The 52,568-nt window shown below is 34.0% G+C and overlaps 5 protein-coding genes across 14 annotated transcripts; 2 read left to right on the forward strand and 3 right to left on the reverse strand.

The window, feature by feature from the left end:
* Positions 1-934: 934 nt before the first annotated feature.
* KAN (Homeodomain-like superfamily protein) lies at positions 935-5,210 on the reverse strand. Its single transcript, XM_022285883.2, has 5 exons — positions 4,296-5,210; positions 4,112-4,188; positions 3,624-3,669; positions 2,733-2,874; positions 935-1,170 (listed from the first exon to the last, which is right to left on the reverse strand). The coding sequence occupies exons 1-5, from the start codon at positions 4,789-4,791 to the stop codon at positions 1,164-1,166; spliced, it is 768 nt and encodes a 255-aa protein (XP_022141575.1). The 5' UTR covers positions 4,792-5,210; the 3' UTR covers positions 935-1,163.
* Positions 5,211-13,881: 8,671 nt separating this feature from the next.
* LOC111011773 (voltage-dependent L-type calcium channel subunit) lies at positions 13,882-16,481 on the reverse strand. Its single transcript, XM_022285662.2, has 3 exons — positions 16,090-16,481; positions 14,720-14,957; positions 13,882-14,222 (listed from the first exon to the last, which is right to left on the reverse strand). Exons 1-3 carry the CDS (start codon positions 16,390-16,392, stop codon positions 14,092-14,094), a joined length of 672 nt encoding a protein of 223 aa, XP_022141354.1. The 5' UTR covers positions 16,393-16,481; the 3' UTR covers positions 13,882-14,091.
* Positions 16,482-18,316: 1,835 nt separating this feature from the next.
* Positions 18,317-29,342, forward strand: LOC111011928 (Endoplasmic reticulum vesicle transporter protein). 3 transcript variants are annotated; one of them, XM_088123112.1, is made up of 12 exons: positions 18,317-18,336; positions 18,843-18,939; positions 19,472-19,554; positions 22,712-22,787; positions 22,904-22,971; positions 23,692-23,776; positions 26,727-26,833; positions 26,913-26,996; positions 27,222-27,368; positions 28,153-28,261; positions 28,491-28,610; positions 28,848-29,342. In XM_088123112.1, the coding sequence occupies exons 2-12, from the start codon at positions 18,852-18,854 to the stop codon at positions 28,919-28,921; spliced, it is 1,041 nt and encodes a 346-aa protein (XP_087979238.1). In that variant the 5' UTR covers positions 18,317-18,336; positions 18,843-18,851; the 3' UTR covers positions 28,922-29,342. The 3 variants fall into 3 exon arrangements, with proteins under 3 accessions (XP_087979238.1, XP_087979236.1, XP_087979237.1); XM_088123110.1 differs by lacking the exon at positions 18,317-18,336 and adding an exon at positions 18,343-18,493; XM_088123111.1 differs by lacking the exon at positions 18,317-18,336 and adding an exon at positions 18,530-18,646.
* Positions 29,343-30,322: 980 nt separating this feature from the next.
* LOC111011836 (uncharacterized) lies at positions 30,323-37,378 on the reverse strand. Of its 3 annotated transcripts, none has more exons than XM_022285744.2 (8): positions 36,806-37,378; positions 36,523-36,679; positions 35,984-36,055; positions 34,180-34,301; positions 33,075-33,211; positions 31,145-31,292; positions 30,899-31,058; positions 30,323-30,765 (listed from the first exon to the last, which is right to left on the reverse strand). In XM_022285744.2, exons 3-8 carry the CDS (start codon positions 35,994-35,996, stop codon positions 30,674-30,676), a joined length of 672 nt encoding a protein of 223 aa, XP_022141436.1. In that variant the 5' UTR covers positions 35,997-36,055; positions 36,523-36,679; positions 36,806-37,378; the 3' UTR covers positions 30,323-30,673. The 3 variants fall into 3 exon arrangements, with proteins under 3 accessions (XP_022141436.1, XP_022141437.1, XP_022141435.1); XM_022285745.2 differs by having other exon boundaries at positions 36,582-36,679; positions 36,806-37,377; XM_022285743.2 differs by having other exon boundaries at positions 36,509-36,679; positions 36,806-37,373.
* A 793-nt stretch (positions 37,379-38,171) lies between these two features.
* Positions 38,172-47,888, forward strand: LOC111011878 (uncharacterized). Of its 6 annotated transcripts, XM_022285834.2 has the most exons (13): positions 38,794-38,883; positions 38,974-39,025; positions 39,102-39,390; positions 40,273-40,354; positions 40,453-40,729; positions 41,382-41,415; positions 43,624-44,282; positions 44,384-44,432; positions 44,492-44,629; positions 44,788-44,892; positions 45,249-45,340; positions 45,417-45,570; positions 47,404-47,888. In XM_022285834.2, the coding sequence occupies exons 4-13, from the start codon at positions 40,285-40,287 to the stop codon at positions 47,665-47,667; spliced, it is 1,842 nt and encodes a 613-aa protein (XP_022141526.1). In that variant the 5' UTR covers positions 38,794-38,883; positions 38,974-39,025; positions 39,102-39,390; positions 40,273-40,284; the 3' UTR covers positions 47,668-47,888. The 6 variants fall into 6 exon arrangements, 5 of the variants coding, with proteins under 5 accessions (XP_022141523.1, XP_022141525.1, XP_022141526.1 ...); XR_015790343.1 differs by lacking the exon at positions 39,102-39,390 and having other exon boundaries at positions 38,172-38,883; positions 45,422-45,570; positions 47,404-47,544; XM_022285831.2 differs by lacking the exon at positions 39,102-39,390 and having other exon boundaries at positions 38,176-38,883.
* The last annotated feature ends 4,680 nt before the right edge of the window (positions 47,889-52,568 follow it).

The raw sequence follows: 52,568 nt of genomic DNA on the forward strand, positions 1-52,568 counted from the left end.
AAAAGCTTATGTTAGAAGCTTTCCTATGGTACTTTATTCAGGATGTGCAACAATACGGTCATCTCTCAACCGTGTATAGAGAATTCCTTTATCATTCCCTTGGCAAATAACACAAATGAAATCGCTTCCTTGACCGCCCATCTTATGAGTCCATTCTTGTCACTTCTCTTGAAGCAATAACACGTTGATCTAGTCGCCATCGGAGCCACAAAAAAACAATCTAAATTTATTCTTTTCTGACGATAAGCTCCAATTGCATCATAGCTCCCCCTATCTCTAATGAAAAATGAGTGGGACCGACAAACTGGAAAAACAGCTATAGCTATCGATACCATATTAAACCAAAAGCAAATGAACTCAAGGGCCATCTCTGAGAGTGAGACATTGTATTGTATCTATGTAGCGATTGGACAGAAATGCTCAACTGTAGCACAATTAGTTCAAATTCTTTCAGAAGGAGGGGGTTGTACAGCAGGAGAGCTGGAGCTGCCTCTGCCGGTGTCGTCGGCCTACTAGCCGATGCTAGACTTTGAGCCTCCGAGCCCGCACATTCCATTTAGCCTCGTCATGTCTACTATCACTAGTTATTTCGGTTTTTTACTAGTAGTTTTAACTATAACCTCAACTTTATTTATCGGTCTGAATAAGATACGACTTATTTGATTGAAATTAATTGAATGCACAATTCAATCCAACTAATCTTGCTTTGAAAATTGAAAGAGCCACAGGTTTATCTCTCCATCGAATCAAATTAGCCAAAGGTGTGTGTTCGTGAGCCCATGCTAAAGTTTCAATCAATTCTTACCCCGATAGAACAACTATTACCAAAGGATTTAAAATACTGCAAATTAAGCTCAAAAGATCTCAAATTAAATCACATGCAACATGCAAAAAATACCTATAGTACGTCATGAAACACTTAATAAGCTTCTCCTATGATAACCCTTAAACTTTTATTTATATGTAATTCAATGAGATATTTATACTTAATATTAAATTTAAGTACATAATTGAAAAGAAAGAAAGTGAAAAAAACACTAAAGCATACATCTCCTTGAGCAAGCCAATCAGATATATATATCATCTGCCTAATGCCATCTCTAAATTAGGTTTGTAGCAATCAAACTACAACTCTTCATAAGAGCTTCTGATATGAGCTGAATTTAGTCCCTACATGTATACAAAAATTCATTAAGATCAACTGCCTTTATACTATATTGGATTGGTTATAATATAATATGCATCCATGGAAACTTCTCAAGTGTTTGGTATTTCAAATGCAACACTTATAAACCGTTACGTATAATAACATATAACGGTTAAAATATAATACCTAGCCTTTGTAATTTTAGTTCTTATGATGTCTTCATTTAAATTACATGTCTGGATAAAAAATGATAAAATAGTATTTTCATTTATGTTTTGGAACAAATTGTAAACGAAAGCAAGAAATTTGTTTTTATTGTTTTCAAAATTTCTATACAATTTTGAAGATGTTTCTAAAAACATAAAAAATAAGAAACGTAAATAGTTGTCAAATGGTTAGATTTCTTAATAAGTTGAAAACAATAAATAAGAAACGGAAACATTATCAAACGAACCTTAAATATACACAAATCTTAAAATTTATGACTAAAATAAAATGTTCAAAAGTTAATGTACTAAAGTAATAGCATAAAAGTTGAAGCCAACGTGAGCATAGCTCGTAATTGACATCATTCCGTCTCTTAAGGTTAAGGTTGAATCCCGGTATCCCAATTTATTGTATTAAAAAAAAAGTATGAAAGTTCAAAATTTAAACTTAAAACATAAATCTTTTGAAACTTAAACTTAAAACATAAATCTTTTGAGAACCTAAAAAGTAGGAAGGAAGCCTTAGTTTGCTTTTCCAGGGTTGTAACTGTTCTTTTAGGGCATTTGATAGCCACGTTTGAGTGATGGAAGCACAAACAAAATCTTCGAGAAAAGAAGAGAGAAACTGAAGAAAAAAGCAAAACCCAAATAGAAAATATGAAAAAAGGAAAAAAAAAAAAAGGACAATAAAGCTTCAATTCTTCCTCTTCTTCTGCTTCTTCTTTGCAGAAACCAAAGCAGAGGATTTTTCATAACGTAAACACGAGGCTATGGCGTCAAAATCTATGCTTCTTTTCTTTGTGTTGTCAGAAAGATCAATTCTTTGGATTTTGTTTCACCTTTGATCAACAAACTCATCAAAAATCTTTTCTTTTTTTTTTTCTCGGAAAAGAGATACCAAAATCATTTCATTCGATTTGTGAGAAAGATAAAAAAAGGAGGCTAAATGAAACACTTCAATTAAGTGAAATGGAATGGAGGGAAGCTAAGACTTTTATATGATCAAAACCCTTTTATTTTAAACTCTTTGAATAATCCCTTTAAAAGCAGGAGTCTCGGGGCGGAGCGGAAATGGAGATGACTTCTCAATCCCCATCCCTACTCCCATTTATTTTTCATTCCCACGAAATTTTTTGAAGATGAAGGCGAGTTTTCATTTTCCATTAAATGTTAAAGATTCCATAGGAAGGTTTATAATAGACACGAACTACTTTTCTAGATGACACCTCATGATTATTTATAAGAAACTCTTAAATTTTCTAGGAATGTCTATAAATTCATACAACAATTAACAAATCTTTAATTTTATATTTCACTGTTCAAATCATCAAGGAAAGCATAGTAATTAGGAATTGTATGATTATTATTTTTTAATTTACCTCGTGGAATTCATTGAGGAAAGGGGACTATTAGAGGAAACATAGCTCGAAAAGAGTTGAAGGCTTCCATCCATGGCTGCACTCCTCATCGAGATCGACAAGACATCGTCCTCCGGAGACTCGGAGCTACCCTCTGACCCACCTTTAAACATAATTCTAACATTTTTTAGCGTTAATTTCTAAACTTTAGAGGGTAACAATTTTTAGTTTATGTACTCTCAAATGGGTAACAATTTAGTCGCTGAACTTTACTATTTTAGTAATTAACTTAGCCTCTCAAGTTTAAAGTTTGTAAAACCAAATGTCATTAAAAATATCGACAAAATTAAATTTAATGTGGACTCTTATTATATAATTAACTTAGCCTCTCAAGTTTAAAGTTTGTAAAACCAAATGTCATTAAAAATATCGACAAAATTAAATTTAGTGTGGACTCTTATTATATATAGCAATTTAGTATTATAATTTATAAACATGTTTATCGATCTATTGATCTATACATAGAAACCTTATCAAATAATCTTAATAACAGTTTTCATGATTGGGACTAGTTTGTTACAAAACTTTAAACTACATCGACTAAATTGTTAATTATCTTATAGTCCACTAACTATAAATTTGTTACTCGTTTGAAAATATAGAGATTAAATCGTTATAAACTAAAATTCAACTCTGAAATTTAGGAGTGTAAATTTAAAACCGATGGGAAGATACTATTCATGCGTTAATAACAGACGTACAAGGTACATATGTCCTATAACTTAGGACTTTGCTAGGGAAAATGGACATATATAAATTTCGTAGGTAATTTTAATTAAAAAAAAAAGAAGAAAAAAAAAAGGATAAGGCTGATAAAAGAAAAGGGTAAAGGATAAGCCAACTGATAATTACCTGGAGAAACTGCAGGCTTGTCGGTTGTCTTGTGAGCCCGAAACATCTACTCAAAAAGTCATTGAAAAATTTTTATATTAATTATTATTATATATAAGTTGTTAACTGAAAAAAAGAAAAAAGAGAGAGCTTGGAAATTCAAAGTGTTGAAAGCATTATTATAATATACATTATATTCATGTAGAAAGTTGAGTTATGATTATGATAATGATTTGATTTGATTTGTATTGTTTTTATTTACTGCATAGTTTATTTGGAAAAAGGGTCCAAATTTTTAGGCAGTGTAATTTACATAGTGCATTATTGATCTGAAAATGGTGAACAATCTCTCTCTCTCAGTTAGGGTTTACTGTGTAAGAAGGTACAGACATTTATTATGCATTCAGAAATCTATATGTTTTGACATACCAAATTTTCACTACATCCAATTCAAATTTTCGTATTTGTGATGTAATATTAAAAAAGAAAAAAAAAAGTTAAAAAAGAACCTGTAAATGGCTTTTAACATGAGCTAAGGTTAGGTCCTTCACATCCATGAGCTCTAGAACGGATTTAGGGGTAGCTCCTGAAAGAACACAAAACACCCAAATCAATAATAATTAAGCAATTGAGAAGGAAAAGAAAAAAGCTTTGAAAGTTAAAAGTATGGTTATGGAAGTTCAAAACCCCTACTTTCATGGCCACCAAGAAGCTCCACAGCATGAACAAACTGAGCGTGGAGGCTGGTCGTCCACCGCATCCTCGGCGCCCTCGCGCATCGCCCTCTCGCCACGGTTGGCCGGGCGGAATCGAGCTGGTACCGGAGATACGGTGGCGAGGCGAAGCCGAAGACCTTCAAGCACGAGGTTGAAGAGGAGGAGGAGGAGAAAGAAGGTTTGGGATGATGAATTGGGAAGCCATTAATGGGTCTAAAGAGGCCATGATGATCCAAAAGCCAAACCCCATTATTTTTCTGATTGAATTTAGAGGTGAAATTATGATGAGATGGAAGATGATGAAGATGATGATCAGCCCCAGTTCCATGGGAGCTGATCTCAATAGCAGTGGAATTGTTATTGGGTGGACTAATTTGAAGAGAGAGATCAAGAGATGGGGTTGAAGAAGAAGAAGAAGAAGAAGAAGAAGAAGAAGATTTTTCAATATTTATAAACCTTCCAACATTGGGCATCTTTTAACTATTATTATTATCCAGTACTTACAAATACTGAAAGGAAGAGATTTTGGTAAACAGAAAAAAGCAACCAATCATTCAAAAATTGCAAGGAGATTCAGATAGAGGAAGAGATCAGATTTCAGTTGGATTTGTGTTATGGAAGAAGTTCTTGCAAAAAGCAAATTAAAGAAGAGAAAGGTTTTTGGAGAGAGAGAGGAGAAGAAAAAATGGTGTTCAATTGGTCTTCTTCAGCAGAGACATGCAGAGATTTAGAGAATAAAGAAGGGAATAAAGGAAAAGGCAAAGAAGTTTGAGTTTTTTTTTTTTCTTTTTTTCTTCCTTCAGTGAGACAGATGAGGAATGAGCTGAAGAGAAAGGTAATAAATGGGGGGAGAGAATGGGCGAGGAAAATTTCTAGTACTGTGATAGTATATAGATCCGGATTATTAACTCCTTTCATTCACGCAAGAATCCATACAATTGTTAAAATTAGGATAGAGTAGTTGTTAATAGTGAATAAAAGTTTACACGAATTGGTACTAGGGAAGCGACTTGGGTCAAACCACCCGAATCAAATCAATTGGGTCGGACCATCCAACCAGACCAGATATGAGTTAGTCCACCTAAACTAATTCAGGAAACTTCTTCTATAAATAAGAGACTCCGGAGGGGAGATATGCTCTCACAATCCTATTTCACTACATTGTTAATTAAGTTTAGCATGACACTGGTGTGCGGCCATGACCAAAATTCATAGTATGAACAAAATAGGTACTACGGGAGTATTATAATTTTTTTTTCTTTTTCATTTTTTCGGGAATGGAAATGGAGGTAGGAAATGGGGAGAGTATATATTTGGAAGGAAAATGACAGTGGAAGATGAGGCACTAGGGCCTTGGTCGTATTCCGTGTGCTCAACAAATCCAAAGGGAAATTAATGGTTCAATTTGGCAGTTTGCTTCTATAATTAATGTGCGTGTGAACGTGGGACATGTTTTGCAGGTCTTATTCACCTTACCCCATCATGGAGGATTAATTTTTGTAACAAAATTGCATTATTTTGGAATAATTAAGACCAAGGACATTTAAATACCTGAATTATTTGGCATTATCATTGCTAGTTATATATGCATATATGAAAAAATATATATATGGTAAAAATTATAAGCTGGCGACTTGAGCATAGTTGATCAATTCATCAACGTATTTAGAACTTTAATCAAAATTAAGGCAAGCAAATCTGAAACATATTGTTGAACCCAAACAATATAGGTATTAAAAAAGAATATGAAAAAGCGTATACTATATATATATCAATAAATAAAGTGATTAAATTCTCATTGTTTTTTCAAGGACAAGTGTAATAGTATGTGTGGGAAACGTTATGAGTGAAATAAAACAAACCCAAGTGTACTCAAAAAAGAAAAAGTCAAACTACGGCAAGCCAAACTCGGATATTAAGCAGCCTCCCGAGACTTAAGAAGCAGACTCGGTTCAAGGATCAAGGACTAAGGCCTACAGGCAACTAGCCCATAGGTCGGTTTGTCGGCTCGACGAAGCTACAAAGCCGACCCTTAGCCGGCTGTTCGGCTTGACCAAGCCACTAGGTCGACTCTTGGCCAGATGATCGGCTCAGCCAATTATATATGCTGAGCCAAGGCTAACCAGTCCATGGCCGACCAGCCTAGCCCAGTAATTTGGTTGTTCAACCCGATTCGACTCTCGAACTTCATTCCGATTCGAAGATTACCCGAAGCCCAATGACTCTAAAGAAAAATGTCCCGATAAAGCCTAATTATTCAAAAAGAAGATGATGTTCTAATTAGGACAGGATATTCTATATATCTTATCTAGGGAATTCAGGAGGAGTTCGTAGTAATTTGAGGAGAAGATATCACACTGTCCTTAGGTTTTCTCCTCTATATATAAATAGAGGGAAAATATTCATAATATAGTGGTATGCTTCATAACCCGTTGCTACGCTTCACACAAAACCTAAATTGTGACTAGGCAATGTGTATGCACCACACAAGTGTGTAATATTTCTATTTTATAGATTTTGTCGAATTCTTTTATATTCTAGAAGATTGGTATAAATTTTGTAATTCTAATAGGCTAAATTTATGCATCAATAGTAAATATCTTTGCTATATTTGCAAATATGACGTAATCTCATATAACGAACGACTATCACTGATAGATGACAACTATTTTACTAATAGATGTATAGAAAATTGTATCATTTTTTTAAACAATGTACTGTTATCCTTGATTAGGTAAATCACCAATAAAATGCAAAAATATATGAGTAGAATTTTTTTTTATCATCGTTGAATAATCTAATTATTTTGTGAAACACGAGCCTAACCTAATTAATCAAATATAATTTACCTCTCCATGAAGTCTTTCATTTTGAATAAGTTGTTGATGGAGAGCATGAAAAGAGTAAAAAGCAAAATAAATATGATCCACAAAAGGTTTTATGTGGAAAAAAAGTCAGACATTAACTTACCTATATACCCTAAGCTCAAACAAAAAGGAATTTGTACGGAAACTGGGTTACATTTAAGTCTATACCCACGTGTTACCATCGAGTTACATTTTGATGATTCATTTACGTACGTTCAATTCTCGATATCGTATATATTTCGCTACGTTCATCATAGATGTGAGAGCTAAACTACTTATTTCTTAGAATTGTTACGAATAATTAATACGATAAGAATGTTCTGCTTCTACATCCCAAAATTAAGTGGGGATAGTGAAATTCGTTGGGAGTTATGAATGGATCATCAAATCAATTGTACTAATTTATGTTATGTTGATGCTACTCAAATAACTATATATATATATATATGTAGAGCATACGTGCAAGTACAAACTCCCACTTCAATTAGATAGGTTGTGTGTGGTCTATATTGTTCTCTTTTGAAAATTAAGCTCACGTATTTGAATGTTGCGGGAAATAATAGGAAATATCGCAAATATTCCTCTCTTTCACACACTATTAATTAAAAACGATTGGAATTATGAACTTTCACAATCGTCTATCTTATCGTATTTGAAAATTTTTCCTTCTAATGTGAATGTGTGGATGCTAGCATCTTTAAGGTCTAATTTGTAGTGGAAATTATATTTAGGTGAAGTCGTGAGATTTTTTTAAAATGTGTTGAAAATTCCAAGTATGAGATCATTTTGAAAACGTCTATCTTATCGCATGTTTGGAATCTCACATATGAAGTATAGAATTTTTTAACTATACAGATTTTATATATTCTTTCATGCCTAATTACTTTGTGCCCGTTATAACTACCATTAATAAAAATTATGGGGTACTAAAATTTCTAAACTTTGATAGTGTTAAATATTTTATTTTTATGTAGTATTGTCTTTAGCGCTTCTTTTTTAGTTCAAGATGTTTGGAATAGTAATAAGTGTTTTATCTATTTAACTATGTTAAAATAGACTAATCCTATTTAGGCTCCCTTTAGGATGGGGATTGGTGAAATTTGTCTATTGCATTTAAGATGAAATATTATTTTATTTTTATTAGGTAGTTTAAGGATTTTTTTTTTTTTAGATAAGGATTATTCATATAGATTCAACCATGTAAATAGGTATTTGATGTGAATTAGGAATTTAATTAGAAATTTCTTTAAAGAATTATTTAATTGAGAAATTATTTTAAATAATGATAATAGAGGGGGAATTGAATTTTGTAAGGATGAGAATTCAAATGGTCCACAAAATATTATATTATTTTTATTAGGTGTGGTTTAAGAATTTTTTCTTTAAATAAGAATTATCTATATAGATTTAACCATATTACTATGTAAATAGAGAATGAGATATATCGTTGGAATTAAACATTTAATTAGAAATTTCTTTTTAAAAATTATTTAAAATAATAATGAGTGGAGAATAATTCCCAATTTGGAACTTGATCCCCACTATTCCCAGGAAATCCTGACAATCCCTGTAAAATTCTTTTTCTTTATTTTTATTATTATCCACGGATTGGCGGCTCTTTGGTCTTTATGTTCCTACACCTAGAAAGTATACGATTTCTGCAAAATTCTCGAAAAATATAGTAGAGAATTTGACCATTATGGGAGTTGAAATGAGGTCGGCCTTGTCTTATGAACGCTCCTATATAACTTGTAATCTTAGGGCTCTTTTACACTCAAATTGACAATCGGTTACCATACTTATTTTCAACCAAAAAATTGTAAGTTCAAATCCTAATCCCATTATGTTGTACTAAAAAAACTATTTTACCTTTGAAAAAAAAAAAAACTCTTTTACAATTCAATAAAATCTAACCTAATACAATAATCTTGAGAGATAATGTGATAAGCTATTTTGGAAACTTATTTTCACAAATGTCCAATATTTACAAATTTTACAATCTTGGATTTCTGAATTTAAAATTTTTTTCAAATGTCAAATTTACCCTTATTTATGACATTTATATTTATTATAATTAGTCTTTTATTTAAATACAAAAGATTAATGTTACAAATTTGATTTTGTAAACATTGTGGAACCTAAATCAATCATTCTCATAATCCCCTAACTTACTCCTTAATATATTGATTTATTATAAAATATTCAATTATTCTCGTAATCCTCAAATTTACTCCTTAATATATTCTACTAAATAATGAAATTTATTACAAAATATTTTTTCATTTCATTATAATTTTTAGTCAAATTTCAATACTATTGTCATTATAACATACACTCCTATGGATATATATATATATATATATATATATATATATTTATTTATTTATTTATCTGGAGATATTAACTATATCCGGATACCTTTTCATTTGGAAATATAAACTATATCCAGCTATAAACTTAAGCAACATACACTTAACAATGGTGATATAAACTATAGTCATTATAACATACACCTATATGGAATAAACGGAGGGCTTGAGTGGTCAACGAGCGGCCGACGACGAAAAAGAAACCTCGGGATAAACGGACGGAAATAATGGACAGGCGACCGGAATCGAAGGAGAAGTTAGACGGACTGTTCCCACGACGAAGAAGAATGGAGACGGCGACTGGAGACAAAAGAACGGACGAAAACAGAACAACAGCGGAAGAAGAAAAGTTGGATGAAGATTTTGGAGATTTGGTATTTTTTACTTTTGGAAAAGTCTAATTAGTCAAAATTTAAGGAATTTAAAATGTGACCTAAGTAACCAATTTTGGATTTTAAAAATTAATTAATATTAAGAGGTAGATACAAAAGGATACACTAGTAAATTGGATAATAGGTACCATCTTAAATGAGATTGTTTTATGACAAAAATGTAAATTTTATACCTTTCATCTTTTTTATGTAATTATAGTGTCTAAATAACATATCAATGTACTAATCCCTAATATGTGGAAAATATGGCAATTAGTATAAAATTAAATTAAATGCTCCTTCCTGTAATTTTTGAACTTTCGATCTCTCTCCCTTTGGACAATTTCATAACTTTACGCGTGGAAATGAATCAAACTTTGAAGAGACGGATCAAAAGTTCTTTCTCCATCTCCACTCTCTTTTAGGTCATTAATTCTCTCCTTGGCTTCATAAAATCATTTTATGAATTATTTGAGTTGGAATAAAAGTTTGAAAAGTTAAAAGTTTTCCTATTAAATGGATTTGATTAGTCAAGGAACACAAAACGAAAATCTAATCCACCCAACTGCGAGTTTAGCTTAACGATAATTAAGACATCATATTATTTCTTAAAGATAGGGGTAGTTAGGTTCGGTATAATTTAATTTTGGTTTTTCAAATATTTTGCATAAATTTATTCTTTTTTCACCCAAAATGCTTCATTATTGATAGAAGCTTTATCCTTATTTTTTATATTGGGGATATCCTTTCCCTCTTCTAGCCGATGTCGGAATATATTCACATCACTGACAATTCTCTCCTCGAACAAATTGCATCATCGAGCCTCAGTCAAATTATTCAACAACTACATTAAGAGTTTTTATTCTTATCTACATTAGTTTCTATTGTAGCTCGAATTTTCGACTCAAAGCAGTCAACTTTCTTATCAAGAGGAGCATTGCAACTCAAAATTAATAGAAAAGAAAGACAAAAAAAAGTAAAATGAAGAAGTAAAATATCAAACAAATTTAGGAGTTTATTATACCTCATTTTCTCCTAGCTCACTATCTAGCTATCTAACCAAAGTTCATTTTTGATACATAACCGATGCCAACAACTCGTCGCACTCTTTAACAAGTCCAACCCTCGACCAAATGATCTATATTTAACTTCATACCGATTAGGAGATTTTGTCTTTCCTTCTATATTATAAATCTTCCTCTCTCTTCTCGTACTCGTCGACGTAGAATTATATATGTTAGCAAATAAGGTTTTTCTTTTGAAAAGTCCAAAAAAAAAAATATATGTATCTACAAACTAAAAATTGTACTACGCATGATTAATAAAATGTCTGCAGATACCTTAAAGATACATCTTCATCCACCTCAAAATACAACGACATATAATAATAAGATGACACGAATCAACCCTACTACTCCAATAATGAAATTATGATTAAAGTAGTCTTTCGGTGAGATTTAACTTTGACTCCAGAGAGGAATTTGAAAACTATGCTCTAAGAGAAAAACTTGTAAGAGGAACTAATTAATTATATCAGAAAGAAAAATTGAAAGAGGAATGAAAGAAAATTATATTAACTTCATCTTCAATTGGGGTTCAAAAAAAAAAACTTTGAAATTCCAAGTTTAGTTCTGATAATAATAATAATAATTGTACAATTAATTTCAACTTTTTTTGTGCTCTAATTTTATGTATCATTCACCTTCCCCTACACAAATTTTCAACAAAAAAATAAATACCAGCAAGAAAAAAATCTCCACTTGTCTTCTTCCTTTAAAAGGAATAAACATATGGTCACTTGGATACTCAATCATTTATTTTCATTTTTGGAATTCTGAAATGGATTTAAATCATTTCAAAATAAAAACCAAAATCACTTGGTTCAAGGAGTATCCCATTGATTGGATTGTTCATTGATTGGAAAATATTGTGTAATAAATGCCACATTATTTGTCTCTTTGGTGGGATCACATTTCTTAGAAGATTTGAGAATATCTATTTGAATGCTAAAGGTCCTAAACTATATACCAATTTTTGACACTTGTGTGTGAGACATAGTCCTTTTCCCCAATTACTTGCATTAAAAGCAAATAGAGATATTGGGTTGAATTTATTACAATGTAAATGATCAAACATGGCCATTTATTGAGTTCTCACATCTTCAAACTTTTTCAATATAAAAAGATTTATTTTTCTTGTGGTTAAAGAGTTGCTAGATTGGTTGAGGATTTTCAACAGCCCATCTCAATCAATGTTTGTAAACTAATTAATTCAAAGAAAAGAGATTACAAAGAGTAAGATATAATTTCGATCATAATTGAATCATGAATGGTAATTTTTTTTTTTTTTTTGTTGAAAACATTTCTAAAACATGCCTATGATTTTATGAATTTTTTGCCTAATTTTATGGGCCGGCTACCTATAATAATGGCCGTCCTCCCACCACCATTACGTACCTCTTAAGGAATATTTGTTAGAGGTTGTATTTTTCTACTTTTTTGAATATTTGTCGCGATGTCACATCATTATTCAATATGAGTAATATTTAGTAAACACTTGATTGAAAAAAATAATAATAATATATACATATATATTATAGATAAAGTTGAGACTTTTAGAAGATTATAGATGATAATCCAAACAAAACAAGTTTTATAATTATTTATTTCCTACTCAAATCCTTCCTATGCAGTGCTCTTACTATCCTAACAACCCTCACTATTTTCTAGCCACTAGCTAGTATTTAGATGTGTTGATTTTGTCCATATACATTAAGGTGGGTTTGAAAAACCTTTTGGAAGAATGAAAAGTGATTTTAACATTTTAAAAATACTTAAAAAGTTGCTTAGGCGTTTCCTTCTTAAACGTTCTTATAAAATAAGTGCTTCACTTGAAAATATTTCTTTACCAATCATCTCATTAGAAAAAATCGAAAAAATCTAACTCTTTTTAACACGATAAGCCTCATTTCAAGTTCGTTTATATGTGATATTTGAAGTTCATTCTTGATTCTACCAAAAAAATAATGTAACCAACGTAAGACTTCTTAGGACTATACACAACCTTAGTCTGGTAAGATCCATCTCATTGTTTCATTGTTGATGTTGTTGCTTTATCCTTCAATATGCTTAATGCAACTTAGGTTAATTATGTCGTGATTTATTAACTCGCTCCTTTTCTCTCATATATTATTTGATGGGATATTTGACCTTATCAATAAGGTTTCTAGAAATTGGAGAAATCAAGAAAATACTTGAAAGTGCGAAACAATATAGCTAACAGTTTTATTCTGCTAAACATATGAGTGAAATTAACACACCCTCCAAACAGAAACTTCTTGTTTTGAACTCTTGCAACGGGGCACAAATTAGAGGTGATCCACCAAAAATTAGTGCCTGAAAATTGGACTATGCTTTGAAGAAACCAACAGACTAGCAAGTAGCAACATATTTAGTTAGAGATGTTTTGCATAATTAGAAATAGTTGATATGTTGGCTTTTAAACTTCTTTTGATTAAAAAAGTACAACCAGAAAAAGGAGCATTCGTGTTTGTTATGTATAATGCTCATCATGTATAAGACATTTGATTCAAAAACAAGGTTCGTATAATTCAAGATCAGTATCAAGATTAAGATTCATCCCTGAGATAGGGTTGAACAAAAATTCCAAAAAATCAACTCGACTGACCATTGGTCGGTCAGCTGGTCTAACCACTAATTCAGTTGGAGTCGGTTCATCAAAACTGATAATCAGGACGAAGAATCGAAACCGACATATAACTTATTTATTAAAAGAAAAGAAAAACTCGTACAAACTATACATTAAATTTTCATCTTAGTCCTTTTAATTTTTCACAATTACTGTACATAGTAGAAGAAGCTTAAAGTTGGTATTTTACTTAAATTATGATAATATTTCTCGGAAGCTCCATCTTTCAATATTGATACTTCCATCACTAACAAAGGAACACATAAAATAGTATTATTTATAATGCAACTTAAAACTCAAACTTTTAAAGGAATATTTACATAACAAATACACGTTAAGAACACACTACCTAGGCCTTCAAACTCAACACAACGTATGCAGCAGATCTTCCAAAAAGTTTCAAGCAATAACAAATCTCAACTTGCAGCATTCATTTAATTCCTTATCTATAAGATTACCTAGTCTTTGTGAGCACGCCTAGCATAAGAAAATGCCGAAATTGCTGAACTGCTTGCGCTCAATGACTGCTTAGCAAAGCCAAAACTTCTCCGTACTGCCAGCCAAACCACACAGAAGAACCCAATCCAACCTGAATTTTCAGAGCAAGGAAATAAATTTAAACAGTGCATAATTGCCACAAGGTTTAATCCTCCTATGAAGAGGAACAAAAACAGTGGGAATTGTAGAATTATAAAAGCCATATAATTGATTAGTGTATGGCATGCTGTGCTTACGCCGAGATTGATTGACATAGCATGAAACCTATTATTCTGATAGCACCGTGGAGAGCAAAGTCCACAAACTACCTAATTAGGAATTGAAGGCAAAAATTCTTTGGTGGAAACCATCCAAATTGTTTGGTAGAGCAGCGACATGAGTCTTAAACTTTCGTAATACCCTCAATGAAAGAGAGAGCAGAAACAAGCTAGAAAGCTGAACACATCGATGCAGATATTTGAACTACATACTCATTTTTTCCTTGAGAAACCCAGACCATGTCAAACCAGTACGTAGAGATTCATGTTAATACAATATAGAGATTTTCAAGGAATATAATTTAGATAAGTGTCTATGTATAGTTGTTACCTGTGGCAACCAACACTGCTACAATTGCAGAGAATGTTGCAGTGGATATAACAAACACAGCAACTGTTAAGGCTCCGATGTATACAGCCGTTACACAGGCAAAGAAAAGAGCCAAGAAGCCTCCAACTGCAGCCAAGGAAACGAGAAGAGAAATGATAATGGCATTCAGAGTTGCTGCCAGAAAGAATAGCAGAAAGATGAGCAATCCCGTCAATGCAAGAAGAGCAATAGTCCCAACCTGCAGCAATTCCAAATGTTTAACAATTTAAAGGGGTGCTCAGAGGGGGGAGGACTAAAAATGGGCATCAGTCTGCGTTAGTGTGTGGAGGGAATAAGTGCAACGAAAATCTTGCAACAGATCAAAACAAATAAAAGCGTCAAAGGACCAGCATCAAGCATCAGTACCAAACTATTCTAGGAACCTTGGCTTGTGTTTTATATCATTTCAACAGTTGCACCCTCCTTGACTTCCAAGGGTCGACAGAATATTTTCTTCTCTCAATTGTTAATAACACTTCCTATCTTTTTTTTTTTAATACTAATTAATAACACTTCCTATCATTTATTCCTGATTTATCATATTTTTAGATGGTAAAAAAAATCATTAACAGAAGTTTTCAAAGAGGGGGTCGAGCAACCCATAACAATGCCAAAAGGAACAAACAACTCTCAACACACCGCTAATAAGAAACAAGTGAAATCACAAAATAACGTAAGGGAACTTCATATGGATCCAGAAATTTAACAATCTTTCAGAAATGGTCTCCAACTATAAAAGTATCTATGAAGATCCTATATCTATCTCACACGAAACCTAACATTTGTCACAAGTTCAGGAATCATAACGTTAACGTTTACGTTAATGAAATCTCTATTTTCCAACAACAAACTGCCAATCTCACTTCAAATGTTGGGTGGACAATGTTTCACATTTGTGGGCTGAAATGAGTTACAATAGACAGACTGAAGGCTTTTTTGGTTCAGCTACAAATATGTGCACAACAAAGTAAGACTATTGGCAAATGGATCGAAACAAAATGATGGAAATCTTTTCTCCAATCATCAAAAACACTACCACTAGAGTCCTCTCCGAAGTCGTTTGCTTAGGTCAGGAATTGTTATAACTAGATTAAAAGACTAGTCTCTAGCAGATCAAGACAAATAACATTAGTTACCACGAAAATGAATTCCTATTAAGAAAAAAACCAGTGCAGATCAACCGGAACCTTCAAACATAGATGAACAAACAACAGAGAAGGAATAATTTGAGCAATAAATTCCAAATTTCCAACATTCAAAGTATATAATCCATTCACTATATGAGAAAAAAGCATTGACAATCTCAATTTGGTATCATGTGGAATACTCACGGAGATAACAAGGAGAGCTCGAAGAGGACTGCCCCTGCGAGTCCAGCGAAGAACATCGCGACCTACGTTTCTGCAAGCCTGGCCAACGGCCGGACCATTCTCGGCGACGGAAAGCTTAACACGGTGAAACAGAGAAGTGCCCTTAAATTCATCGGGGAAGAAAATCTCAGCGATCAGACGGCGGAGAGGCTCGTAGACGGTCTGATCCTCACTGCGCACTCCTTTGGAACTGTAACTGACTCCATCTTCTTCCTCAACCGTCACGGCGCCATTCCGGTCATCGGAGTCGTACGGCTCGCCCATTTTCAAGGGCCTCCGGCGAATCTGGTGAATCAATAAATAGTGAGTTGTGAACTGAGTCAATGACTCGGGTGTCGTTTTTCCGATGGATAAGATTATAATACTATATTTGTTGGTTTGTCCACACAAATTACTGGAACTCCACGTTGCACAGGCACGTGTCTCATATCCAATAATATTCTAACACGTTTCGTCTAAGATTTCTATCACTTTCACAGCATGGGATTTAAATTGAATTTTCGTTCATTGTTCATTTTGTTTGTAGTTTCTTTGTTTCGAAAAACAAATTCGGTAACCATTTCAATTTTTTGCCTTTGATTTTAAAATCCTTGGTAAATTTTATAAAAAGGAAAAAAGCCAGATTTTAAAATTCTTTTTTTGTTTTTTTTGAGAATCTCTTTTTTATTCAAATACTTGATTTGTTTTACATATTTTTCTTTAAAAAACTTTTTTTCTCGCTCTAAACTATTTTTCTCCTTAAATTTTAATGTCTAACAAAATTTATTTTTCCTTATCTAAAATATTTCTCTTCCTCTCCAAAGTTTTTTATTTGCATATATTTTTATTTCTTCTTTTTCTATTCTAATATATCACTTTTTTTTATCTGTCTAAATTTTTCTGAACTTTTTTCTTTATCAAATTTTATGTTGTATAACTTTTCTTCTAGTCCATTGATTCTCTAAGAAATATATCTTCATCTTTTCTTTATCTAAATGTATTTTCGTTCAATTTTCTTTACTTTTCTTTCTCCTTCTATCTATTTACGTTATGTAATACATACATTTTGAATTTTTTTTTTCTAATTTGTGTTTCCGTTATAATTTTTCTCTCTCATTCTATTTTTTTCTTTAACGCATTCTTTTCTCTCAACTTTACCCTCTCTAGAATTTTCCATTCTTAACTTTAACTTTTCTCTCACTAATTTGTTTTTCTAACTTTTATCTAACTCTCAAGAGACGGCAACAATTTTTGTAGAGTCAAGTCCTCACTTCAGGAGTGATAATGAATTATCCAACTCACAATCTCTTGGTTAGATATATATGTCAACTATTGTTGAGCTATGTTCGCTTTGACGTGAATAAATATTAATCTAAGTATTTATACGAGTAAATAATAACTGTTTAGTAAAATAAAATAAATTATATATCTTTATTACTTTTTATTTTTAAATTATATAAATATTAAAATTAATTATTAAACCAATAATTTTTCTCATCCTCACCCCCAAATGAGGGCTCTTGCATTTGGGCCTTGATTCCGGAAATAAGAGAACCAGTTGGAGATGAGAATTAAAAAATTTGTGGGAGAGGACATCCTCACTCCTACCTTCACATTGTTGTCACCTCTAATATTTTATATAGGTTTTTCTATCTCTAATATATATTTTAATTTTATAATTTTTAAAAATAGAAAATAATAGATGACTATAAAACATATGTTTGGTTTTCAGTTTTCACATGTATATTATTTTTGTTTTTTAAAAAAACATAAAACAAAAAACAAATCCAACTTTAATCCATCTCATGAACAAAAGACGAATATTAAGTAAATGAATTTAAATTTCATGGGTTTAAAAATTAAATTATTATATGAGTCAATTTCCATGAGTTTAAAAATTAAATTATTATATGAGTCAATTCCAAGTCGATCAAACTTTAGTTCATCGAATTAAACCCAATCAACTTATATTTGAGTTGTTGGACCAAACTTGCAAAATTTGAAGTATGCAGGGTGGGACCGTTACTTCCTTGGGTCAATTTAGCCCAGCTCAACTCAGACAGAGCTCGTAATTGAAATTTTTTAGAGGGGTCATTATATATATATATATATATATATATTGTTTATTTATGTATTTTATTATTATTGTATGTATATATTTTTTGAAACGATCAGAATTTTTTCTTTTTTTTGCAAAGGAAACGATCAGAATTTACGATTCTAAAAAAGGTAATGCACGGTTAATATTTTCGGCGCAGGCTAAGGTGTGTATGATCTATTTACAAATTAATCTTAATTCCATCGCTGGGTTTTTTCCTCGAGCAAAATCCCCCACATTGGACTTCTTCGATTCTCAACGCGCCTATTCTGCATCCCTCCCCATTCGGTACAACACCTCTGATTCGTACTTTTCTTCATTACTTGCTGTTGTTATTGTTTGATTTCTGCTCCAATTTTTTCTTTCTTCTTTTCAAAATCTACGGAATAAGGTTTCCCGGAAAATCCCAGCTCTATCTCTAAATCGAAACGGATCTTTGAGGTTCTGGATTTTATGTATTTGGAGTTCTGGGTCTTATTGGTTTTCTCTATCTCTGTATTGGGCGCTTTCCGAATTCTGAATTTTCAATTCTGTTGATGGAATTCGTTGGAATTTCTCCGTTTAGATGTGCGAGATATTTGTTAAAGATTGTTGTTTATCCTTTATGACGTTTTTTGCGTAATTTATCGAATGATAGGAGGTAAAGATGGGTTTAAAGCAGACTATAAAGAGTCTGGATGCGTTTCCTCGAGCGGAAGAGCACTTGTTGCAGAAAACACAAACCGGGGCGCTAGGTAACATTAGATGCCATGCTTCTCTCTTTGTATTTTTACTTTCCCGATGTTTTTTATTGGACAATTTATGCTTTTTATTCTGCCTTTAGCAATTTATGGCACATTCTATTCATTCCCCTCGATAAGAATTTTTCTGTTCTTGTACAATGAGTCAATGACATACTAGAACTGTAGAATTGGTGCAATGCCCATTATATTTAACTTTATGCTTGTTCACGGATCCAATCATTCTTCTTGTATGTCCATCAACCAACCATGACATTTGTCCTTTCTTTATATTTCAAAATATCGCCAGAATGGTGGAAAAATTAAATGCATATTAAGTTCGGGGAAAAATGGCAGTCTCACCTTTTTATCATTTGTTGCGGGTGTTTCTTTAATCTTTTGTTATATTATTGTGCAAACGAACTGATTGTTCATTTTGCAAGAGTTCTCTTCTACCCATTTGGATATTTTTTAAGATGGTATACATATGCTCAGTTGTTCTGTTCTTTTCTGTTCCCCTGATAATTTTTCTTATTTGTGTTGACAGTGTCTGTTATTGGATTGGTCATAATGGCGACACTTTTTCTGCACGAACTGAGATATTATCTCTCCACCTATACTGTTCATCAGGTTTGCATCCTCTTTATTTGCCACCCAATCACATTTTCCTTCAGATTTTGTATTTATTTGATAGATTAAGATACAAGAGTACTTGATGAAACAAATAGCCAGGGACTTGAAACTTTGGTCCATTATTTCATGCAGCGTAAGCAAAATTTGGTTATTGATATTTGATGAGTTACTAAAGAGTTTAAATGAACTCCCCTTAGTAGTATTACGTGAAGTCATCCCAAGTAAGAGAAATCCTAAGGAATATTGATAAAGCACCCCTACAAGAATCAATTATTTTAGAAGAATGGTCGCTAAATTCCTTATATGGAACATAGCAAGAAGCTGCATAATATTTAATAATTTCTAATCTTCTCTCCCTATAAACTTGTTTGCCTTTGGATATGGGTTGCTAAATTCCTTATATGGAACATACCAAGAAGCTGCATAATATTTAATAATTTCTAAACTTCTCTCCCTATAAACTTGTTTGCCTTTGGATATGCACAGATTCCTCTCTATCCAGATGCCTAACAATTGCTTTGACAACACTGATCCATAATAATCCAGGACCACGTAGTAGGTAGAAAGTATAATTCTTGGCAGCCCAACCAAATACCCGTGGAACATCCAAAACCTTGAAACATGCCTGCTGTATAAGCTTTCTAATTGTCAGTGAGGGAAAAAAATTGAACAGAAGGGTTAGTTTAACTTGTGTGAGAAAGGATGCTCACTCAGATTTAGTCCTCTCAGTTTCCTTCAACCCTATCATTAGTTGGTGTTAATGGCATTGTTTGTTAGATAGGGATGGTTGTAGCTATAGTGGAGAAAATAAACTCTTCTTTATCAGGTCCTTTGATGGTTCTTGGGGTTTGGTTTCAAAGTAAGAAAAGAGGAAGTTCTCTTCTTTCTATATTAGGTTGAAATGGGATCAGTAGCTGGGGGTGTTTAAAAAACTTGATGACTCATAAAAACCAATCAACCGAGGGTTGGGTTGGTTGGTTCAAGGGTTTGCCTAAAATAAGTTTAGGTTGAACCGAACCAACCCAAACTTATTATTAATTTTTAAACTATTTCTTTTTCTCACCATTAACATTATATATAGTGATATCTATTTTAATTTTATTTCATTCAATAAATCTTTATGGATTATTTATTTTACAACGACTTTTAAAAACAACTTTTTTCAGCTTTTGGAGTGTACTTTTTTCGCCATATAAACAAACATCAACTTACAGATCTTGATTCCATGTTAGACAATATATAAATAAATGTACAAGATATTATCATTTAATTTTTTTGTTTTACAATATTTTGAATAAGTGACCTGAATAACCTGAACCAACCCAACCCAAAAATTTCATGATTGGGTTGGGTTGGGTTTATTATTTAATAAAGGTTGTTCGGGTTGTATAAATTTTCAACCCGAACAATTGGGTTGTGTCTAAAAAGCACCTCAACCCAACCCAAGCCAACCCATGAACACTCCTATCAGTAACAGTGACTTGTAATGTCTCTCGTTGAATTCTTCAACGTTCTTCGGAGAACAAGTTGTCAGAAGGTTAGGGTTGGAAAATGTGATATAGGTATAAAAAAAGTATTTAATCATTTGGATGGTACATTGAGATTTTTACCGTTCAATTTGAGAGGTTGAGAAGAAGCATTGTTGAATACAGGGCTCCACCATGGTTGTTTTTCCCTTGCCTAATTTGGCTTGTACCATTGGCTCAGTGACCATTCATTATGTCTCCTCTTGTTTGTGTAGTAGTGGCCTCATCCCTTCTAGTAGACTCACCATATTTTCTCCATTATTATTATTTATTTATTATTATTATTTTTTTTTAAGAAAAGAAACTTTCATTATCAAAGAGAGAGAAACAAAAAAGAGGAGATGAGATATCCCCGCAGACCAAAAGGCTACAAAAAGGAACCCAATTGGTGAAGATTTGAGTCACTCCATAATTAAAAAAGGTTTCGTAGTAGAGCACCCAGACGAGGCAAAGATTTGGACAAGAACCCAAAAGATATTTCTCTCTGTTTTAGGAATTTTTGTTTTAGCAAAGATTTTGACATATTTTTCTCCATTCTAATTTTTGTTTTCTTCCATTTAGCATATGCAAGATGGAGTTCTAGTAAGTGACTCCACAGTTCTCACATGGTACTCATCGCCGTGTGGATGCAAGTAACTCCACTCCATAGACCTTTTTGCCTTCCTCCTATCTTTAGGGAAAAACTGATTGTTGATTTGCTTTCCTATCAATGACCTAGACGACCTCTTACTCATTGTTTGTTTTGTAGTCAATCTTTAACAAAAATTTCAATATATTGGTTGAAGAGGTCTCCCAACTTCCATAGACTTCTTGAGCTACTGTAATTGTACTTTTTGGGAAACCATATGTGATCCATCCAGTCTGCTCAAATAAATGTCTTCCAAAGAGAATCACCATCATTATAGAGCCACTTGATCCATTTTGTTAACATGGCCTCATTTCTCTAATTAGTTTCCCAATGCAAAGTCCACCTTGAGCTTGAGGCAATGAAACCAAGTTCTAGTCATACATACGTGCTCAAGTGGTACAAATTTCACCTAGAATGCATGCCTAGTACGTGGCATTGGCAACACTCAACCTTTATTTACACTTACACATATACAGGAATGTTTATTCTCAATGCATACTCCCACGTCAGCCCTATTGATCCTTGGCATAGTTTTAAGGACCTCTCCTATGCCTCATTCTGCACATTTGTCTGCTGTCATGCATGTGTTGAATGCTAGCTCATCTGTGTTGCCTATGCACAACTATCTTGCTTAGCAGTTGTGAACATTTGCCTTCTGCGTAGATTCCATGCTGTGGCTTGGATGTGATTCATATCCTTAAGGCACTAGGTGTTGTAATATCCTTGGGCAAGATCAGGTTGGATGTGATTCGTATCCATAAGGCACTAGGTGTTGTAATTTCCTTGGGCAAGGCATTGAGGATCGATTTTATAGTATTGAATCTAAAGTATCTTAAAAGCAGCTTAATTATTAATACTGATTATCCACGAGTCTAACCAATTTAATGGTGACCCAGTAGTTTGATTTTATCATTGTAATGTTTAACTTATATTTTCCTATTCTTGGAACCGTATTCATTTAGAATATTTTTTCGGTAGTTTAACTATGTTATTATGACAGATGTCTGTAGATTTGAAACGTGGAGAAACTCTTCCCATTCACATAAATATGACCTTTCCTTCTTTACCTTGTGATGGTTAGTATTAGATGCTTTTAATCATGTGCTTTTGGTTTCAGGAAATTGTTTTGCTTATAATATATATACTATTGTTTTAGAGTGATAATGCTCTGTTGTTATATGTTGTTTCTCAGTCTTAAGTGTAGATGCAATCGACATGTCAGGCAAGCATGAAGTGGATCTTGACACAAATATATGGAAAGTAAGATAATTTATCATTCAATGCCTTGCACCCCCCCCCCCCCCCCCCCCCCCCCCCCCCCCCCACACACACACCCACACACTGTACATGGGAGAAAGAAGAAATAACAGCACTGTCCAATAGTTCTTTTGGATAGAACACATAATTTTTCACTAAATGCGAAGGCAATAACAAACCATTCTGCATCATCAAATGTTATGGTATGAGACTTAAGCTGGATTTCAAATTGTATACTGCTGCCAACCATCTCATTCTACCTTGGGAAGTGGAAAGAGAGTGACAAGTGTATGTAGAAGTAATATCTTCTCGGAATTATTCTATAGAAACAGTCATCTTAATTATATTGAAATGTTTTAAACGTTACAGCTTTTTATATCACCATTCTCGATGACTAACATAAGAAATTCCTAGCTGGAGCACATAACAGACTCGGTGGAGAGAATCAGCAATGAAAAAAGTACTGCCAAAGAATGTGGTTCCTTTTCATGAAATCAATGGAAGTTTTTTTTCTTTTCCAAAAAGGGAAAAAAAGAAACTGAAAACTCCAGAATTGATATCCCTGGGTCATAGCATTTACAAAATATATCCAACCATTTTGAACTTTAATAACTGTTTGTGGTTCCCAGCAGACATTCTTTGGTATTTTTACATGCATAATTTTGAAGTAATTCCCTAATCTATATGTATGCTGATCAGTTCAGAGTTTTTGGCTTTCTGCAGCTTCGTCTTAACAGCAATGGCTTTATCATTGGCACTGAATATTTGTCTGACCTTGTGGAGAAGGAACACGCTGATCACAAGCATGGTACTGCCCTTTTCCACTATCCACATACTTATTGGTCGATAAAGTTGTCTTGTTTTCTTATATTTCTTCTGGTATACTTAAATATATTATACTGTCAATCAACCATCAAAATAAAAGAAAGTGTTACTGCTTTCTTTATATCTTAAATCCATTTTGAGTTATCTCAATGAAGGGGAAATCCCCATTTCCTTTCTTTCAAGGTGAGATGTTTTGAGAAGAGAAATCCAATCTCACCCACGAACTTTTTTTTTATCCCTTTTTTTTATAGACTTTGAAGAATGAAAATTACATAATATGGGGAGGAAAGCCAACCCCAAGCCAATGGAGAATACAAAAAAGTTCATCCAAAATACAAGAGATCATTTAAACTATAATTGTTAAAAGGATAGTAATATTCACATCACACCAAGATAAAGCAGTAACTAAAAGTACATTTACCCATAAACTGATATAACCCAATTTAAGAAGATAAGCTAATTGTTGAATGAAGCTAAGGTTGAATAATTTCGGATTGGACGTTTCCCATATTGATGCCTATTTGTTTCCAGCTGATCCCACCAAGCTGAAGCTGGGTTTGAGGGCAACCAATTTGACTTTCTGGTGTATTCATGTATCTGAAAAAATTCTCAACATTCTTTTCCCCATCAAGAAATCTCTCAATATCCATTTTCCGATTGAAGCTCGGTAAATCGATTTTCATTTTGTACTCACTGGTTTCATGGAATTGTTGTTGAGGGTATCGGATTACTCGCGTGTCATCCATTGGGTTTGGGATATCATCTTCCCCACTGGACAAGTCTAAATCGATCCTTCTTTGATACAGGGGATTGCGGTTTATTTCTTGTTGGACATCCCTTGGTTCTTGTGGCATTCTTGGTTTGACATATGGTTGATCTTGTTGATGTCTTTCTCTTGTCTTTATTCCCCATGATCAAATCATTGTTTCAGTTTCAAATCTTTAAGTTGCTCCGAAATTGAAATCAGTACTTGTTGTATCTCACCCACCTTCCTATTGATGTTATCCACAATTTCTTCAACTAACAGTAAGTGAGTCGTGTTGTGAGGTGAGAGGACAGTAGTTTGATCCACCTCTTTTCTGGCGAGAGATTAATCTCCTACGATGGTGGTGGGGGTTTTCTTGCCCGCCATTGATCCCAAGATTTGGGTGCTCTTACACCAATATGTAACCCAATTTAAGAAGGTAGATTATTATTGAATGAAGCTTAGGTTGAATACAGAAGCTCCTTTTATAGGCAAGGGCTGGAGCAGGATAAGACCTTTTAAACTAAAAGGCTTCCACAACTAACTAACTAAACTAAAAGAGAGTTACTAATTAACTAGCTAGCTAACTTAAATAAAGGACAGGTAGTTACATCACAAACTTTTTGAATAAACGTCAAAACTAGCCTTTTGAAACTTCCTCAAAGATTTGGTGTACTGATTGCGGTCTTCAATTCAACCAAGAGGTCATGGGATTAATGCCCACCTCTTGCATGCCTTCCTTGAGATGTTAATATCCCATGGCTTCTATAAGTATCAAATTTGTAGGGCCAAATGGTTGTCTCAATTTCAAACTCAGGTGAACTTTGAGACCTGTGTTTCTTATGCAAGCCCAAGCAGTTGCCATAGGCAGGGTTAGCTAGGTGTGTCCAACAATCTTTCATGTCTAGCACTTCTACTTAGGTGATTACCTTGGATGCTTCTTGGCTGTTTTATTATCACCTTTTGTGCATCTTAGTAAATCAAGATAATCTTCAACTTTTCTTGAGTACATTTGACTAAGATGTCTTTTTATCATTTATTATTGGGCAAAATACATTTTTGGTCCCTGAGGTTTGAGGTAGATGTCTACTTGGTCCCTGAAGTTTCAAAATGAACACTTTTGGTCCCTGAGGTTTGAGAGAGGTGTCTAATTGGTCCCTGAAGTTTCAAAATGAACACTTTTGGTCATTGAGGTTTAAAGTAGGTGTCAACTTGGTTCCTAAAATTTTAGAATGAACACTTTTGGTCCCTAAAGTTTGAAAAATAGTTCTAAATGGTCCCTGATTTTTTTACTGTTAATTAATTAATATTAAAATGACATTGCAAATTGCAATTAAATTGTTTATTGTAGTTGCTGATGTGACAAATTATATTAATTAAATAATATATGTAGGTGATGGTACTTTTTCTCTCTCATCTTCTCATCTCTTCCGCTCTCTTTCTCCTACCCTTTTCCGACGACCACCACGTCTTTGCCGCCGCCGTTCACTATTCATACTGGACATAATCATTTAATTACAATTTGCAATGTCATTTTAATATTAATTAATTGACAGTAAAAAAATCGGGGACCATTTAGAACTATTTCTCAAACTTCAGGGACAAAAAGTGTTCATTTTATAAGTTCAGGGACCAAGTTGACATCTACTTTAAATCTTAAGGACCAAAAGTGTTCATTTTGAAACTTCAGGGACCAATTACACACCTATCTCAAATCTCAGGGACCAAAAGTGTTCAGTTTGAAACTTCAGGGACCAAATAGACATCTACCTCAAACCTCAGGAACCGAAAATGTATTTTGCCCTTTATTATTTCTTTGAAATAGCAATAGACATCTAAGTAATTTATTGAATAAATATATATTCATGCGTATTTTTTTTAGCACATATTCCATATTTTAAATGTTATATTTATAAAAGAATCTTAGTGAGCTTAATTTGAGTACCTACGACTTTTCAATTTGGATAGATTTAAACACTCTCCATATCGTGAGATGCCTGGTTGCGGACTTCATAAGAAGGCAAAATCTGTTGTATAATTAAATTGTGAATCGGGAGGTTATTAAATGCATTCAGTTTACTTCCCAACAATTTTGTCTACCCTGTTGGAACTTGCTAATCGGTATTTTGTTTTCCTAATCGCACTCTTTGCATCAAAATATCGTCATTTATAAATAACTTTTTAACAGATCATGACAAGAACAAAGATAATCTTCATGCACATGGGTTCGACCAAGCTGCTGAAAATTTGGTCAAAAAGGTTAAGCAAGCCTTAGCAGAAGGAGAAGGCTGTCGGGTAATCCAGATGCAAAATTCCTGTTAGATTGTTTACGTGCTGGTTCATAATTAAAAGACAAGTGCAACCTTTGTTTCAGGTTTATGGAGTTCTAGATGTTCAGAGGGTTGCTGGGAACTTTCACATTTCAATTCATGGCTTAAACATTTTTGTGGCTCAAATGGTCAGTTCACCTAATTTCACTATACCCTCATCTTCATCTCCCTCCAATGTATATTAACTTGGGTTCATGCTGTAGAAATAGACACCACATTGGAAGTTTAATTCTAATTCAGGATGTGTTGTCTTTTATTTTATTCTTTTTGCAGCATCTTTCTGTGAAGTAGGTTCCATCTCACTGTTCTTTCTAATAATTAGGTAGATCTTTTTCTGTTGTTTTTTTTTTCAGATATTTGAAGGACCAAAACATGTAAATGTCAGTCACATGATTCATGATTTGTCTTTTGGGCCAAAGTACCCTGGAATTCACAACCCACTTGATGGTACAGTTCGAGTTTTACATGACACAAGTGGGACCTTTAAATATTATATAAAGGTAGAAACTCATGCACCACCTTTAAGATACGTTTTGTGCATAATTTTTTATTTCATAGTTTGCAAGATGATTTAATGTCTATTACTGCACATACTGAAGCTGGAGGTGAGGGCTCTCTCTCGCTCTCTCGTGGTAAGCAAGGGAAGTTGGAAGTTTCCTTTCTGGTAAGTAAAGGAAGTCATCTCCTGTATCACGCATGGAGGAAATTGACTGGCAAATTGTCAAACTGATCCAGATTCATTATTTTGACCTTTATGTTTCTCCGTTAAGGATTCATATTTTGTACTCTCTCTCTGTCTCTCCTTCCATCTCTTCCATGGTAGTAAAAGAAGTTGAAGTTTCTTTTCCATGGTAAGTAGAGGAAGTCATCTCCTGTATCTCACATGGAGGAAGTTGAATGGAGGAAGGATTTGATATTTTGTATTTTTCATTAAGAAATTTTAAAAGAATGCTCTTCTCTTTGCTTAGAAGTCAACTAATTATCAGCTATTACCATCAGCGTTTGTTTTCCAGTAATTATATATTTCCAGAGTCCAAGGTACCCAGTGCAGTTCATATTGCAGTCTGAACTAATTATTTGAAATCAGGATATCATTCTATATGGCATCCTTGTTTTTTGAAAATATGGGATTCTCATATTGCATCTGAATGCCCAATGTGTTCTAGTTAGGAATCTTATTTTCGTTGATTGTGTACCTCTTATTAGCTATTCTTGGTTTACAATCAACATTCGATGGACACTGGAGTTTAACCATATAACATGTTTTTCAATGTTTGATTGCAGATTGTTCCAACTGAATATAGATATATCTCGAAAGATGTGTTACCGACCAATCAATTTTCGGTCACTGAATATTTCTCGCCTATGACTGACTCTGATAGGTCGTGGCCAGGTTGGTTAATGCAATCTCATATTCCATAATTTATTATGGATCAGTAAAGTCAGGAATTCTATGTTTCTTTTTTACCGTTTTAGGGGTTTAATAGGCTTTAGAAGAATTATATTTAGTCCTGACAATCAAAAGTTATAGACAAGACCAAATGGTGTATATTTAGTTATTCAAACCACTTAAAAGACCTGGTCGAAAGTCGAAACTTACCATTGTTTTCTATGATGTGCAGCTGTTTACTTCTTATATGATCTATCGCCAATAACAGTGACCATCAAAGAAGAAAGACGGAGTTTTCTCCACTTCATAACTCGGCTTTGTGCTGTGTTAGGTGGTACCTTCGCTTTGACAGGTTCGATATATTGTTGATGAATTTTGTGGTTGATTCTGGAATCATCATGTTAAGAAGCAAAAGGACCATACAAAAGTAGATCACTTCCAAAGGGAAGTAAATCATGAAGGTCTTAGTTTCAAAATTTCTTAATCATATAAGAAACACTCACTCTCAGGACCCCATATATTAGTGCTGAAGTCATTGCTTTACCTTTTTTCGACCAAAAACGAATGATTTTCTCTGCTAAAACCACAGGAATGCTAGATCGTTGGATGTATCGGTTTCTTGAGGCTCTGACAAAGCCAAAAAGTAGAAGTGCATTGCATTAAAAACTTGTTGGGGGTTTCGATCTCCATAAATACATTTGTTCATCAGCAGAAGAAATCTTATGCTGAAATTCTAAAAATAGAGCTGGAAGCATCTGAGTGTGAATGTGGAAGTTTATATAAGATGGAGGCACACTGATGAAAAGCTAACTCTGGGCTTTGGGTGGAAACGGTGCTCGAACAACAGTGCTTGTCTTTCTCCTAAAATTTCCCCCCCGCTTTCTAATTCCAAGTAAATTAGGGGAGTTCCTCTTTTTTCTCTTCTTTTCTGTAGTTTTCAAAGAACGACATGGGGATGAGGGATTATTGTACTATTATTTTGATTATTGCTAGTGATCCTCGTCTGTTATTTTGCTTCATTGGCAACTTACAACTATATGGTTTTAATTATGTTGATGGTTCTAAATACAGGTTCTTAAGTTAAGAGATGGTTCTTGATGGATGTATTTTGAACATCATTTTTTTTTTCCTTTTGTTCAATGAATTTTTGCTGCCTAGTTTTATTCATGTGCGCATTTGCAGTTTTGTTACTGGTGACTTAATTAGACGTTTCTTGTCTGTAATATGTTGCACTCGAACGTTGGTTCTACATTGAATGCCATTTTTCTTAGAATGGCTCTTTCATTCTTGTAATGTCAAGGCAGTCAACTGGTCAAACATCCCAAGTTGGTTTAGGTGAAAAATGGTGACGATTTTTTATATTCAATGAACATGGTCTTTGGTAGAGTCTCCATCATCATCATCATCTTGTGTTACCAATTAGTGAGAATGACAGTTCCTTAACTCGAATTGCATTGTTGAAAAAAGATTAATAATGAAAAAAGATCAATAATCCTACGTTTTTTAAAGTTTATTCAAATGCAATCCACGATTTTAGTATTTGAATTTATAGTTGATTTTAATTCTCTCTCATGCATAGACGTTGAAAGAATTGTAGAAATCCAGAAATCAACATTAAAAATATGAAGTACCAAAAGTTGCACGTCTATCTAAATTCCAAGTGTATGGAAAGAGCAACGAAAATTTACCATCTAAATTCAAGGTGTATTGTTGAGAAAAAATAAGACCCATATCAAATTTTCGATCTGTTATTGAATTAAAAATGTGTAGTACAGTAGTACCCTGTACAGAGAAATTTGACAACCCCCATGGAAAACCAATTTTTTCTCAGTTCTGGAAATGCTGCATTTCGAACCAAAAAACGAAAAGGGGAGAGGAAGCCAGATTGGATCTAGGAAATTTATGTTCAGAACAAAAGTCCAATTTAATTTAATATTCATTTCATTGTGGAACACCAAAAATTAGCTGGAAGTTTGCTTGTGGCCAAATAATTTTCGCTTTTTATGGTTTAATGAGTTTGGGGGGATGATAAAATTAAGGACCCAAAAAAATGCAATGAAATAATTAACGAACCAATGATCTTTTGCAAAAATAATGTAATCCAGGTGGAAGGAAGCATCTGTCACAACATACAAAATTTGAACAATCTGAGTTGAAATGACCATGCATTCTTTTACATTCTCAAAGGGTGACTTGAAACCATCTCTATCGAACAAAAAAAAAGAGAAAAAAAAGGAGCAAAATTTATAACGACATGCCATACACAAGTCTAATACAGAACCTTATTTCGACACGACACTCGAGAAGGAATCAATCTATTGGTGTATTAAAAAGGGGAGATGATGCCGAAGAATCTGACCTCCATTTGCAGGTCAAATAGTGGTGACACTCAGGCAGAATGCTGAACTGAAACAATTACATGAAGTCGTAGTCATCGATATCATCATACGAATTGACCACCAGGTCATCATCTGCCTTTTCGACATGAAGCTGCTTCTTTTTCACAGCTGCAGTGGTTTCCCCACAAACAAGAAACAACAAAACGGTTCACAAACAAGAACCTCAGACCAATCTGGTCTGTAACACATTGAAATAATTCGGAATAGAAGACAACAGGGGATTATAAACACAAATGCTTACCTGTCTTCTTTTTACCAGCATTCGCTTCCTTCTCTGCCTTTAGTTTTTCATTTGCAAGAGCAGTAACAGAAGAGGCAACGTCTTTTGCATCCGCTGCTTTTAGTGAAGCCATCGACAGTCTAATAACGTCCTTCAGCAGATTAATATAATGGAAACTTTTCTGCAACAAAGAGTTTGGGGGAAGCTCATGAGAATAAGCTTTGCTCACACATAGAACAAAACAGATAACGAAGGTAAATTGTGTACCTCATAGGGAAGAAGTTTATGAGAGACAAGCTCTGCATATTCCAAGAAGTCACTCTCAGATTTTGGAATAAAATTTTCGAGGGTCTTCTCATCACCTCTCTTTTTAAACAATTCAGTAGTGGACTTATAATCTGCTTCTTCCACTAACCTGCCACAATTTGGAAACAGACAAAAAAAGCCCCAGAAAGTGATTAAGATCTTTTACAAAGCATACCACTAGTTCATGCCAAAGACACAAGTAGAAGCTCTTCGAATCATTCTAACGTGTTCATTCTCACATGAGCTACAAGCCAAAAAAAGAGAGAAAATCTTCGAGATCTTCAGCTTAAACAATTCAGGGAGAGAAAAAAACATGCAAAATAAGGAAAGAAGCAGAAATCAAATGAATGCACAAATAAATACTAGGTAAGTGCAGGTGCCAAAAGGGACAACGTAAACAAGGCATTTTTGTAAATCACTACAAAATCAGAAGGGGAAACTTTGGATTCTATTTCAAGGTTAAGCATCCTCCTCCTAAAAGGAAACTCTACAAACATCTTCCATAGAAATCATAATAAGACACACAAAAACAATTCATCTGGAGCTTCTCTGCTGCATATTGATGTTTATGTACATAACGGACCACAAAAATAATTCTACCTTCTTATTGAGGCAGTATTCCCATATAACATTAACCCAATTACACCTTAGAACTCCCACAAGTTCAGTCAAAACTGAAAAGGCTGATTTGGCAGAGAAGCTTCCACCTGCTTCCAACTCCCACTTAATCCCATCTTCACCATCTTGCAGCTGAACCCTCCGAAGAATGTCAATTAGGGCAACCCAATTATCAAGCTCTCTATTGAACAAGCCTTGTTCCATTCTCCAGCAAGAGGTTTCAAAGAAGAAGAGTAAATGTTAAGGAATTTAGAGGAGATGGGAGAGGAATCCACTCAAGCATCCTCCCAAAAATGAATCTTCGGTCTATTCCTAACCATGAATAAAGTAAAATCAGAGATGCAGCTAGCTCTTTTCTGCGCTATTTCCCAAGGTCTACCTCCATCCTTGCCTTGGGGAGTGTTGGACTTTCACCAGTTAATATCAAACAATGAAACAGATATGATAACTCTTCTCCAGAGGGCAACTTTCACTTGAGTAAACCTCCAAAGTCATTTCATTGGGAGAGCCTTGTCTAAGGGATCCCAACTAAACCTCCATATTTTATGAGCAAACAGGTATGGTTCCAATTCACCAGGTTTATAACTACCACCACTCCAAATAAAATATCTCATTATCTTCTTCCTAGAATTAAGAACCTTCTGCAGACTTTTATCAAAGAGAACAAATAGATTGACAGGCTGTTAAGAGCTGATTGGGCCAACATCAGCCTTCTATTCCTTTGATAGGAGGAGACCCCTCCATTTATCTAACTTTGTTTTCAGCTTGTCAATTGATTGCCACCACAAACCACACGATCTTTGGTTTCCTCCAAGAGGAAAGCCTAAATAAGAAATGGGAAGATTCTAAGCTTTCAGCTTTACACCCGAGGCTATCTGCTATTTATTCTACCTCGTTGTTGTTGCTATTTATGCCCACCACCACTGCTATCTTATCATATTCAATTTTAGGCCTTTCAGGTTCTGCACAGAAGCAAAACTTGGACAACCATTACTATTCAACTCCTTCCACCAGTTCTCAACAAGCTTCAAAAAATGGGGATACTCCATCCAGCCATTTTCAAAGCAAAAGGGAGAGGGGCCCATCTTTGCGCACCCAGACTAAGGAGAATAGAGAAGTTACCTGATGTGCTTCTAAAGATTCTCCCATCGCAATAAAACAATTCATAAAAATTCAAGTTCAACCCTGCCTCAATTATTTTCCTTCCAAAGATGCATAAAGTAGATAAAAGTTAAGCTAAAAGTTCCTACAGACCAAAGAAAATTAATATTACCTTTGTTGGCGAAGTTTCTCGGCTAAAGGATCTAGAGGCTGTTGCGGTGCTACCTCAACAATTTTCCCTTTCTTTTCAGTAGTTTTGGCGGCAGGTTTCTTTGGGACAGCTTCAGGAGGAGGTTTAACTACTGGAGCCTGTTAGACAAAACAGAAAGGAAGAAAAAGGGGAAAAAAGAAAAACATATACGTCAAATGCATGTTGGCAATAGGCAACTTACTCAAACTAAAGGGTTTGAGCTTCATTAAAGGTTACACGCCCTGAATCTTTGACCTTCTCAAGACCATATACTAATACCAACCCCAACCTTAACGGGAACATATTTCTACGTAAGTTCCACCAACTTCCAAAATAAAGGAAAAGGAACTTCTATTTCTGCCAGTTTTAGGAAATCTGGCTGTACCACCCTGACCCAGTGTTTCAAAATCATATTTGCACACTATTACCTTGGCAAAGAGAGATAACTGTTGGTGTCAAGTCCCTCTCAAATGCTTAAAAAAACCAAAAAATCAACACGACTGTATTCACAAATTTAAAGTCTATCCAACTAGACAATATCACAATTTTACCAATTACAGCACAGCTTACAACAACCAACCATTACCAGACCGATTTCCTGTCTAAGTGCATTATGATGAGAAAAAAAAGAAGAGAGACAAATTTGGTTACTGGAAATATTAGGATACTACGGAGATAATAAAGCTGCCAACAAGTATTAATGATGGCTAACCTTAAATAAAGATTCATCACAATTTTTTATAACGTTGGACTAGTTTAGACCCCATTAATAGTTCATTGTCATCATTTTCCCCTTTTTTCTCTTTTTTTTAATAACTGGGGTCGGAGCTTTGCGCCCACCTCAAGGCTTGGGCTAGTGAGACAACAAGGGTTTTTAATATCAAGCTTAGTGGAAGGTTCAAACTTGAGACATCCAAGCCAGTATGACCATGGGACCCCAAGTCTTTGCCGACCAAACTATCCCTTAGAGGCTAGTTCATTGCCATCATTAGCAGTCAAACTAGATACTTCTTCGTCATCATCTTAAGTCTTAGGATTAACACTCAAAGAAAGAAACATCATTAGCAAGAGAATCAATAATTCTCACCGGTTCAGGTTCAGGTTCATCCTCATCCTCCCAAGACTCCTTCACATCATTATCATCCACATCCTCGTCATCCCATTTATTCTTTGGCTGCTCCTTCTGGAGTGGTGGAATGTTCTCATCCTCTGAAAGAAAATAATACATGCCTAAGCAAACATAGCTAGATAATAGAATATAGAATCTCTTAGCAAGGTCTGAAAGTGGAGAATACATAGCATTCTCTAGGCAGATAGGATTAAATACAGTAAAGAGAAAGAATAAATATAGCACTATTGTAAACTATGTTATGTATTGACTTTTTATACCACAACTATCTGATAAACAATCCATACAGAAACTCAAAAAATAAAGCTAATGACAGAGCACAACAGCTAATGACAATCTAAGATGTTTTCCAATTTCCAATATCTAAAAGAAAATAATGTCATCAGACAGTGGGCGGGCTGAGTTCACAATTGATGTAATGGTCCTCAAGAAATCAAAATTATACATCACATGAACATGTTAGTTAATTGTAGTTTAAAAAAGTTTGAATAAAGATTATAAAATATTAGCATCATAAAACAAGTTCGCTCAGTTATGTACTTTACTTAATAGTTCGCATATACTGTACACAACACAACATAATATAATTTCTTACAGAAATATGGCATAAAGACAAAAATTACCAAATAGGTTCGTATAAGTGGACTCAATTCTTTTTTATTTTAGAAATCCTTCCTATTAAAATCTTCCATGGAAGAGTGGTAAGGATTTTATCACTCATCAGCAAACTAATCACAAATCAGGATTTATGCATTTTCATTCATCACTTGACAGAATAGTAAGCTCCACACTCCTATCTCTTTCGCTCAAACTGCAAAGTTGTAATCTTTGTAGCAGATCCAACAAACATTCTCCTCTATACCATAGACCAAGTACTAATAAGGAAGGCACAATAGCTGGTCTCATCCTTCCCAAGAGAAAAAGGTATAATTTCATTTATTTAATGAATTTCTATTTCTTACTAAAAAAAGGTGAAAAAAATCAATAGGACAATTCATTTATCATGTTTCGGGAAGCACACTCGTTTGAGATATTACTAGACATGATAGTGCAATTTTGAATTTAGGAGTCCAAAACTACAATTGTTTTTATTTATGAGAAACAACGCTTTCATTGAAAAATATGAAAAGAGATACAAAAAGTACAAAAGAGGGTCTACAAAAAAGGACCTACAAAAAACAGCTCTGGGAGAGGAAGTCCTCCAAAGAAAAGGACTACAATCCAAAAGTATGAGACTTAACGAATAATTACAAAAGGCCTTAGAAACCAGGCCCCATAACGAAGTATTATATCTAATAAGATCTCATATATAGTCCATAGATTTCTCCACCCCCCTAAACCCCAAAACTACAATATCAATATAGTGTAGATGAACACAGAGAGCACTTTTTAATTATAAAAAATCCTCTCATGCATATGCCCCCTTTGGAAAGAAGCATGCTCTATAATGAATGGAGTTACAAAGCCAGGCACATAGGCAACACGAAGGCATCTGAATTCACATTAATGACATGCACAGTAAATCAGCTAGATTGGTTTGATCTTATCATTATGATGAATATTTCATGAATTCCAGATATGTTGGGACATGGCACATTCACAGAGAAAATACCAACCAAAAAAAAAAGCCATGATAAAATCATGATACATTAGAGTTTGGGTATGTTATTTACAACGACCATGGCCTGATTTCAAAAAAAAGTGTCACCACATCCACAACTATGTATTATTACAGATTAAATTATAAACCATCTAGCATTACCCCAGTCATCCATTGCCTGGTCTCACTTTGTAATCAGAAAATACTAGAAATTCAACTCTGTGTAGCCAAACCCTGCTCATGGTACGAGAGGAAAATATTAGCAAGCATAACACAAGCAGCATACAAAACAACAGACCTAGAAGACTCCAAATGTTGATGAAACTAACAGTCACCATAGATTCATTCAAGAAAAGAAAGCCAGCAAGAAAAAGTCACCAAGAATAATGAAACGCCACGATCACAAAATAGATAATAAAGAATCGGCATGCAGCACATTTGATCTTTTCCCGTTGAGTTAAGTTACCCAGGATTCAATTTATACAGTCTCCCTTTATTTCCCTCATTATACCTAAAGATCACCACAGTAGCTCAACCTAAATCAGATCATATAACATTTTAATTCAAATGTGATAAGAACTCCAACAAAATCACAGAACATCCTACTACAGCTCGAAAATTGACTAAAGCAGCCAAGAAATGATTTGCCAAAAAAAAAAAAGAGAGAGAGAAAGCATGGCAACCTACCCCTAGAATCTCACCACGGAAAATTGAGCTAACGTGTAATCTGGTCTTTAAATAAATTATAAAGAATGAGCACCTGCAAGCGTCCGGAGGCCGGTGGTCGGTCTGGGGATTCTTTAGCGCGGGGGTAAGGAAACGGAAGCAGGAAATAAGTAACGGGGAAAGATATTCTCTCTGCAAACAGTGTAAAGCAACCCAAATTCAAATAATTTTGAAACGGTTTCCAGCAGAGAATCTCGCGAAAGCGGAAAATAAAAAAGCAGCACTAAAAACGGAAAAAAGGCAATACATATTACGTACCTCGGAGAAATTGAGTTCTGGAAGCGGAATTCAGCAGGGAAGGAGCAGATAAACCCTAAAGCAAGCTTGTTTGAGAATACAGGAATTGGAAATGAAGCGAGAGAGATGAGAGAGAGAGAATCTGGAAGGTTCTGAGAGTGGCGCGCGGTGGAAAGTGGGAGCTAGGGCATTGGAGTACTGGGGAGAAGAGAATCTTTGATCGATTGGGTTATGATGCTTTTGTGAATGAAACAATGAGTTGGCACGTCGTGAGCTGTCGCCTGAGTTCTCCACCGACTCGGCCCACTAGGCCCAACTCATTTCTCGACTAATTTTGCTTGAATAACAACAAATTGAGGTAAGTAAAGTCTACGGGTGTATTGATCCGGTCGGTTTTCAGGCGCAATCCGACGCTAATCGACCAATCAAAGAGTCAGTTCGATCAGTCAGATTTTACTACCATCATTGATCAGTGATCCGACAAAAGGAAAATTTGATCGAAGATATTGCCCGAATCAATAGTAATAGCTTCTGCTCATCATGGAATGGATTCAGACCATCTACCTGTGCATTTCGATGGTCGAAGATATTCAAGATGAAAGTCATATTCTAATGTATTCCTTCTACCTTCTTTTTTAGGGCTACCAACTTATCTTCTCGTTGCTTATGCTCCACGACATGTTGCTGCTTAGAGTGGGTCGACTTGTCTTACGATGAGGCATACAGGGAGTTGAGTCTCGTGATCTAAGCTGTCTTTCTTATCGAATAGTAGTCATTGTCCAATATTTCTCCTTCCATATTGATGTAGATTATTCATGTTGGTATTTATGTCAAATAATATATATGGTGTGTAAGGTTTGTGAGTTTTTTTTGGTGTCCCACGGACAATGTCAAATGTTGATGCGTAAATATAATATGGGATAATTACCAAATTTGCACCACTTCTTTGTAATAGACGGACAAACCTCGAAAACATAAATATTACCTACCAATAATATTAAAAGAATTCAAATCAGAGAAACTATAGTTTTTTTACCATCCTAACAAAAAAACAGTGGTATTTTATATTGTTTTTTTTAATATATGTTTAGTATTAATTTTGAAAATTGAATATCAATATAATTAAATTTTCAAAATGTGTCAACTAAATAAATATTTAGTTCAATAAAAATATTATTAATTAATTTATTAACACATATCTATAAATTTTATATAATTATTATTTTAAATATAATTTTACATTTTAAAACAAAAAAATAAAAAATAAAACGTCGGGTTCGCCCTCCAAATCACATCATTCGAAAACAATTCTAAAAAATAAATTAAACAAAACAGATATTCAAATCAAGAACAATTTTTGACGTTAAATTTGACAAACAGACGTTCCAAATAGAATACGGATGGCATGCCTAAACAATCTTCAATCTCCGGGTAAATTTCAAAAGCAAAATCCTGCACACCAAAAATGATAGTGTTCCAAATTTTTTCTAAACCTTTTGTTCTGTTTGCAAAAAGAAGAAACCCCCAATTTGAGAGAGGCGCGAGCAAGCCAGGGCGCTACAGAATTGAAAATTCCTCACGTCAGGGAAGAAGAAGAAGAACCTCGCTCTTCAGTCTGGAATTGGATTGAAGACCCTCCTTCGTGCTTGGAGACAACCTTTTTGTTCGATAGGGACTGGGTAGTGTTCTTTTCGCGCTCTGTTTTTTGTTTTTCCTTTATTGTGCTCTCTGATTATATGTCAAGAGAGAGGGAAAGAAAAAAGTCGGGGGTGCTAACAATCACTTCTCATCTCTCATTCATTATTAAGCCGTAGAAAGTTCTATGTTGCCTCAAATTTTGGGTGTTCTAAAACGAAACTCGGAAAATCCTTTACTATTGAACCCTTCTTGGTACCCTTGCGGGATGCTGTTCGTTTGTTGAAGCTGCGGAACTATGGGTATTAACTTGAGCATGGAGTAACACGCACTGGTTTGGACGTCAGAATGAATCATGGTACCAGTTTTGATGAGCTCGACCATCTCTCGTTGGTGCAGAGACAGAAAATGTTGTTGGAAAATAAGCATCCTTTACTGGAAGATGGGAGTAAAATAATATCACCGTGAGTATTATCTGTTGAATTATATATATTGTTCTGCTTATTTCGTTTTGGGTTGGAAAAGATTTAGCTTTTTCTTTGGGCCATTTTCAGGCTTTGCAACGATTTTATTGTCAAGGAAGAAGATGAATGCTGTGATGTGCAGGTAATTTAACATGCGTGTCGCTTCAAATTGTCTTGGTTCTTGTGCTCATTGGTAGGACTTGTTATTGTTCTGGCAGCAATGGCAATTTACAACATAAATTTGTATGCCACACACACATACTCAAGAATTTTCTTTGGGAAGGGGCCCTCTCTTACGGTGGCTGCCGCCAAGTCAATTGGAATATTGTTACCTTTCCTAGAGATGAAGGTGGCCTTACCTAGGTATTGGCAATATTAAGGAGACAAATTTGCACTACTTATGAGGCTTTGGCGCTTCTTGATAATTCATATGAGATATGGAAGGAGGACATCTCAAGGCATTCCTAACAAATGCCGCTATCTATCTAAGTGCCAAAATCGCAACAGGTGCATATCACGAAGCTTGCTCAATATTTTGATCTTCGTGAAAGGCTTACTGTTAAAGATAGTGCCAACACTCATTTTGGCATCATGAATGATGCGTCATTGCATTGTTATCGTTTTCCTAGGCTTCTCTTTCTAGCTATCCACAAGATATTTTAGTCAAAATATTTGTGGATTGATAAATAATTGTTGGGACATCGACCTTAGAAGAGTTCTTCTTGGAAATGGTGTTGCTAACTGGTTCTAAGTTTCTAACTATTGGATCTAATTAATGGGAATACCTTAATGTCTAGTAAAGACTCTAGACCTTGTCTCTTGGGTAGCTTCGTCACTGTCCAATATTATTCCGCCATCTCACCAAAAGAGATCAATTGATCCCTCTATTCCTCTGCAGCTGATTGTGGGAATCATTCATTTCCAAGAAATGCGAATTCTCTCTTTGTCTGTAATTATTCCTCATTGTCCGTTGATGCTTGTTGGATAGTGCTTTTGTAACTCTTTTGGCCTTCATTTGTAATTTCATTACCTTCAATAAAGGGGTTTCTTATCCAGAGTAATTCTTATAGTGAACCGAGACCTTGATCAAGCAAGCCTCCAATATCTTTGGAAGGGGCAGCTCCTTTTCCTCAATTAGTTAGTTTTTATCTTTTTGTTTCCATCTTCAAGTTTATATTTGTTTCTGTTGACTTGAATAGATACATGACACCGCTCCAATTTACTAGTGTACAACCCAACTAAATTTGATACAATGAATCCTAATGACTCAATTTATTTTATTCATGAAAATTTAATTACATAAATTTAACATTAAGATGACTTCTGATCACAGAGGATAATTCATCAATTTCTGTTTATTTTTCAATTTGTTACATGTTCATGCTGCAGGGAGTTTCCTCTATGATATCTACACGTGATGATGGAAATCTGGGAGGTCAACAACTGGAGACACAAATGAAAGATACTAGTGGTATGTGGGGGAAATAGTTCTGAAGGCCTGTTCTATATTGTTTCTGAGATATTCTGGTTTCATCTGGTTTATGATATAGTTCTTGTGACCTTATGTAGGTCATCTTGAGGACAGCTACACTGAGGAGGCTCGATTAAATACAGAGAAGCAGATATCATGCACTATGGAATTTGAGAATCCAACACCACCTGAGGTTCCTGATTGGGTAAGGGTGGAATCTACAGGCATCTTATCAGGTACCTTGGAAGATGGTGTTGATAACTTTACTTCTGCTGGTGTGGCAGTAACTAAGGTTAAAAATGAGATGTTCGACGACTTCAATGAAGATCTTGATCATGTTGTATTTATTGAGCGTCTGAGGATGCTGCTATCAAGGTTCCCCATTTTCTTGGTGATCATATTTTCTCTTTCTCTAGTTATCTTATTTGTTTCTGTCCTGTACTGTTTAGGTCTATACTTATTTTTCCCATACCTAGACAAAGTATATAGTGCGATTCAATTGCATTCGATTCTTTTTTGGTTAAAATAATGTTCTGGGCTTTTATTTTTAATCGCTAAACTTCCAATCATTTCAACTTAAGTCATCTAAATTTAATCTCTATCGACTATCATTAATTTCTCTAATAGGATTTAATAATTGGGATAAATAAACTAAGTCATATAGCAACAAAAACAACAACATAGTCCTGGACAACCTAAATTTAATTAAAAAAAAGTTTGTAACTAATGAAGCCGGTGAAATATTTTGTTCCCAATGATCACTTATTTTGAGTAAGTTGACAACTAATTGATTTTATTTTATTTTTTTCCGAAAATAATATTTATACGACAAGTTCAATAATGGAGTAATTTAGATATTTAATGAAAGGCGAGAGATAAAATTGCAATGATAAAAAATTTAGAGATCAAAATGATATCAAGTCAAATTTGATCACAAAATAATCCTGTAACCTTTTTTTTTTACTAATATCTTTCTTTTGTGAGGGATTAGAGTTTATCTAATGTTATTTCCCTATTCCCATTGTAGGAAAGCATTGGGTTCCATGAATCAACATGTGGAGGTAATTCACTGCTCTTCTGTAATTTGTAGCAATTTAATCTGTAATTTAATATGTCATGGGTGGAATCACACACAAGACAAGACCAATGTCCTCGAAAACTTTAGTTTAACTTGTATCATTGTATGATAGTGACCCATGAGAGGGGATTTGAGTTGAGAGAGACGAAATTGAAACCTATAGAAGTAGAACTGTTGGATGCATGGTTGTCAAAAACGTACGATACGTAGTCAAAAACGTACGATACGCGATACGTATCGTACGATTCAGAACGAAACGAAGGGTAAACGATTCAAATCGTTTTTTGAATCGCAAATCCTACGTATCGTACGTTTCAAATATCAAAACCGTAAAAAACGGAACGAATCGAATCGATTCGATTAGAAAAGGGGGGGGGGGTTTACTCACCTGGTCGTGCATTCCATGGCGTGAGAAGCAGTAGAGAAGGACGGAAGAAGAAGAAAGAAGAAGAAGAAGCGGCGGAAGAAGAACTGAAGAAGACAGAAAAAAGAAGAAGAAGAAATCGACGGAAGAATAATAAATTTATTATTAGGAAAAGAAGAAGAATCAACCGAATAAATTAGGTTGGCTGTAATTGGGATTATAAAATTTAAAACTTAAAACGAAATTTATTTGTTGGGTTTGGCCGGTTTGGGTAAAAGGGGGGGAAGGAGCTGAAAGGTTTTTAATATTTTTAAATTATATATATATATATTAAAAAAAAACTTACGATACACAATACATTAAATTTCAATTACGATTTACGTTCCGATTCACGATTTAACAACCTTAGTTGGATGTGGAATTGTGATGTTTCAAGATGCTTATTCATCAAGCAGATAGTAATGGGTTGAAGTTGAAGGTGTGGTGTGGGCAGGGGCTCCAAAGGTAGGAGTGTCAACCCTCATGAAGAAGAGTAACATCGTATAGGATTTTCTTTTAATCTTCATGTGTTTGAAGAACTTTGGGGATGTGAAACAAAATGAGGGGTGGGTTGAGTCCCATTTAGGCCTGACGTGGGTTTTGAGAATTTTTTGGGCCAACAAAGGATTGTTTCACTCATTTGATTTGACAAAGGAAGGTTGGATAGTCCATAACTTTTCTCCTTGGTATGGAACTACAATCATTCAAATTTCTATAGAAGGTTAAAATTTTCCTTTGAGGAAATCTCTCATGGCAGTTCAAACACACACGAACTTATTCAGAATAGGAGTCCTTTTATTTCTCTCTCGCCAGAGTGATGCTCTTTCTGTGAGAAGATCACTAAAACTCAAGATCATATTTTCAGCATTTTCCCTTTGCTACTGTCCTTTGGTCCTACAACTTTTTGCACAGTTTTGGACGGAAATTGGTCCTCCCTAGCAATATTAAAAGTTCACTCTCTCTTCCTTGAAGGCTGCCATCCTTTTAGAGGGGAGAAAGAATATGGCTAAATCTTGTAAGAGCTTAAACTTAGCTTTTGTGGCTAGAAAAGAATAATAGAATCTACAACAACAAAGAAAAGCCTTTTAGGAGCTGCTTGGATGATGTACTTTCTGTTGCTTTTTCTTGGTGTAAATTTTACTTTCTTGCAATACTTCTAGTCTGCCTTATATTTGTGCCAATTGGAAGATCTTTTCTTCCTTGGCTTGGGGTTTATCTTCTCTCCCCTCTTGTTGTAATCTCATTCACTCGTTGAAATTAGTTTTTATTGGAAAAAAACATATCAACTAGGATTGTGAATTGTGGAGAGACGGAGAATGGACTCTCTCAATTCGAGGCCAAGAAGAAACCTTCTTACTCAATGACACGGTTAGAGCTTAGAGGATTAGTGCCACCATCATCAAAACATGAATTTTTGGAGTGACGAGGAGAGTTTCTTTCTTCAAAATGTTGATATGATGGTATTAGGAAAAGAATTCCCAATGATTAATATATGTTATGCCCATTCTTCTTATGGGGTTCACGCTATTTTCCTTTCCTAGTTCGGTTTTTTATACCATAACTGTGAGAGAAATTATGAGACTTCCGAAATATTTTTTCAAGATTTATTTTACAGCTTATCTTATATTCTTTATGCATGCCTATTTTGTTTTATTGGTCAGCAGTTGATGTTTCCTTCCATGTCTTTTTCATCGTGCTTTGCAACACTAAGTTTTGTGATATTTTGTCAAGATTTGTTTTTTGTTGTTTAGAGTTGTTGGTAATTTGATATGGTGTTGGGTTGTGCAGGGTGGTTCTGGTGCGTCATCAGGAGATCCTATGCAATGCTTCTTGAAACAGAAGGGAAAGTCTATGTTTTCTAATGTAGAACTGACGGGAACTAGAAATGTGTTGCATGATCAAAATGGATGTGATGCTCCTCATCTTGGCAGCCCTTCAGTAGTTTGTTCACCTATTGCAACCATTTCTGGATCCAATTTCTCAAGCAATCGTTCTTTGAATAAATTAACTGAATCAGGCAATGATATGGAACTTAAAGAAGATGATAGGATCTGCTTGTCCGAGAAGGTGACCACAGAATTAGGTTCACGACTTTTGACTAATCATGCCCCTGAAGCAAATTTATTTTATTCCACAAAAGTGAAGGATGAACCCTATGATCATGTTGACGGCTGCAACTTACATGGTAAGGATATGAATAATGTCTGCAGCAGAATTCTGTCGGTAAAGAGTGAAACAACCATGCCTGATGAACCTTATGAAAACAAGGTAGATGATATGCGACTGCAAGATCGAATGAAGTTCTTCTCATCTCGAAAGGTTTTTGGTTCTACATCTAGAGATTACGAGCATCCAAAACCTTCTGACCCCGGATGTAGTTCTCTTGTTTCAGAACCTGCTAGTTTAATGAACGTTAAACGTCGACGCAAATGGAAAAGGACTGCCACGTATATTACTTCACACAGTTGAATTTTATAATTGCAATATATTCTTTTGTTGTGTTTTTTCAATCTTTCTAAGGTGTCCCTGTGTATCAATTTATTTGCAGGAATTCAATTGAAACAGCACTCGAGGAAGATGCTCCTGGCCTTCTCCAGGTATTAATGTCATGCACCATTCAGTTGTGCTTGTGAACTTTGGATCACATTCATTCTAGTTTCATTGGCAGATCCTAGTTGACAAAGGTGTTCTAGTTGATGAAATTAAGCTTTATGGAGAGATGGAAAGTGATGATGATTTGGATGAGTCCTTTAGTGAAGAAAGCTTTGGTGAGCTTGAAGCTGTGATATCGAGGGTGAGCGATATTTCATGTCATGATCTTGCTGTCCTGTTATTGCTTTGCTTTTGTAATTTCTCCAACTTTTTCCTTTATGAGCTGGATAGTGTAAGCTTAGGCTGCTTGTTTAGTACTCTCATCAATACCCTAATGTTTGTCTTACCATATGGTAACAGCTTTTTTCTCAACGCGATTCCTTTCTGAAGTTTCCTCCTATAAGATGCACAAAAGCTTCAAGATCAAGCTATTGCTTAGCTTGTCTAGTTTCACTTATTGAGCAGGTAATAAGTTTTTTCTTCTATTTGATGGTTATGAACTTATTCTGCATTAGTATCAATTTTTCTTATTCACTTCTATTTAGTTCAATGTTGCAATGATTAGTTTTTATGAGCAGGTAATAAGTTTTTTCTTCTATTTGATCGTTATGAACTTATTCTGCATTAGTATCAATTTTTTTTATTCACTTCTATTTAGTTCAATGTTGCAATGATTAGTTTTCTTATTTTAATGATCTTTGGTCTCTTATATATATGCAAAAAATATCTCTTTTTTTCTTTTAGCCTATGTTTAAACATTGTAATTGTCCAGTCTATTCCTCTCTGATAATTTATATTTGTTGTTCAATTTTCTTTTTTAGACAAGATATCTTCATTTCCGAAGTTGGCCTGTCGAATGGGGGTGGTGCCGTGATCTCCAGTCTTTTATATTTGTTTTTGAAAGACATAAAAGGTGAATTTAATTCAATTTATATATCTTTGTGATTGATGTATTGAGTTAAATATTGATGATGGTTCCCTGAGTGCAGAATAGTGCTAGAACGTCCCGAGTATGGGTATGCTACGTATTTCTTTGAGCTTGTGAATTTCTTACCCATCAAGTGGCAGATAAAGCGGTTGGTGATTGCTTTGAAGCTGACTAATTGTAGCAGAATTTCACTACTTGAGAACAGACCATTATTGGTAATAACTTTAGTAGTGACACTTCTTTTATTTGATCTATATTAGTATATTACTATTATTCTGTTTTTATTGCTTAAGAGAAAAATGTCACTGACGATTATTTATTTATTTATTTTTTTTGAGAAAGAAACAATTTCATCGATGATATGAAATTAGATTACAAAAATGAAGACACCCAAGCCATAGAGGTTACAAACACTTTCTTAGTTAGAGTCCTGCTTAGGGAAGTAACTGCGTTTTAGATGTATACAAATGTAAGCATGGTTTGGGGAGGATTTTTTTTACTTATTTTTTTTAACAACTAAATTATATACTCCATCAGAAAAGCTTTCCAATTGGATAACAAAGAAGCAAAACTATAGTGAAAGAGAGGGGAGCATCTACACCAAGAAATGACCATAGGAACTATTGATTAAAAAATAAGGTGTGAAGATTGTTCCTTGTCTTAGAAGATCCTATGATTCCTTTCCATTGAAATGGACCAAAGCAAAGCACGAATAAAATGCATCTTGAGAAACTCAAAGTTGTACAACCTACCTGTTCAAGTAAGGTCGTCGAATAAAATGCATATGTAGATATTTTTTCTCCTTTGTAAAGGGGTGTCCAACTGTCCCGTGAGGGTAGAAGTTAATAGAAGGCGCATGTCTGAGGGAAGAACAACCGGCCATCCAAAGAGAGAGGATTTCGTTCCAGAGGCTGGAAGAGAAATTGCAAGTGGCACTGAAGAATGAAATATATTAGAAGAGCAAGGTATTACAATAAAGCTCCCGGATTGGGGTTATGATCATGGAAATAGGATACATTTACAAGAAAGACTAAAAAATAGGAGTTCAAGAAGAAGCCACAATAGCAACAAGATCCCGGTTTCTTTTCCCTTTGAAGAATTGATGATGCCTTTAAGTACGCCTTTTTTTTTCCTCTCTCCACCTCCCAAGAGATGACAGATTCCACAACTCCAGAGATCACTTTTCTTGATGGAAATTGTTAACCTTTGATGCTGCTGCTTATCAGTTTCTAAGTAATACTTTTTAGGTTTTACAGATTTGTTTAGAATTATACCATGAGTGCTTTAGGGCATCCTCTATACAATTAGTATTACGACCTGTTTTTGTTAGATAGATGAGAAACATCCATGCTTTAACATGCAGTACAACAGTCCCGGGTGCAACAACAGGCCCTACTTTAACTTGGACGAGTGGAAATTTAGTGGCAGTGGGAGTTAAGAAATGCAAGTTCTCGATGACTAAGAATAGAATAACCAATTAGAATAATGAAATAGATTAAATTTTTCAAGGAGTGCAACATTTCAAGGATATCATCCTCATTATGCATCTTGGTGAAGCTTTTAGACGTGTTTCTGGATACTCCTTCAGCATCTCATCAAGAGTTCCTCTAATTTTCTAACCTGTTCTGTATTAGTTTTTTCTTGAATTATCATTCATAAACAATTACCAAGTATTAGTATATCCCCAAGGTTGTGGGGTTTTATTAAATGAAAAAGAGGCCATCATGGGAAAACTAGATTGTTGCAAGATTTCAAAGGGGAAGGAAGGATTTTTTTTTTATTTTTTTTATTTTTACCTTTTCCTTTTTGAATTATCGTTTTCTCAACTTCATTTGCTAACTCTCTGTGCTGCTATACTAAAATTAAATATAAGTTATTTTACAAGTCGTACAGATACTCCTATGAATCCTTTTTCTGTTTTTTACTTTTTGATTTACTGGTTAGTCCTTGCATTTCGAAATAATATATCGAGTTTTAAAAGGCGTGTGCTTGACATATGCAATGGTTTTCTTACCCTTTTATGTTAAATCTGCATTTCTCTGTGGAAGGTTGGGGAAGACTTGACCGAAGGTGAAGCGGGGGTTTTATCGAGCTATGGATGGCTGCCAAATAGTGGCTTGGGTTCAATGCTGAACTACTGTGACAGAGTCGTCCACGACCGAAATCACGAGGACATCTCGGAATGGAGATCAAAAATAGGGAAGCTACTGGTTGACGGTTATAATGGCGGGGCTCTAGTTCAAGAAAATATTCCAAAGCAGGTTGCAGAGTACAGAAGTTCCCAAACCACACAACTTAAGCTGGAACTCTGATTGCTGTTAGTTTCTCATAGTTTACTGTTTTAATACAATTTGTATAATTTATTTGCTGTCAAAGTTTAGTATAATTTCAAGCTGTTCAAGCTTATTGTTCATTAATATGAAGTAGAGAATATTTGGCTCTCATTTGTACATGCATAAAGGACTTCGACTATATTGTTGGAAGTGACTATTCTTTTATGTTATTTTATTTATAAATGCCCATTCTAACACAATTCTCTTATCTAGATTTGGACCCTTTTCACTGTCATTGAATGATTGTTATGTTTCTGTTACAATGTGTTTGAACTAAATTAAAATATTTTTCATATTATTCTGTTATGAAATTAGGCTTGGAGCAATTCTATGTAATATAATAAAGCATGACAACAAACATAAATAAAGGACTTGGGTTTGTAGGAGTAGGCTTCATTCTTGAAAGTAGCTCAAGATAAAAAGTGGCACGAACAAATTATAGGAGATTTTCAAGTATCGAGCGTTTTTCAATTTGGTTTCTATAGTTTTACAAGTTTTATTATAATTTCTATGATAAGATCAAATCTCACGAGAACGGCCTTTGTCATTACTAGATATTAACAATTTTCTTACAACCATGTCTTTTTTGGGTGTGACAAAGAGAGCAAAAGGGTGAGTTTTTGGGGATTAGTTTTTTGGAGGTGTCTAGCAAGACACTTTTTCTCCCCTATACAATGTGTTTTCTCTCCACTCGAATACTCACACGGTTTTCTCTATTTTTTATTTGACTTAAAGTCTAATAATACAATAATTTAATTTAACTTTCATTCCAACCTTATATAGATTATCCATTCATCACCCTCTTTGCTACATCTAGATCGACACAAATTCCAAATCAAGTATATCAATAGTTATACCAATATTTCAAAACGTATTTTATAAATAATTCGACAAATTTCCTACTAAACAAGCAAGATTCTAGCACCTAGAAATTTTGTTGGCCCCTAGTAAAAAGTGCATAACAACAAATTCTACCTATATTTCAAAACATGACATCATTTATTAGACTAGCATTGTAATAATTTCTAACAGCTAATATATTTTTTGTAAATATTTCTTTATTACAGTCTAAAAGTTTCAAAAGAAGCATTAAAACAAAGTGAGTCTGCCGACAAATCCAATTGATTAAGTGAAAGACTAAAGTTTAAAACGTGTAGGGATCTAGATTATGTGTCATAAATATAGTGATTCTAAGTGTTAATTTATCAATTTCAAAGAAAAAAAAAAGAGATTCCAAAGTATTTATAATATGATAATGGAAAAGATAGCAATTGATTATGAAATGGATAATCTCTCTCCTCTCTCTTCCCAATAAAGCCTCCAAAATGCTTCAACTTTACAATGTTCAAGAACATTGTAGAAGAAACCATTTCAATTCTGTGGCTGCACAAGATAAGATTTCTTTCTAATTTTCAATTGCATTTTATTCTTTTCAATTCCAATCTCCATCATTCAAAGAAAGTGCTCAACATATACTTTTCAATTCTTTTCTTTTTGCTTATTAAATTTCTGTGAAAACTCAACAAAAAAAAACAATAATAATAAAAATTCAACCATTGGATATATTTAATCTTTGGTTTAGATTAAAATGTCTAGTTTAGTTCTTAGTTTTTAGGTATATTTCATTTTAATCGTATGAAAATTTCAAGACATCTATTTTAGTATTTTTGAATTTTAAAAAGATAACTACGTTGATCTCTACTATTATCTTTCTCTTGACAATTGGATAACATTGCCTTCAACTATGGAGAGTAAAAAAAAATTAGCTATAACTAAACTGACAACTTTTTGAAAGTTCGAAAAATAGATAATTTAAAAGTTTAGGATCAAAATGATTATTTTAAAAAATATTGAAGAACTAAAATAGGCATTTTAAAAATTCAAAAACAAAAATATTACGAAAATTCAAGAGACTAAAATAGAATAAACCTTAAAGTTTTTGTATTTATACCAAAATGAAATATAAACCTTTATCTCTTCAACTATATTTTTAACATTCCCTTACACATGAAAGTTCAAAGATTAATTTGACCAGTAAAATGCAACACACAGTTAATGTTTAGATTTAAACTGAGGATCCCGTATATCTAGTCGATTAATTGATGTTAAATATAATTTCACCTGAATTTTATTTTTTCTTTTAAAAAGTTTGAAAAGTAAACCAATCATATTATGGGTTTCCACTAGTTTAGTGGAAGAGTAATTTCAAAGTCCAATTGAAGTAAAAACTGCGTAGATTGAAGTGGAAGTGCAGTTTTATCGTAGAGGACACTCAAATAATTAGGAACAAACCTCAATATGAACACTCTTATTCTCACTTGGACCAACAAATTAAAGTAATTAATGCTACAATTTTTACCGATCAACAAAACAGTCAAAATAAAGTCACAAATGTCACCGCGGACTAACCATAAAAATACATCAAACTAACCGCGCCACTAAAGTAATGTAAAAAATGCACAACGTTTGCCCTACAAAATTGTATTTGCAAAATCTTATTTATCTTGTACCACTCGTCACATACAATTCTCCAAAATGATTCCCAAAAAAGATTAAAAAAAAAAAATCTTTACATATATATTAGACAACGTTATGGTAGCCCTAACTTCTGCCTCTATCAGGCGGTGGCAGCATCACCTCCACAGCCACAGCATGAAAGGGCAACTCCTTAATCAACCCTACAACCAATTCACATTTTCTTCGGGATCGACATATGATGCTAAAGCGAAACCGAGCTCGATTGAGAGGGCAACCCCTTTGTTGGCTCTTCGAGACAAAAACACTCATGGGAATGGTGCTAATTCCCATGTTCTTTCAAGTCTCGTTTGGTTTCGAGAGTCTCTCCCTCCCTATCCCTTACTCATCTTTTCATGACTCTACGTTTTTCATTTCAATTAAAAGGTCTCGTACCAATACAGATAAATGTCTTCATCTATATATCATGAATCATGCTCTTTTCTAACCAATGTTGGACTTTGTTTGCATTTCCTTATAAACTCAACATTGTGAACTAAGCAAACCAACGTGTTAAAATGACAACTTTAAGATTAGCTGAATGGATCAAAACATTATATTGACAACAACATTACAGAATTAATATGTCATTCTACGGAAAAAATGGTTTCAAAAAAAGGTTTGAGAAAGTGAGAAAAAAAAGAAAACAATTCACTCATTTCAGACTTGATTTCATAGAGTTCATCATGAAATTCCACATATGTAAACGACTTTTCCTTTTTCTTTTCTGTTCTTTTTAATATCACAGAGGATCAGAAGAAGAAGAAGAATCGAAAGGGGGTGGTGCCAGGGGGTCCCATATTTCCACTATGACTGCCAATGAAATGAGTGCACGTGGGGGCAACTGACCAATGGAACCGCCCCAAATTAACAACAAGTGGGTGACAATAATATAATAAATAAAGATTTTGGATTTTGGATTTTGGTGTGTGGTGTTCCAACTTCTACTGTCTCCAAAAAGCATATGAAATCTGCCAACTCCTAATTCAAATGGGGTTTTTGTAATTTGTTTTTCTTTTTCTACCAAACTTTCCCAACAGATATGGCTTTTATGATCTCTCTTTTTCTTTTGCTTTTCCATTATCAGTTGTCTAACTTCTGGTCTGCTTTGAGCTGAGGATTCTTTCTTTCTTTTTTTTTTTTTGGTGGAAGGAAATGATAGTTTGGGAGTGGGATTTTGAGATGAAACATTAGTTTCCTTTTGCTCCTTTTCACATGTTTAGTTTATGAAAATTTGTTTTTGAATATTATCATATTATTGGAGAACGAATAATTAATTGCATGCCACGTGTCGTAAGATGTTTTGTAAGGCGCAGTTCATAGTCTTTGGAGAATTTGACTAATATTGGATTGACAATACTATTCGACCTAATGGCCGAAGAAGTACAATCAAACTAAAGAGAATCGTTGCTCAACTCTTCACACTCGCCATTAATGTTGGATATTTCCGCCATCCTTTGCGGAATATGCATCGTGGTTAGTCAATTGCTCTAACCATTATCTACACCTAAAAATATCAAGGTAACTCTCTTATTAGGTACACGCGAGTTTGATCTTAAGTTATACACTAAATAGTTTAGTCTGAGACTAATTTGAGCATAAGAGTGTTCACCTCTATTTTGCAAGTCAGTTTTGATTCATCTTACACTAATCTCCAAGCGATCATATTTGAGCTAAAACCACATACATATATAAGGAAATGTTTTACTTTATTTATTTATTTTTGTAAAAAATTAACATATCAAATTGGATAGTAATGTAACAAAAATCATGCGTCTTTTGTTACTATTCCCTATTTTGGCACTATGAATATTTTTTTTGTATTCATATGAATAGAATATATGCTATTTCGTATATTATGTTATCCCTATTTACTTTGTTGGTTGGAGTAATAAGATTTCTGTTCACTCAATTCAATCCAAAAGCAAAATATATATACCCCAATTAAAATATTGGGTTTGTGATGATTATGTTGTTGTATGTAAGGTTTTAAATATTGATGTCGATGTAAATGTTAAGGTCTCTATTTCATGAAAATATAAAAGGAAATATTGATAAGATGTCAAATGTCGAGGGATATTTCTATAAAATTTAGAAAAATAAAAAAATTGTAAAAAATATTTAAATTAAAAAATAAATATTTTCATATCTCTAAATAAGTTAAAAATAATTAGTATTAATATTATGTATATTATAATGACATTTTATTGATATTTTTCATATTTTATCGATTTTTTTGTAACATGATAGAAATCTTGATTTACCTCTAATGTCGATGTCAAACCTATGGAAACATGGACACATCGATGAAAACATCGACGTATTGATGGATATTTAAAACAATGATTTTACGTTGGTCTTTTCCC

The sequence above is a fragment of the Momordica charantia genome, assembly GCF_013281855.1.
Source record: "Momordica charantia cultivar OHB3-1 chromosome 4 unlocalized genomic scaffold, Mcharantia_2.0 BLBB01000004.1, whole genome shotgun sequence".
In the NCBI taxonomy this organism is placed as follows: Eukaryota; Viridiplantae; Streptophyta; class Magnoliopsida; order Cucurbitales; family Cucurbitaceae; genus Momordica; species Momordica charantia.

Bases quoted from the DNA above. Each gene is read 5' to 3' on its own strand.
- LOC111011836 (XM_022285744.2), bottom strand. The intron at 31,059-31,144 runs GTACACAATTTA...TCTTTGTTGCAG, and splicing joins ATAAACTTCTTCCCTATGAG to AAAAGTTTCCATTATATTAA. The intron at 30,766-30,898 runs GTAAGCATTTGT...AAACCACTGCAG, and splicing joins TGCTGGTAAAAAGAAGACAG to CTGTGAAAAAGAAGCAGCTT.
- LOC111011928 (XM_088123112.1), top strand. From the start codon at position 18,852: ATGGGTTTAAAGCAGACTATAAAGAGTCTGGATGCGTTTCCTCGAGCG. The intron at 18,940-19,471 runs GTAACATTAGAT...TTGTGTTGACAG, and splicing joins AACACAAACCGGGGCGCTAG to TGTCTGTTATTGGATTGGTC. The intron at 27,369-28,152 runs GTAGAAACTCAT...GTTTGATTGCAG, and splicing joins CCTTTAAATATTATATAAAG to ATTGTTCCAACTGAATATAG.
- LOC111011878 (XM_022285831.2), top strand. From the start codon at position 38,768: ATGAATCATGGTACCAGTTTTGATGAGCTCGACCATCTCTCGTTGGTG. The intron at 40,730-41,381 runs GTTCCCCATTTT...TTCCCATTGTAG, and splicing joins CTGAGGATGCTGCTATCAAG to GAAAGCATTGGGTTCCATGA. The intron at 41,416-43,623 runs GTAATTCACTGC...TGGGTTGTGCAG, and splicing joins CCATGAATCAACATGTGGAG to GGTGGTTCTGGTGCGTCATC.
- KAN (XM_022285883.2), bottom strand. From the start codon at position 4,791: ATGCCCAATGTTGGAAGGTTTATAAATATTGAAAAATCTTCTTCTTCT. The intron at 4,189-4,295 runs GTAGGGGTTTTG...GTGTTCTTTCAG, and splicing joins GCTTCTTGGTGGCCATGAAA to GAGCTACCCCTAAATCCGTT. The intron at 3,670-4,111 runs GTTCTTTTTTAA...CTTTTTGAGTAG, and splicing joins ATGTTAAAAGCCATTTACAG to ATGTTTCGGGCTCACAAGAC.
- LOC111011773 (XM_022285662.2), bottom strand. From the start codon at position 16,392: ATGGGCGAGCCGTACGACTCCGATGACCGGAATGGCGCCGTGACGGTT. The intron at 14,958-16,089 runs GTGAGTATTCCA...GAATTGCTGCAG, and splicing joins GAGCTCTCCTTGTTATCTCC to GTTGGGACTATTGCTCTTCT. The intron at 14,223-14,719 runs GTAACAACTATA...CTGAAAATTCAG, and splicing joins AGCAGTGTTGGTTGCCACAG to GTTGGATTGGGTTCTTCTGT.